A 72,089-nucleotide genomic window follows, 5' to 3' on the forward strand; every position below is an offset into this window, starting at 1 on the left:
ATTCCTTAATGTGGGCCGCAAAGATTTTTGTGGATAGGGGCTTAACTCCCTCAAGACCCTTCCCCCAGCTATGCCAATGTCTAATCCGATTGTCTTTGAAAAACACACCCCAGCTTAATGTTGTGCTGCTCTAAATCGATTTAATTCCAGTTATCGATATAGATGATTGCATTGTTGTTCAGAGTTGCCAATGAGTGAATAAAAAATTGAAGACAGACATCAACAATTGAAAATAAGCTGATATTCGAAATATTAGCAACTAAATATACTTTTTTCTTTGACAAACTAAATAGGCAGAGGCAATATCTATTCATAATACCCTGCAATTAAAAAAGAATAATAATATTTGAAAATATTATTAAATATTACAATAATAACAAAATTGGAGACGATTATAAAACAGTGATTTTTTTGTCATAAACAGTAAGCGGCATTTTTACTGTCCAAAGGGTGAATGTTGTTGGGCGTTTCCTTCGGGACATAGCTAATTTGTGAGTTAAATTGTAAAGAAAAATTCAAACATATATCGGCATTTTGCCGGTACGACATTTTGGGGCTTTCTACTTTATTGATTGCATTATTGCATTGTTTTATTGTTTATTGGCCCGAAGCAAAGGTCATTTCCGACAATACCGTCAGTCGAAGAGTAAAATATACGTAAGATTGCGATAGTATTTTGATAAGATATTTTAATGTTTCATTCAATGTTTTATTTCTAGGGAAAGCAAAAATACCCTTAAACGTTTGGTTAAACTCAAAATCACACTAAAATGACCGACCGCTTGGACGTTATAATATTTGGATCACTGGATTCGATCGAAATTTGATGCAATTTCTCAAGCGTTGCCAACAGCAAAAAACGAAGCAGAACAAAATGAAATGACAAAATTAAGTTAGCGTCACAAAATAGAATGTAGAAAAAAACATGTTTTTGGAGGTTTCAAAGTAAAAAGTAAATTGTATTGCATTATATCTTATGGACCCATATCTCTTTTTACATTCCTCCGAATTCCTTCCTAATTGGAGGATGAGATGAATATAAAATAATTCGGCAACAAATAAGGAATAAAAGTGCACATTGTTATTGGTGTAAGTACATGGGTTTGAAATTGTGTGCACTGTTATAAAGTCACCTTTTGCAGGCTCAATGGACGATTTCGGCTGACGAAGGAGACGTTCAAATAGAAAATAATTTTTGGTGGCATGTCAACGTCAATTCTATCCTTTACAATTGTCTGCCATCTTAAAACTTTTTGCGAGTGGAAGCCTTCATAATTCACTATTCTTACAAGGTGGTTCAGAAGCGTTATGTTGTCACAGAATGGTAAGGTATTTGGTTGATCACAATCTCTTGGATATCGATCTAGCATGTTCACTTTATATATGGTTCTTTGCCAAGCTAGGATACTCGCTGCCGAACTCGACTATGACCAATTTTTGTTTAACTTTTATTGGAGTTGCATTAGTCTTAAATATTCAAAATATGTTCATTATATGTAAATTTACTACAAACTTGCAACAATTCGAACTAAAACTAATATATTTACTATTCCTATATGGCGAAAACAATGTAAAAAACAAGTAAAAAATGTTTTACGATTGCAATTTACCAATCGAAAAAATTGTCGATCAAAAAAACTCGATATCGACTCCCGTGATCCGAAAAATTTAGATTTCGATCAAAAGTTCTCGATATCGAATGCCGTGATTAGCCCCCAGCTTAATGTTGTGCTGCCCTAAATCGATTTAATTCCAGTTATCGATATAGATGATTGCATTGTTGTTCAGAGTTGCCAATGAGTGAATAAAAAATTGAAGACAGACATCAACAATTGAAAATAGGCTGATATTCGAAATATTAGCAACTAAATATACTTTTTTCTTTGACAAACTAAATAGGCAGAGGAAATATCTATTCATAATACCCTGCAATTAAAAAAGAATAATAATATTTGAAAATATTATTAAATATTACAATAATAACAAAATTGGAGACGATTATAAAACAGTGATTTTTTGTCAATAAATAACTTGCGGCATTTTTACTGTCCAAAGGGTGAATGCTGTTGGGCGTTTCCTTCGGGACATAGCTAATTTGTGAGAAATTGTAAAGAAAAATTCAAACATATATCGGCATTTTGCCGGTACGACATTGCGGCTTTCTACTTTATTGATTGCATTATTGCATTGTTTTATTGTTTTTGTGGCCCGAAGCAAAGGTCATTTCCGACAATACCGTCAGTCGAAGAGTAAAATATACGTAAGATTGCGATAGTATTTTGATAAGATATTTTAATGTTTCATTCAATGTTTTATTTCTAGGGAAAGCAAAAATACCCTTAAACGTTTGGTTAAACTCAAAATCACACTAAAATGACCGACCGCTTGGACGTTATAATATTTGGGGCATCTGGATTTACCGGAAAGTATACGGTCTTTGAGGCAGTTACTGTGTTGAGCGATCTAAAATGGGGAATTGCTGGTCGTAATCGTAAAAAACTGGAGGATGTCATTTCGGACATGAGTATCAAGGCAAATAAGAGCCTTAAAGATATACCCATATTTATAGCCGATGTCGAAAATGAGAATTCTTTACTTGATATGGCTCGTCAATGCCGAGTCCTTGTAAATTGTTGTGGCCCCTATCGTTTTTATGGTGAGCCTGTAGTACGTGCTTGTATTGAGGCTGGTACTCATCACGTTGATGTAAGCGGAGAACCACAATACATGGAGACTATGCAGTTAAAGTATCATGATCAAGCAAAGGAACGCAATGTTTATGTGGTTTCTGCTTGTGGCTTTGATTCCATACCAGCTGATATGGGTGTCATATTCATAGAGAAGAATTTTGATGGAGTGGTTAATTCTGTTGAGGCGTATTTGCAAAGTTATACCAAAGGCCCTACCACGGGTGGCGGAAGAGGTGGTATTCACTATGGAACATGGGAAAGTGCTGTGTATGGATTGGCCCATGCCAATGAGTTGCGTGGCATACGTCAAAAACTCTATCCCGAAAAAATGCCACGTTTTCAACCCATCCTGAAGCCCAGACCTCTGATTTTCCGTTCTGAAATAGTTAATGGAATATGTCTGCCGTTTCCGGGATCAGATCGTTCCGTGGTTATGCGCTCCCAACGATTTTTGTATGAACAAGAAAAGAAAAGACCCATACAAATGCATGCATATGTAGCTTTTGGATCATATTTAACTGCTTGCTTGGTAGCTTTGGCAGCGGTAACTTTTGGGCTACTTGCAAAATTCTCGTTCGGACGTCGCCTGTTGCTAAAATATCCAGGGTTCTTTTCGTTTGGCTTCATCTCGCACGAAGGCCCCTCAGAAAATGTAATGGAAAGAACCTACTTTACTATGACAATGAAAGCATCAGGCTGGCCAAAATCAGATTCATCAACTGAGCCTAGTGGACCACCCACGAAATCGCTAATGGTTCGTGTATCGGGAACAAATCCAGGATATGGTGCAACTTGTGTTGCCTTGCTTTCTACAGCGAAAACTATACTAAAAGATAGTGATAAAATGCCGGGATCAGGTGGAGTCTATTCACCCGGTGCAGCATTTGCCAAAACAAGTTTAATCAGTGAATTGGAAAAACATGATCATGGAATGAAATTTGAAATATTGGCGAATAAGTAAACATTTTCTTTGCAGATTAAATACTTTTGTAGTATGTAATAAGACATAAAATCATTCATGTGTAATCTTCTACTGAATACCCAAAATATATGGTAGTGCCTTTAAAATTAATAGATTACACCAATATTAAAGTTATGAAAGGGTTAATAAAATACAAAATAAAAAAAGATTACTTTAGTATGTTTATGTGAGAACATTCTTATGGGATAAGCACAAGATCTACCACAAGTGGAGTTAATAACATTACGGTTAATGACCAACTAACTACTTCAAAATTAGGTCATTTATGTGTCGTGGACAGAGAGCCTTTTTATAGGCCATAGAGCAGAACGTCTGTATGCATAATGCTCCTTAGCGACCGAAAATTATATATAAAAAATATATTTAAAACAAGTAAGGAAAGTCTAAAGTCGGGCGGGGCCGACTATATTATACCCTGCACCACTTTGTAGATCTAAATTTTCGATACCATATCACATTCGTCAAATGTGTTGGGGGCTATATATAAAGGTTTGTCCCAAATACATACATTTAAATATCACTCGATTTGGACAGAATTTGATAGACTTTTACAAAATCTATAGACTCAAAATTTAAGTTGGCTAATGCACTAGGGTGGAACACAATTTTATTAAAAAAAAATAAAAAAATATGGGAAACATTTAAATCTGAAGCATTTTTAAGGAAACTTCGCAAAAGTTTATTTATGATTTATCGCTCGATATATATGTATTAGAAATTTAGGAAAATTAGAAAAATTAGAGTCATTTTTACATCTTTCCGACTAAGCTGTGGCGATTTAACAAGGAAGATGTTGGTATTTTGACCATTTTTGTCGAAATCAGAAAAATATATATATGGGAGCTATATCTAAATCTGAACCGATGTCAACCAAATTTGGCACGCATAGTTACAATGCTAATTCTACTCCCTATGCAAAATTTCAACTAAATCGGAGCAAAAAATTGGCCTCTGTGGGCAAATGAGTGTAAATCGGGCGAAAGCTATATATGGGAGCTATATCTAAATCTGAACAGATTTGGCTGATATTTTGCAAGTTTTGCGAGACTCATAAAATATTCGGATGTACGGAATTTGAGGAAGATCGGTTGATATACACGCCAATTATGACCAGATCGGTGAAAAATATATATGGCAGCTATATCTAAATCTGAACCAAAATCAATAGGGATCGTCTTTGATCCGAAACAGGACCCTATACCAAATTTTAGGACAATCGGACAAAAACTGCGAGCTGTACTTTGCACACAAAAATACATCAACAGACAGACAGACCGACAGACAGACAGACGGACATCGCTAAATCGACTCAGAATTTAATTCTAAGCCGATCCGTATACTAAAAGGTTGGTCTATGATTACTCCTTCTTGGTGTTACATACAAATGCACAAACTTATTATACCCTGTACCACAGTAGTGGTGAAGGGTATAAAAATAAGTAAGGAAAGTCTAAAGTCGGGCGGGGCAGACTATATTATACCCTGCGCCACTTTGTAGATCTAAATTTTCGATACCATGTCACATCCGTCGAATGTGTTGGGGGCTATATATAAAGGTTTGTCCCAAATACATACATTTAAATATCACTCGATCTGGACAGAATTTGATAGACTTCAACAAAATCTATACACTACAAATTTAAGTCGGCTAATGCACTAGGGTGGAACACAATATGGGAAATATTTAAATCTGAAGCAATTTTAAGGAAACTTCGCAAAAGTTTATTTATGATTTATCGCTCAATATATATGTATTAGAAGTTTAGGAAAATTAGAGTCATTTTTACAACTTTTAGACTAAGTAGTGGCGATTTTACAAGGCAAATGTTGGTATTTCGACCATTTTTGTCGAAATCAGAAAAATATATATATATATATATATAGGAGCTATATCTAAATCTGAACCGATTTCAACCAAATTTGGCACGCATAGCTACAATGCTAATTCTACTCCCTGTGCAAAATTTCAACTAAATCGGAGTTAAAAATTGGCCTCTGTGGTCATATGAGTGTAAATCGGGCGAAAGCTATATATGGGAGATATATCTAAATCTGAACCGATTGCAACCAAATTTGGCACGCATAGCTACAATACTAATTCTACTCCCTGTGCAAAATTTCAACTAAATCGGAGCAAAAAATTGGCTTCTGTGGTCATATGAGTGTAAATCGGGCGAAAGCTATATATGGGAGCTATATCTAAATCTTAACCGATTTCAATAAAATTTGGCACACTTGAGTACACCACTAATCGTACACCTAGTGCAAAATTTCAACCATATTGGGGTAAAACTCTGGCTTCTGGAGCTATATCTAAATCTGAACCGATTTCAATAAAATTTGGCATACTTGTCTATAATACCAGCTGTTCTTCTTGTGCAAAATTTTAAGTAAATTAGGGTAAAACTCTGGCTTCTGTGGCCATATAAGTCCATATCGGGCGATATATATATCTGAGAGCTATATCTAAATCTGAACCGATATCTTCCAAAATCAATAGGGTTCTATTCTGAGCCAACACACATACTTGTGCCAAATTTGAAGTCGATTGGACTAAAACTGCGACCTAGACTTTGATTACAAAAATGTGTTCACGGACAGACGGACATGGCTATATCGACTCAGGAGCCCACCCTGAGCATTTTTGCCAAAGACACCATGTGTCTATCTCGTCTCCTTCTGGATGCTGCAAACATATGCACTAACTTATAATACAGTGTGGCGCAGGGTATAAAAAATGATATACATGTGGGTGTTTATAGGTCCAACCAGCAAAGAAAAGATCATTGAAAGCGGTCGTATTCACGGTTGCCACTCAAACCAAAAATAATCTATTAAAATTTAGAGAAAATTCTACAAAAAAAAGTACCAAACAAAAAATCTGTTTGATGGACAGAGGATGCTGATGAGGAATGTGGTAATTCCGAAACGTGGTTCCATCCAATCACCTTGCAGTCTATAGGGCTTTGCCCAAATAAATTTGACAAACATTATTTTCCTCTGTTGGTTAACTACTCTTGTAGTTTAGTCAACGCAATGGTTTTTAAGCTGAGATCAAAACAACAAATATGATTGAAGTGCAAACCAACAATAACACAACAAAATTTTATTTCTTTAGAAAATTTTGACAAAATTATATTTCTATAGAATATTTTGTCAAAATTTGATATTTGATTTCTATAGAAAATTTTGACAAAATGTTATTTCTATAGAAAATTTTGCCAAAATTTTATTTCGTTTTGTTTCTTATTGTTGGTTTCTCTTCAATCATTATTGTTGTTTTTTGATCTCAGCTTAAAACCATGCATTGACTAAACTACAAGTATAGCTTAACCAACAGAGGAAAAGTATGCTTGTCAAATTTATTTGGGCAAAGCCCTATAGACTGCAAGATGGTTGGATGTACAGCTGTTTCGGAATTACCACATTCCTCATCAGCATCCTCTACTTGCAGCAAAACTGTCAACCAATTATAAGAATAAATTCGGGTAATTCACTCAACCCAAAGTGAACTACACTTGAACCTTCCGAATAAAGGTAGTCGACTACAGCCTAAAAACAACAATAATGATTGAAGAGAAATCAGCAATAACAAACAAAACGAATGAAGATAGAGGAAGCACGCTCAAAAACAAACCCAGCCAACTACATTCAAATCGATGATTTGAGTTTGGCAAAGGAAAAGAGATATGTTTGCAAATTTGCAGTAGCCGACTATCAAACGTAATCCGCAGATTTGTGTGCCACTCATTCGTAATTCGGTGCCAGGTGTTGGAATTTTCTGCCATTTGACCTACGTATTTTCTCCCATAGTAATAATATGTTTCGTCGTAAAATCTTGTATCATTTTTATAATTATTCCTATCCTTAGGTTTGCTATATAGTCATTCGCAATTTCTGATGGTTTACATCTTATTATAATCATTATATAGAATGGTCTTATTAATGTATGATTGCCACTACTGAACTGGACTTCGTAATTATCAGTTTTATAATTAACGGTTGTTTATCATATTTTACTTTGTTTTTATGGTTGGGGGACCATTAAATTGAATTATTTTTGTATTATATAAGTTTTTATTATTATTTAGGATAAAATTTATTATCATTGAATGTTACATATTGTTGCTCAGGATTTATATGCTATGTAATACAGTTTTTTTTTTGCCATACGGCTTTTTGTATTATATACGTTCAATAAATAAAATAAAAATAAAAATAAATAAATAAAATTTGATTTCTATGGAAAATTTTGTCAAAATTTTGTTTCTATAGAAAATTTTGCCAAAATTTTATTTCTATAGAAAATTTTGCCAAAATTTTATTTCTATAGAAAATTTTTAAGAGATGAATATTGTGCAAAATATACCAAAACATCTTGAATTCTACCATACAGTAAAAAATCTACCATTTTGGGTAGATTTCTACCAAATGTGTGTGTTCGTAATGCGGATTCGACAGATAAAATAAAAAATCATACCACCAGCTTTCAACGTCTAATCGGCTCTTGGATTAGGTTAGACTAACCCTTAACCTTTTATATGGAAGGCGGGCATGCTAACCATTGCACCGCGGTGGCTGGCCTAGATTATGTTGATATCTTCATCCATCCAAAAGGTGCAGAATTATTTCCGAACAAATCTCCATTTGGAATCACTCTGCGTTGTTTTCAACATTGTAATGGCATACTTGTACATTTTTTGTCCTCACCATTTCAAAATTACACAAAGCCCATCGAATGGACATTTGGACATATACTGTGTGGACAAAATGTATTCAAATATAAATTTCTCGGACGCATAGATTCTCAAGAAGACAAATAGGAGTCGGTTTATAAGGGGGCTGTATCAAAAAATGAACCAATACAGCCAATCTTCGATCTTGACTTGCTTATAATATATAATTGCTTATAATAATAAAATAATTGATTTAACTAATTTTTTAATTGAAATGTTTTCAATCACAGAAATGATAGTATCAATTAAAAATTAATTGAAAGTCAATTAAAAAATTAATTGATGCTATAATTTTTGATTGATTTTTGTTTCAATTAAAAAATGTGTTGAATCAATTAAATTTGTAATTGAATATATTTTAAAACTAAATTAAAATTTTAATTGGAAAAATTTTCGTAAAATTTTTTCTGTGTATTTAAATTTCAGAACAATAGCTTCATTATTGAAGGCGTAGCGTGATTGTAACTAACAAACGGACATAGTTAGATTTTCTTAGAATTTCTTCCTGATCAAGAACATATGTATGTGCTTTATATGGTGCGACCCCAATATTTCGATGTTTCACAAACGGAATTTAAATCTTATTATACGTAACATCATCCTAACAGGTTGGCTGATAGGTTAGGTTAGGTTAGGTTAGGTTAAGTGGCAGCCCGATGTATCAGGCTCACTTAGACTATTCAGTCCATTGTGATACCACATTGGTGAACTTCTCTCTTATCACTGAGTGCTGCCCGATTCCATGTTAAGCTCAATGACAAGGGACCTCCTTTTTATAGCCGAGTCCGAATGCCGTTCCACATTGCAGTGAAACCATTTAGAGAAGCTTTGAAACGCTCAGAAATGTCACCAGCAATACTGAGGTGGGATAATCCACCACTGAAAAATTTTTTGGTGTTCGGTCGAAGCAGGAATCGAACCCACGACCTTGTGTATGCAAGGCGGGCATGCTAACCATTGTCAAAATTCGTTTTTATTATTCAAAATAGTTCCCTTCAAGAGCGATTCAACGATTATAACGACCTTCCACTTTTTTGATATCATTTTGGTAGTACTCCTTCGGTTTTGCCTCAAAATAGGCCTCAGTTTCGGCGATCACCTCTTCATTGCAGCAAAATTTTTTCCCTGCGAGCATCCTTTTAAGGTCTTAGAACAAGAAAAAGTCGCTTGGGGCCAGATCTGGAGAATACGGTGGGTGGGGAAGCAATTCGAAGCCCAATTCATGAATTTTTGCCATCGTTCTCAATGACTTGTGGCACGGTGCGTTGTCTTGGTGGAACAACACTTTTTTCTTCTTCATATGGGGCCGTTTTGCCGAGATTTCGACCTTCAAACGCTCCAATAATGCCATATAATAGTCACTTTTGATGGTTTTTCCCTTCTCAAGATAATCGATAAAAATTATTCCATGCGCACCCCAAAAACAGAGGCCATTACTTTGCCAACGGACTTTTGAGTCTTTCCACGCTTCGGAGACGGCTCACCGGTCGCTGTCCACTCAGCCGACTGTCGATTGGACTCAGGAGTGTAGTGATGGAGCCATGTTTCATCCTTTTTCACATATCGACGGAAAAACTGGGGTATATTACGAGTTAACAGCTGCACACACCGCTCAGAATCATCAACACGTTGTTGTTTTTGGTCAAATGTGAGTTCGTGCGGCACCCAATTTGCACAGAGCTTCCGCATTTCCAAATATTGATGAATGATATGAACAACACGTTCCTTTGATATCTTTAAGGCCTCTGCTATCTCGATCAACTACATTTTACGGTCATTCAAAATCATTTTGTGGATTTTTTTGATGTTTTCGTCGGTAACCACCTCTTTCGGGCGTCCACTGCGTTCACCGTCCTCCGTGCTCATTTCACCACGCTTGAATTTAGCATACTAATCAATTATTGATTTCCCTGGGGCAGAGTCCGGAAACTCATTATCAAGCCAAGTTTTTGCTTCCACCGTATTTTTTCCATTCAGAAAACAGTATTTATCAAAACATGAAATTCCTTTTTTCCATTTTTTCACAATAACAAAAGTTGCTTCACAAAAGACGCTATATCTCACAAACTAATTGACTTAGAGACGTCAAATTTTGACACGAATCATTTGAAGTTTGGTACTATATAAAAATAATATGCATTTAATACTAGCGACGCCATCTATGTGTCAGACCGGGCACTTATCAGCCAACCTGTTATGGTGAATTGAAATCTAATTTATGAATAATTCATCCTATGGTGATGGGTATATTTTTGTTTGTAGAAGTGTAATCCACGCATGGCCATTGGATTGGGAAAGAAAATTTATTGGATAAATGTGTCTATTTAAATAAAAATTAATTAAATTTAATTAATAATTCATTTTAATTAATTTTAATTAAAATTATAATTGCGATGTACGATAACCAGCTTCAAATAACTTTTTAATTTGAAATATGTAGGTTATATTTTTTGTTCTAGGAAAATGAAAATTTGTAAAAATAGGACCAAATATGAAGAAAATATTTACCTCGAAATAGTTGTACTTACATTATTCTGATTCGTAAACATTTTATCGTTTTCCTTTTGGTTTATTTCAACATTTATTATTATTACTTTTTTGATTTATTATTTTCAAAGTAGTTTGTTTTTACAGTGATCATTCCGATGATGTTAAAGAATTTAAAGCCTGATTGTCTTCTCATACAAAAACATAGATTTCTCATAATCATATTTTACATTGTTTTGTTTTTATAAATATATTTTGTAGCTACTTTAAAATAAATGCGATTTATTTTGATAGAATAATTTATTTAGAAAAAATATAACAGAATAAAAGTTTTATTTGTTTGAAACAATTTTCATTTTTTTCACATTAACTCATCAACATCATTTCGAAATATTGAATATCGTTACAACTTGGTTGAGAATATAGCACTTTGTTTTAGACTATACATAGATTTTTTTAGACTACATATAGATTATCCATTCTTGTTTCTTTTTATCGTTTAATATCCTTATATTCTTTTTGTATGTATAAATGTAATTTAATATTTTCTTCAAAACATATGTACATATGTATGTAAAATATATATTTTTTTAGATAAACTTTGAAAAGTCAAATAAAGTACATAGACTTTGTAGTAGTGGATGTGTTTTGTGTGTGTGTGTGTATGTGTATGTGGGAGAAAAGTGACTTTGTGCTAAAGTGTTTACAATATATAAAAACAAAAGTACATATATTCATCTATTGTTTAATATAAAAAGTTAAAAATATAAGCTTTTAGTTTTTTATTATACAATTATTGTGATTCTTTAAAATAAAATTAAATCTTAATAATATTCAGCTGATAATACATTAAAAAAACACAAAATCTATTGCTTTAATATCTTTAAGGCGGTCTTAACAAGTCTATGGTCAGATGAAAAATGCTTAATAGTATTTGTCTGGATTTGTTTGTTTGTCAAAAATTGTATTCAACACCTCGAGAAGAAGAATGTTGTGGACTATCTTATTTTCCAAACATAGTAAACTTATGGTAAAATTTGTAGTAGTTTTAGTTTTTTGTGAATGCATGATACACTCGAAGATAAAACTTTTTTTTGAAAATGGTCACAGTTATCATTTAACGCCGATTAAAAGATATAAAATATTAAAAATATGTATTTTATTACAATGAAAATATATCTTTTTGTCGGAGAAAATTTGGATGGAGACTGTCAAATTAAACTGACCAGGTCGATTTGGCTGAGATATTGCAAAACTGCAATGAAGATTTGTCTGAGATTGTGCAATTTTATTATGTACCATTATATATTACATAGTGCTAAATTTGAATAAGATTGGCTATACAAGGGTAATATGGACATATTTGTAAAAATCGGGTGATATTTATATATCTGTGGTCATAACCCATAACAGCCTAAGTCTGTTTTTCAATATTTTCAGTACAGGAGTTTAAAGTTTTGAATCTTCACTGAAAATCAGGAGAAGGTGTTTTGTGGATTAGGATTAATTGCCTTTCTAGAAGAGATACATACATGAAAAATTTAGAGCAAATAAATTTAGATACGCTGAATACGATGGTGGTAATCAATTGTGTAATAACTCGAGTTAGGCTGTTAAGGGTTGTGACCACAGATATATCGACCTACACCTAAGTCTGACCCTATTTGACTGATATTTACCATATATTCCGTGGTTCATAAAGAGAAGAGAGAATAGACATATATTGCAACTATATCTAAATTTGGTCCGCAATCAATAGCTATGTGCCAAATATTAACGCGATCAGACTTGAATGGCAAGCTGTACTTTGAACATAAAAATACAATGCATGGACCGACACACGGACATCGCTAAATCGAATTCAGAATTTAATTCTGAGACGATTGGTATACTTTATCTAAGCTATATCTCAGATTGCTCTTATGATACCCCGTACTCCAATACTGAGGGGTGGAAAATGTGGGCTTTTGATTAGCAGTAAAAGTAAAAAATTAAAATGGCCAAATCTCATAATTCAGGAGGACATCAACTGAAAATGTTCCTTGTTTCAAAATGGATTTTTAAAAGAGGTAACCACGAAACTTTCTCCAAGGATCATAACATATTTTGAAATTGCCAAAAAAAAATGTGCCCTATTATATTGCATCCTTTATTTTCCCATTAAACGTGGACGAAATATTCATGTATACTCCACAAAAAATGGGATATCAACAGTTATAACTTAAAATTCCTTTGAACATTTCACTTACTATATCATGTTTTTTAAAATTTCTTGTTTAATTTAAAACCTTATAATTCTAGCAAAAATAACTTGCAAACAGTGATTACCTATAACTTTTATATATATATATATATATATATATATATATATATATATATATATATATATATATATATATATATATATATATATATATATATATATATATATATATATATATATATATATATATATATATATATATATATATATATATATATATATATATATATATATATATATATATATATATATATATATATATATATATATATATATATATATATATATATATATATATATATATATATATATATATATATATATATATATATATATATATATATATATATATATATATATATATATATATATATATATATATATATATATATATATATATATATATAAATATATATATATATATATATATATATATATATATATATATATATATATATATATATATATATATATATATATATATATATATATATATATATATATATATATATATATATATATATATATATATATATATATATATATATATATATATATATATATATATATATATATATATATATATATATATATATATATATATATATATATATATATATATATATATATATATATATATATATATATATATATAATATATATATATATATATATATATATATATATATATATATATATATATATATATATATATATATATATATATATTATATATAATTTTTTATAATTACAAGAACGATAACATAACTTTTAAATATACTTGGAACTTTAACAATTTTGGTTTGGCATAAATTTGTGGTTTCTAAGAAATCTCCGACTTTTTCCCATTTGGATTTTTTTTTTAATAATCATATTCTTGAACGAAAGAACTTCCATTTCATATGCATTAAAAACAAAGCAAAATGTTTGAATATTTTATTAAAGCAAACAATGAGATAATCCCATATAAAATATGGAATTTTGTTATTGTAAAACCACAGGAATTTTTGTTTTGTTTTGAAAACGCATAACAACTATCTACTCATTTTGCCATTGAGACAGCATTATTTTTCCATTCCATTTAAAGTCAAATGAAATTTTTTCACAACAACAAATAAAAACAATTAGACATATACATTAAAGTAAAATAAGAAGAGGTATATGTAGACAAATTATATTATATAAATAAGGACAATGATGAATATCAGAACATGATAGGTTTATCTTTACGCTGATCTATCACGTAGCTGGTGAAACGTTTAAGGAACTTTGGATATTCACGCTTATATATAGCGCGTAAAGCTGAAGCAGGTGCCCAACCACCAGGATTAACTGTAAAGAAGTAGATAAAAATGTTATACATGGTCGAGATAAATCAGAAAGTAAAAGGGAAATCAATTTGAGGTAAATATTCGGTTTTATAACAAAATGCCTACCCATATTTTTTCTAATATATCATAAGCCCTGTTGCTGTAAATCGTAGGAAAATCCATTCGAAAGAAAAGCAGTCACTCAGTCACTCGTTTCGTTTGTATTTCTAAGTGTTAGGTCTGAGAATTCATTTAAATTTTAAAAATGGTTTTACTTTTTTCTTGGCACATATTGTATACGTTCGACTCCTACTCGACAGAAAAATTTCTCTCGTTTGAAATTCGAAAGAAAGCATTCGTATGAGATAAGGCGCCATGGTATTAATTTGTGCAAGTATTTACATCTACTCTCCAAAATCGACGTGGGCTATTATTGCAATAGCATAAAGAAGAAGAAGAAGGTGCGAAAGATTGAAGAAGGTGCGTAAGAAAAAATAGAAAACAATTACAAACCAAAAAAATATTTTTTGGTTTCCACCGCGAACTTAATTAGTCCAATAATTTTTAATTGACAATGCTTCAATAACGGAATTGATAACATCAACTACGGACGTCAATTAAAAACTTTATCGATCCCATTAAACATTAGTTGGTTCTAGTAATTTGTGTCATTGAATTTTGTTTTGATTAACAACTTAATAGCTTCTATTTAATTGAAGCTTTTTTACATTAAATTACAATTTCAATTGAAAAATGTATGATATTTCTTTCTGCGTATTCTATTAAAACGCTTTTAAATATTTATTTTATCTTTAAAAAATTGTCCGGCTAAGCTCCATTTTTTAACATTAGAAGATATGGATTTTCTAATCCCAAGCCCACGCCGCTACTACCAAATAGCACAACCAAGTATAGGAATATTTCGATCGTAGTCTATAGCGTGAAATATACTTTAGTACTTACCCACAGAACAATATGTGACTTTACATGTTAAATCGTCTCTTGATAAATTATCCGATTTAGTTTTGCCCGGAGGTAAATGTGTCTGGCATGCCATGATAACTGTTAAAAATATACGAACGCATTTGCCATTCTTTGACTGAAAAACAAAAATACAATAATTAAACATTTTATGATGCTTTATTAAAGCTTAACCTGTCATTACCTCCTGTTTTGAATAATCAGTAGAGTTATTGCAAACAATCCACGTATCTGCGGCACCTTCATCTAAGTCATCAGTAATTTTTCGCATATGTGACCAAAATAGAGCATCTCTTTGACTAGCAGGCCAAACGCGTTTATGTGTCTGAAGGAATAAATATGTATCTGGAGAAATTTTCTCCAATATGGTACAGTCCTCAAGAGTTGCTAGAAAAAATTGTTTTCAATTATTCTACAATCCCATTTAGATTATTAAGATGTTTATTCTTACTTTCCCATTCATTGCGGAATTCCGGCATAAAGAAATAATGACACATTTCCCGTGCCGTTACTCCTTTCACGGAATGGTATGCTTTTAATGGATCCACAACCATTCCATTGACCTCTTCCTCACGTTTGTACATTTTGATTTCACCCTCATCGGCAAATATTTGCCAGCCATTTCCATCTTGACCAACTCCCTGCCGGGCATGGTGTAGTTGTTCAAGGCACACCCTATCTATCTGCCAAAAGATTAAAATGAATTTTAAATTAATCCTACAAATAATTTCCGGCAATTTCATGATACCAACCTCATTCCATAGACCATGAGCTTTTGCCAATGCACCAGTTCCAAATTCTTCATCATCTCCACCATCCTCTCCATTTTCTGTCTGTGCGGAAGTAATGGTGTTTGTTGAAATTTGTGACTGTTGTGATTGCAATTTCAATTTGACTCGTAATTGCATGTCCTCTTCAATTTTATCCAATCCCGTTTCGACAGCATCAAAGAATTCATCTTCGGGTAATGTGGAATGGGGTCCTTCCTATTAATACAAATAAAAATGTTTTTGGTTTTAATCTCATTATCGAGTATGAAAGTTGGCGGCCTAATAATCTGTACATTAGTATTCGTTCTCGCAAGATCTCGTAATTTATTTCAAATATTTATTATATACAAAGGGTCAGGGATTCATTCCATCAGAGTTTCGGCCAAACACCACAAAAATGGTTCAGTCGTGTTTTTCACCTCTAAGGCTATGGTCACACTAGGCAAATATTCGACCAAAATGAGTGTCAAACAATTTTCCAGAACCATTTTCCATATATGTGATATATTCAATATGAGCAAAAATGTTTGCTGGTTTGTGTGTGGCGACGGTTTCTTTTTTGATTTCTGTCAAATATTTGCCTAATGTAACCATAGCATAAGTGTATTACTTAGTGGTGGCATTTCTAAATATTTCAAAGTTTTTTTTTTTTTTTTTTCAACTGTCATTTGCCTTATAAAAAAGGATATATAAAATCCACTTTTAGTAGATTTCGAACATAATGTGAATCTAACTTCCTTAAACGACAACATTTATTTATATTTTAACTGTGAAAATAATTTGCCTGTAATCTTATTTAGATGATTTGTTACATTTTTGTTATACCCTCCACCATAGGATGAGGGTATATTAACTTTGTCATTCCGTTTGTAACACATCGAAATATTGCTCTAAGACCCCATAAAGTATATATATTCTGGGTTGTGGTGAAATTCTGAGTCTATTTGAACATGTGCGTCCGTCCGTCTGTTGAAATCCCGCTAACTTCCGAACGAAACAAGCTATCGGACCCCCAAATTTGGTTTGCGGGGACTCTAAGAGAAGGAAATTTCATCCGATCCGGCTGAAATTTGGTACATGGTGTCAGCATATGACCTCTAACAAGCATGCAAAAATTGGTCCACATCGGTCCATAATTATATATAGTTCCCATATAAACCGATCCTCAGACCTCCGGAGCCTTTTGGAAGACCAAAATTCATCCGATTCGGTTGAAATTTGGTACGTGATGTTAGTATATGTTATCCAACAACCATGCAGGAATTGGTTCATATCAGTCCATAATTAGATATAGTCCCCATATAAACCGATCCCCAGATTTGACCTCCGGTGCCTTTTGGAGAAACAAAATTCATCCGATCTGGTTGAAATTTGGTACGTGGTGGTAGTATATGATATTTAACAGCCATGCCAAAAGTGGTCCATATCAGTCCATAATCATATATAGCCTCGATCCCGAGATTTGGTTTGGAGCCTCATGGAGGAGCAAATTGCATCCGAGTCAGATGAAATTTGGTACATTGTGCTAGTATATGGCCGTTAACAACCATGCCTAACTAGGTCCATATCGGTCTATAGTTATATATAGCCCTCAGATAAATCGATCCCCAATCACAAAAAATTGGTCCATATCAAGTTCATAATTGTATATAGCCCCCATATAAGCGACCCCCATATTTCAATTCTGGCTCTCTACAACGTATGGACTAATTCACAATATAGAAAACGATGTTAAGAAGTTTTAAGATACCACAACCCAAGTAATTCGATTGTGGATGACAGTCTTTCGTAGAAGTTTCTACGCAATCCATGGTGGAGGGTACATAAGATTCGGTTTGGCCGAACTTACGGCCGTATATACTTGTTTATTTCTACAATATTCGTTTCTATTCAAGTAATGTTCATATTACAGCATTACTCGCCATATTTTGATCCATTGTAATCGGCTAGAGAAGTCAATATTTTCGAGATTTGGTTGCCCGAGACAATAAGTGGTTATTTTGCAAACTTTGGTATATCAACGAATAAGTGATTACATATTAGGAGATTATATGCTTTAAAAGCACTAATTATTTCATGGTCAAAGGTATGCCTGGGGAGAAGTACTTTCCTCCTAGGACATGCGTATGTAAATGTAATCCGGAGCGATGACAATTAATAAGTGGTTATTAATTTTTAAACAGGCTTACCTACAAGATTACCGGGTAATGAGAGTTGTTGCTGGGTCTTTACATGGCTTGGCCTCGAGTAAAATACATTTGTATTATATGTTTGTAATTAATTGTGTTTTAATATTTCAGTAATTCAAATATTGGGTAGTCGAAAAGGTCTTTTCAAATAAAAAAAACCAAACTGGGCTTCGTCCTCCATCAGAACAACGGGGGAGCTTGACGCATTTACCCTCCAACCCAGACCTTGTTCAATCGTTCTAACAGGTTGGCTGATAAGACCCCGGTCTGACACATAGATGGCGTCGCTAGTATTAAATGCATATTATTTTTATATAGTACCAACCTTCAAATGATTCGTGTGAAAATTTGACGTCTGTAAGTCAATTAGTTTGTGAGATAGAGCGTTTTTTGTGAAGCAACTTTTGTTATTGTGAAAAAAATGGAAAAAAAGGAATTTCGTGTTTTGATAAAATACTGTTTTCTGAAGGGAAAAAATACGGTGGAAGCAAAAACTTGGCTTGATAATGAGTTTCCGGACTCTGCCCAGGGAAATCAACAATAATTGATTGGTATGCAAAATTCAAGCGTGGTGAAATGAGCACGGAGGACGGTGAACGCAGTGGACGCCCGAAAGAGGTGGTTACCGACGAAAACTTAAAAACATCCACAAAATGATTTTGAATGACCGTAAAATGAAGTTGATCAAGATAGCAGAGGCGTTAAAGATATCAAAGGAACGTGTTGGTCATATCATTCATCAATATTTGCATATGCGGAAGCTCTGTGCAAAATGGGTGCCGCGCGAGCTCACATTTGACCAAAAACAACAACGTGTTGATGATTCTGAGCGGTGTTTGCAGCTGTTAACTCGTAATACACCCGAGTTTTTCCGTCGATATGTGACAATGGATGAAACATGGCTCCATCACTACACTCCTGAGTCCAATCGACAGTCGGCTGAGTGGACAGCGACCGGTGAGCCGTCTCCGAAGCGTGGAAAGACTCAAAAGTCCGCTGGCAAAGTAATGGCTTCTGGTTTTTGGGCTGCGCATGGAATAATTTTTATCGATTATCTTGAGAGGGGAAAAACCATCAACAGTGACTATTATATGGCGTTATTGGAGCGTTTGAAGGTCGAAATCGCAGCAAAACGGCCCCATATGAAGAAGAAAAAAGTGTTGTTCCACCAAGACAAAGCACCGTGCCACAAGTCATTGACAACGATGGCAAAAATTCATGAATTGGGCTTCAAATTGCTTCCCCACCCACCGTATTCTCCTGATCTGGCCCCCAGCGACTTTTTCTTGTTCTCAGACCTCAAAAGGATGCTCGCAGAGAAAAAATTTGGCTGCAATGAAGAGGTGATCGCCGAAACTGAGGCCTATTTTGAGGCAAAACCGAAGGAGTACTACCAAAATCGTATCAAAAAATTGGAAGGTCGTTATAATCGTTGTATCGCTCTTGAAGGGAACTATGTTGAATAATAAAAACGAATTTTGACAAAAAAAATGTGTTTTTCTTTGTTAGACCGGGGACTTATCAGCCAACCCGTTACCATTTGTTTCGGTCTATGCAGAACTACCTTAGCGGAAGTTGGTTCAAGAGAATCCTGTGAAAATTCCTTGTCGCAGTATTCTCACCATAGGTTAAGTTAGGTATAGTGGTAGCCCGATATTTCAGGCTCACTTAGAATATTCAGTCCATTGTGTACCACAGTGGTGAACTTCTCTCTTATCACTGAGTGCTGCCCGATTCTGTGTTAAGCTCAATGACAAGGGATCTCCTTTTTATAGCCGAGTCCGAACGGCGTTCCATATTGCAGTGAACCCACTTAGAGAAGCTTTGAAACACTCAGAAATGTCACCAGCATTACTGAGGTAGGATAATCCACCGCTGAAAAACTTTTTGGTGTTTGGTCGAAACTGGGTTTGAACCCACGACACTGTATACGCAAGGCGGACATGCTAACCATTGCACCACAGTGGCTCCCACCATAAAGCCACAAAAGTTGTACACTGATGTCTCTAACGGAAAACTGGCAAAGGGGCGTCGACCAAAATAGTACATATTTGGTTCAATAAAGTTCATTATAAATATAGAAAAAAAGAGTTGAAAGATTTATTGGAAATACAAAAAGATTTTTTCGACTACCCAATATTTCAGTAATTTCCATGTAGATTGATCGGATAAGTGTAACAAGATTTCTCTTGCATATGCTTTTATATAAATATCATTTGCGTGCAATAAAAATAAGCGTGTATCCCAAACACATTTCCAATCGAGACAAAGATGATAGTTCATACAATGATTGTTTTTTTTTTAACATCGCAATTGAGAACAAATGGGCGATAGAAGGCACTAAAAAAAGTTGACCAATTCCAAAGATTTTGTGTTTATTTTCAATTATTTTGGTATTTTGATATCGTCAGCTATGTAGTCAAGTCTAAGGACAAAATGCCTTCAAAGAATAGCTTGTCAAGTAAAAAATCTTTATATCAGAGAAATGTGTTTTTTGGTAATAGTTAACAGGACCACCAGTGCACCATTTCTCTTCTGGATGTTAGTGGACAATGAATCACCCCAAACAAATCAAATATATAATTTTAGAAAATAACATGGTTACGAAAAATATGTTACATGTTTCCCATGAAAAAGTAACACTATGCACTTGAAACATGTTTGGGGGTGATCATATTCCTCCTCTGCGTGATTGATACTTAAAATGGTGTTGGTAACCCTGGATATAGACGACTGCAACGACATCTATGGACGAAATACTAAAAGACCTTTTTAACCACCCAATATCCCAGAAAAAAAGCGTCGCCAAGAAATTAGTGAAAATGTTCTTTGGATCCGGACGTAGTGCAAAATTGGCGCAAAAGATGATTTTAACATGGACTTGTCATACGACGGATGTCCACCATTTCAACAGCCGTGGCACTGAATATACATCACTTCTTAAGGTGTGATTCGAATTCAGTGTTTTGGATGTGAATAAAAAAATATTGTGATATTTTAATAAATAAATAATTTTTAAAATTTTTTATGATTTTAATACATTCTAACGCTTGTCTGAAACGCTTGACCTCACATATTTTCAAAAATTCGCAATTTTTCTAGAATGGACTTAGAAGTTTTTTCGCCAACACCAAGGCGATCATGTTTCGTACGGGCTATATATCGGTTTTGCATCCAGTGATTTATATGCGCGGTGTGGCCATTGATTATGTAGATAGTATTAATTCACGCCAGGCGCACAATTGCTTTCGCACTTCTTATGACACAGGTGAACTACTGTTTGGAATTGGTATCGTGTACTCAGAATCTTAATAAATATAAAATTAGGATCATTGTGAATAGGATAGTTCGGTATGTATTTGGGGTCAGATGGTACGAACATGCGAGTGGAAAGGTAAAGGAGGAGTTGCAGTGTTGATGGTTATATTTCAATTCGGAAATTCCTGTTTTTTACAGAGCAATAAAAAAGTCGATGCCTTAGGATCTGATATCTAAATTTGTTTCCTCACGTTCAGTACGGAACCCGCAAATCATTATACCATTTATTCATTGTTTCACATTTGAGAGATCATTTGTGGTATCCATAGCCAGGATATAGAATGCCTTGCCGATAGTGCTCAGGAATTTCAATTTCACGGTTGTTCAGTTCAGGAATGAATTGTTGCTTAGTTTCCAGAATGAGTAATTGATAATGTTTATAGTAACCAAGGGTCAAGGGTCATTAATAGGGAGATATATAATTGTCGTCCGAACCTTAAGCCATATAAATAGATAAATAGTTATAGATAGGCATAATTGGCCATGTTAATAATAATATCAATAGAATTAATATGTATTTATCTGAATTTAGTATTTTTCTAGTGATGTATAGAATTAAGATTTACTAAAATGGCAGTACACTATTATTGGCCTCGTTTTGGCTTATTGTACTGTCTCAATAAATTTAATTGAATTGAATTAAAATATGAAAAAAGCGAGATATACAAATTTGAATTAAAAGAACTTCCTGAGTTGGTAAAATAAAGAACAACTTTGGGAGGAAATTTTTGGAATAAGTTGTGCCTTAGAAGTACTAGTACCTTAGCACTCAGTTCTTAAATATACTAGAATAAAATCCCAGCAAACCTAATTGAAAGTTTTTCTCCAAACATTGCTGTTTAAGCACGTTCAATTGTAAGCGGATAATTAATTTTTAACATTAAAGTATATACGGCCGTAAGTTCGGCCAGACCGAAGCTTATGTACCCTCCACCATGGATTGCGTAGAAACTTCTACTGAAGACTGTCATCCACAATTGAATTACTTGGGTTGCGGTAACACTTGCCGATGGCAAGGTATCTTACAACTTCCTAACACCGTAATATATACCACATAGTCCATACGTGGTATATATTAAACTAAAAAAGGCCGATTAAGTTTAAAGTTTCTATAGAAATAAAATTTTGACAACATTTTCTATTGAAGTAAAATTTGGAAAAAATTTTCTATAGAAATAAAATTTGGATAAAATTTTCTATAGAAATAAAATTCTGACAAAATTTTCTATAGAAATAAAATTTTGACAAAATGTTCTATAGAAATAAAATTTTGACAAAATTTTCTATAGAAATAAAATTTTGACAAAATTTTCTATAGAAATAACATTTTGACAATGTTTTCTATAAAAATAAAATTTTGGTAGATTATTTTTGGCTCGAGTGGCAACCATGATTATGAACCGATAAGGACCAATATTTGTGTGATTGGGGATCGCCTATATATAACTATAGATCGATATGGACCAATTTTGGTATGGTTATTAGCGGCCTTATACTAACACCACGTTGCAAATTTCAACCGGATCGGATGAATTTTGCTCTTCTAAGAGGCTCCGGAGATCAAATCTGGGGAACGGTTTATATGGGGGCTATATATATTTATGGACCGATATGGACCAATTCTTGCGTGTTTGTTGGAGACCACATTCTAACACCACGTTCCAAATTTCAACCGGATCGGATGAATTATGCTCCTCCAAGAGGCTCCGGAGGACAAATCTGGGGATCGATTTATATGGGGGCTATATATAATTATGGACCTATATGGACCAATTCTTGCATGGTTGTTAGAGACCATATACTAACACCACGTACCAAATTTCAACCGGATCGCATGAATTTTGCTCCTCTAAGAGGCTCCGGAGGTCAAATCTGGGGATCGGCTTATATGGGGGCTATATATAATTATGGACCGATATGGACCAATTTTGGCACGCTTGTTAGAGACAATATACTAACACCACGGACCAAATTTCAATCGGATCGGATGACTTTTGCTCCTCTAAGAGGCTCCGGAGGTCAAATCTGGGGATCGGTTTATATGGGGGCTATATATAATTATGGGCCGATGTGGACCAATTTTTGCATGGTCATTAGAGAACATATACCAACACCATGTACCAAATTTCAGCCGGATCGGATAAAATTTGCTTCTCTTAGAGGCTCCGCAAGCCAAATCGGGGGATCGGTTTATATGGGGGCTATATGTAATTATGGACCGATATGGACCAATTTTTGCATGGTTGTTAGAGACCATATATTAACACCATGTACGTAAAAGTGGACCATTTTCAATACCATCCGACCTACATCAATAGCAACTACTTGTGCCAAGTTTCAAGTCGATAGCTTGTTTCGTTCGGAAGTTAGCGTGATTTCAACAGACGGACGGACGGACGGACATGCTCAAATCGACTCAGAATTTCAACACGACCCAGAATATATATACTTTATGGGGTCTTAGAGCAATATTTCGATGTGTTACAAACGGAATGACAAAGTTAATATACCCCCATCCTATGGTGGAGGGTACACACAAAAAAAAATTTTTCTGATTCAATCACGAAATTAATTGATCCAATTAATTTTTAATTGAAATGTCTTCAATCACAGAAATGATAGTATCAATTAAAAAATTAATTGAAGATCAATTAAAAAGTTAATTGATCCAATTAAAAAATTAATTGATACTATTATTTTTGTGATTGATTTTTGTTTCAATTAAAAAATTTGTTGAATCAATTAAATTTTTAATTGAATATTTTTTAAAACTCAATTAAAATTTTAATTGGAAAACGTTTCGTGAAATTTTTTTGTGTGTATAATATAGTAAAAGTAAAGAAACAATAAAAATGAAATTAAAACTGTGCCATTTGGCGTTCTCACTCCATGGAAGCTATGAATCTCGTTAAATATCATTAAAATATATATTTAGGGAAATAGCAAAATATTGCATAGTTTTTTTTATATTGTTAATCCATCAAAAAACTCCGTCGCTATTGAAATTCGAAATTGTGTTGCATTTATTTAATTTTTCATATCAAAAATGTTTCCAAGTTGTAAAATACACATTTAGTCTAATTTTTAAAATAAATAAAAATTAATAAATTGCTTGGATGATCTCATCTTGAAATAGGATGATTATAATTATTCTGACATCTTATTGTACTATTCATTTTAAATATGCATGCTTCATCTTTTATCGACACATTTTGCTGTTTTTGTATTCACTGCCTTTAAGCAGGAGCAAATTCTCATAGGTATGCAATTATTATCACCATATCTTTTTTTTATTCAATTTTCTACTATTTTGAATTTTGTATTCCATAAAACGGACACCAGAATTGTAGAAGTCGCGTCAATGGTATTCAGTTTCTTATTTCTTGCCCATCGACGTGACTAAAATATTTGTGAAGTATAGTAGATTCAATTACGGTATAGAAGAAAACTACGTAAGAGCCAAATGAATGCGTACATATTTATGACTATAAAAAGAAGAAGAGGATATATACATGATTCTAATGACGATAATATCCATGCGTTACTTGCGTCATATTAATTAACCCAATAAAATTTAAAGTTGATCGACAACCATTAATTTTAAATACTTCCAGAGATATTACATTCGAATCTATCCCAATTCTCATGAAGTTTTTTTGGTCAATCCAAAATGTACAGAATTCAACATTTTAACCAAAACCTAAGCAGATATCCAAAAAATATAATATATAATAATCTAGGGTTCTTGCTCATTCACTTCCTACTATTGAATTTCATGAGGATCAGATGAAAGTCGAAAAATTTGTCAAACACAAATTTTTAACATTTCAACAAAAATGTCTTTTTTATGAAATTTGTCCTTAATATTGTGTAAACTTTGTGTCCTACGATTAAAGTTGCATAACCATTCAATATCAAGTCAAGATTTTTTTTGTGTGTGGTAATAAATACCAAAATCTTTAAATGAAGGTATTTTTTTAGTGTATAAAATTACTGAAATAACTGGAAATACCCCAAAAACGGGCCCTAAATATGTATGTTGTAGTGGTGTATTTACTTTTTGGGCCAAAGTTAAGGTCGTTTGTAACAATTAAGTTGGACACAAACTAATTATCAATTCAAGACACTGACTACTGTTGTTAATGTTGTGGAAATTAAAAGGCAATTGCCAAAAATAAATTTGCGTTGGATCATATATGGCTATGGCAATTTATTTCTTTCTGAGTAGTGTACAATTTACAGAATAGAATAAACTTTGATGTAACTGTACACGTTAAAAATAATACAACAGTTTTTTTTTTATTTTAAAAATTAGAAATGAAGTACCATATATCTATGATAGATTGCTTTTTTGCCTTTATTATAGTGATTGTGTTAAAACATCCAGTCCAAAAAATACGTTTAGAATTTTTATGATTTTGGTAGGTTTGTGAAGACTTCTGGAATTGCAGTAGTAGAAAATTTTGAAAATTGGGGTTTGAAAATGTGTCCTGCAACAATCACATAAAATAGGCTCCGGGAAATAAACCCCCCTAGAAATAAGGTCCAAAATGGAAATGAAATAATGCCCCAACTTTTGAGGTTTTGTTTCGTAAGGAAATAAAGCCTCATTTTGAGTATGCAATATAACTCCACTAAGATTTTTTTTACTTTTACACTTGAGCTAAATCTTCATTTAATTTGGCAATTTAAAAAAGCTAGTACCCGTATGTGCTCAAGTGTAAAGTTTATAAAAAAATCGAGCAATTTTTTTGAAAAATCTTTTAAAATTCGCGCTAGTTTTGTAAACTTTTACACTGGAAAAAATCTTTGGCAATTGAAAAAAAATGGTTGTGCTTAAGTGCAAAGGTTGTGAAACATTCGAGCAAAAACTTTAAAAAGGTCTTTAAGCAACCTTCGCATGAATTTTTCAAAATATTTATTTTATTTCGCAATTGAACCAAATTAGATTGTGTTCGAGTGTAAAGGGCAAAAAAATCACGCATTGCACAAAGATATTTTGCGATTGATCATTTGTTCGTCAAATACGTAGAGGAGTCCACTCCGAATTATTTTCCCCCGGAATATTTAAAAATTCATATTGAGTATATTGTTAACTTCACGACGGTTATAGTGTAACTGCATAGCGAATCAATGCATACTATTCATTGCCATTTTTGCAAATATGCGGTTGCTGTAACTATACTAGTCTAAGTGTTTGGTAAAGTACGAGTAGTTAACAAGATGAAATAAACCCCCAAAAATAATTCGTTGGGGTTTATTTTCATCAATGAAATAGGATGTTCTTTCATAATGAAATAACACCCTAAACTTTATTATGAAACAACATCCAAAAAACCCGAAACAATACCCCTTTGTTTTTTTTTTTAATATTAAGGTTTGCGGCTTTGTTTCATTTCTGTTTTGAAGCCCTATTTCTTGGGAGCTTATTTCCCGGAGCAAAAAACAATAACTATATTTTTTTTAGAAAATAGTTTGTATTTTTAGAGAATAAACTTTATAAATTGATGGTTGGAGTCATTGAAGTAATGGCCTGCAACCCCGAATTCTGTTTCGTTGATTGGTAGACTCCATGTCGTTATGGTAAATTATCCCAAATATTGCCCACTAACAAAAGTTAGCTTCAAGATATAGATTATTCAAGTTGTATTCATATTCTGCCAATATTTGAATTTGACGACACTTCTTACAACTCAACTGTCGTATTCCACATCTAAATGCACCGGCACTATTGAGACGTTGTGCCGCGCCAAATTACTAAATAAACGGGTTTTTAGAGTAACATCAAAAGTCGATTTTCAAAAAAGTCGAAATTTGGATTTTTCCTAATTGTCCAATTGAGGGCGAATAAAGGACTGCAATGTTACTTAATCTAGTCACCAGCAACTATTTCATATTCTGAGATCTTGGGGCTTTTTCAATTGACCGGTCACATGTGTGCAGCATCGTATTTTCCATTTCAAAACTATTTTTTATTCAAAATTTTATAAATTACTTACAACAAAAGCATGTTTGCCCTTAATTTTTAAACCTCTCATCATATAACGTATTGAAGGCATGGTAATATAAATTGTTTATGTCTTTTTTATGTAACGAACTATTTTTTGCATTAATAATAAAATCTAAATCCACAATGTTTACAACACTTTTCTATGGTGAAAATTTCGAAATTTCCAATTGCAATGAATAAAAACTCTCTAAATATCACCAAACCGCTTTTAAGTGTACAATGCGCAAGACGTGGAAGTTGGTTGTGAACGGCTTTATTGACCATATCACACTGACCAATAGTTTGTTAAATGGCCAATAGGTACTTGTGTAAAAACCATAGACTTACTCTCTACCTAACAGTGTGTACTCAATTTTAAAGTTCGTTTTTTTAATTCAGCTATTTCCATAACTCTCCAAAGAGATATTTGTATGAAAAAAAGCTGGAATAGCTACATACTTGTCAAAAATAATAGCATACAATGAAATGAGATTAAATTCAACAAGAAAAAATTAACTAATCGGTCATGTAAATCTGTCTACGGTATGATCCTACACACAAAAAAATTTTTTTCTGATTCAATCACGAAATTAATTGATCCAATTAATTTTTTAATTGAAATGTCTTCAATCACGAAAATGATAGTATCAATCAGAGTTTTAATTGGGCATAGAAAAAATTCTTGATTAAAAAATTAATTGATTTCATTACCAAATTTCAATTAATTTTTTAATTGATTCAATTAAAAATTTAATTGATGTTGATTGCAAAACTCAATTAATTTAGTAATTAAAAGAGGTAACTATTTTCAATTACATTTTGAATTGGCTTAGAATTTTTATACGGATTAACAATTGATTGTTTGAAAAAAAAAAAATTTAATTAAAAATTTAAAAAAAATGTTCATCACTTTTTTAACTGACTTAGTCTTCCGAATTTGATTAAAAAGTTACTTGTATCAATTAATTTTTTAATTAAAAATTTTAAAATTTTCAATCATTGACTTAATTAACTTAATGTTTCTATCATTATTAAAAAGTTAATTGTATCAATTAATTTATTAATTGAAAAAATTTTCAACTTCAATTAACTTTTTAATTGGAAATATTTTGGTTATATTTTTTTCTGTGTAGTAAACTGTTCCAGGACTCATACTTTGGAATGAATCCAAGTGGTGTCGTAAAGTGTAAATTTACCTCGACTTTCAGTTGAAATCTCACTTTTCGACCATTTCAGCCGATTAGATGCGATTTTAAATAATGATTCGAAAGTCGATTAATCGAATTTAACTTACTCTCTACCCAACAGTGTGTACTCAATTTTAAAGTTCGTTTTTTTAATTCAGCTATTTCCATAACTCTCCATAGATATTTGTATGAAAAAAAGCTCGAATAGCAACATACTTGTCTAAAATAATACCATACAATGAAATGTGATTAAATTCAACTAGAAAAAATAAACTAATCGATCATTTAAATATGTCTAAGGTATAATCCTAGTAAACTGTTCCAGGACTCATACTTTGGAATGAATCCAAGTTATGTCGTAAAGTGTAAATTTACCTCGACTTTCAGTTGAAATCTCACATTTCAACCATTTCAGTCGATTAGGTTCGATTTCAAATATCGATTCGAAAGTCGATTAATCGAATTTAAAGTTTTCCAAAAGTCGACTTTGACTTGGTGTAATTAAAATATATTAAATTCTATTTATTTGAAAATAATATCGTACAAATCGCTTGAAAGCTAAATTAAAATTCCAAAACAAAAGCAACACTGATCTATTATAAAGGTCAATAAAAAAAAAAAAAATAAAGCAAAACATAGAATGAAAAGAAAAACAAGGTATACGATTTGGTTTATTCGTGACACTATATTCTACGTGCAACTTCAAAACAAAGGAAAAAACCACGGTAGATAAATTCATAGGCCTCTTCAATTTGGAGGTTAGAGCATCGTTGGACCAGTGTGTCGTGGTTGGTATTTTGCAGATTCAACAATTTAAAAACGCTTTGCATTCAAACGTTTTTCACATGCTTGCAAATTATGCAATTTTGTTTTGAGTAAAAATTTCGAAATATTATTATTATAAAAAATCTAAAATACTCCAATATGACATTTTCTTGTCTTAGGATATTGAAATTAATTTGTGAAAACAAATCTAAGCACTCTGTAAGTATTTTTGACATTTACTACGTTTTTTACGTTTTATATAGGTATATAACGTTTTCGACGTTTACAACTTTTTGACAGTAGAAAATATTGCTATTCGGACCATCTCTGTTTTAATTCCTCCAATCCTTTTGTTGGCTGTCATAAAACGACGCCGAGTTCAAAGTTTTTTTTTTCTCAAAATCCGTATATAGATTCACTTTTTTCGGTCTTAAAATGATGTTTATTGTAGATTTTTTTTAGTACGTACGTAGTAGTACGAATTCAAAATAGTGATAATAGAACATGGTTAAATATGACTTAGACCACTTTAGACCGAACAAAGCTTTTGCCCTTTTTGGATTGGAAATTTTTAAAACTTTAGTCACAGGCTATGTACACGGTATTAACCATAACTTTTGATAGAAGTGTCCAATAAACTTTTGACAGGATGCAATTCACATCAATCCGAATAAAAAACAACGAATTCAATCAAAAAATGTTAAGTCGGCTAGCGTACTCTGGAATGAGGATATCGGTATGCCAATCGATACACCCAAAGAAATTTGTTAGTAGGGACAGCAGAATAGTCTGCTAAAACAGCAAAAAAGTCTGATAAAACAGCAGAAAGTCTGCTGCAAGAGGGAAAGCAGTCACTGTTTGCTGAAATAGCAAACATTGTCTGTTATTTTTTAAGCTCGATCACACTAAACACAGGTGGTAAGTATATTACAGTGCTAATATATAGCAAAAACTTTAAGCTTTGTGGAAAAATTTATAACCTACAAATATTGTAATTTGTTGTTCACGCTTGTGCTAGACACTAATGACCCGTACATGGAATGTATGGGGGTAACAGTTAAGTGTGGGGCTGCCGAGATAGAGCTATACAATGTGTACATACCGCCGGTTGGTAGCTGTGCTCCTGGTTATAACCCAAACATTGAGTGGTTGTTGAGCTGGCATAACCGATTGGTTCTAGGAGATTTTAATGCCCACCATGAACTTTGGCATTCTCTCCTGGGTAATGACCAGAGGGGCATAGCTTTGGCAGAGCAGATAGACGACTCCACATTTTGCACGGTGAACGAAGAGGCCCCCACGAGAATTATGGGTGACTGCAGCAGTTCGCCAGATTTATCGTTAGCATCGCCTGGTCTGATAAATGACGTCTCCTGGCAACCCGTCATTTCATTGGGTTCGGACCACCTCCCCATAATTCTCACCATCAACCGACTCTCCGATTTCATAACCTCTGAACGCCGGACGTTTATTAATCAAAAGAAAGCCAACTGGGAAGGCTTCAGAGAATACACCGATCGCCGCTTCAGTGAGCTCCCGTCCCCCTCACATGTTCATGTTGTCCAGAGGGAGTTCCGGGACATCATCAACGCAGCAGCCGCTCGCTTCATACCCGCTGGTCGAATTGCCCAGGTGAGGCCCAACTTCCCAGCCGAAGCGGCGGGACTCGCAGACGAGCGTGATGAACGCCGTCGTGCTAACCCTGCTGATCCTAGAATCAGAGAACTAAATCTAGAGATTAGTAAGATAGTCGACGAGCACAAGCGGAACACTTGGTTAGAGCACCTGAAGCAATGTAACTTAGGAACAGGAACTGGTAAATTGTGGTCAACAGTTAGAGCCCTCTCGAACCCCTCCACAAGGGATGATGGGATTTCAGTCACATTTGGCGACGTGACTGTGACTGATCCGAAGAGGTGCGCCAAATACTTCAACCGACAGTTTGTCGAGCATCCCGAGAGTGATAGAGCGAAAAGGAGAGCCACCCGTCGTGTACGTGGTCTCCGAGCCGATGACACACCACAATTTACTGCAGCCGAAGTTACCAATGTCATCAACAGCGCGAAACCATCTAAGGCGCTGGGCCCTGACGGAATTTCAATGCTAATGCTGAAGCATCTGGGAATACTGGGAGTTGAGTACCTGACCAGACTCCTCAATTTGTCTTTGGAATCACACATTATACCCGATGTCTGGAAAATGGGAAGGGTGATTCCACTACTGAAACCGGGCAAAGATTCGAGCAAAGGTGAATCGTACAGACCGATATCCCTTCTTTCGCCAGTAGCCAAGACACTTGAGGCATTACTCCTCCCCAGCCTTGTGGAGAATTTTCCAGCTGCCCACCATCAACATGGATTCCGTAAGGTACATAGTACGACAACAGCCTTACATGCCATTTCGACACATATTAATAAGGGACTTAACCAGCCCAGGCCGTGTCACAGGACGGTCCTCGTGGCGCTTGACCTATCGAAAGCATTCGATACGGTCAACCATGCCACATTATTTGAGGACATCGAGAATACGTCCCTACCGGCAGGTGCGAAGCGTTGGATGCTGAATTATATGTGTGGACGCCAGTCGTACGTGGAATTCAGGGACAGAAAGTCAAGACCGCGTAGAGTTAAACAGGGAGTTCCCCAAGGTGGGGTGATATCTCCGGCACTGTTTAACCTCTACATGTCCTCGATTCCACCCCCTCCTGACGGCGTCGAGATTGTATCATATGCGGATGACTGTACAATCTTGGCATCTGGGCCCAATGTTGATGACATTTGCGATCGGTTGAACGTCTACATAGCTAATCTTACCAGTTATTTCACTGCGAGAAACTTGAGGATATCCCCCACCAAATCCTCAGCCACACTATTTACTACATGGACGGCAGAAGTGCGCAGGCAGTTGAATATCAGAGTCGATGGAGTAATAATTCCGACCACAAATTACCCCAAGATTCTTGGGGTCACATTCGACAGCCTTTTTAGGTCATCTGCCTATGCCACTGCAATTTGTAATAAGCTCCGTGGTAGAAACAAGGTCCTCAAGTCACTAGCCGGCAGTACTTGGGGTGCGGACAAAGAAACCTTGCTAACTACTTATAAGGCAATTGGCCGGTCAGTGGTAAACTATGCAGCGCCAGTGTGGACACCGCAGACCAGTGATACGCAGTGGAATAACATACAAACCTGCCAGAACGCTGCTCTTAGAACTACGACTGGGTGTCTCCGCAGCACACCCCTGGATCACCTTTATGTGGAGACAAAGATCATCCCTGTGCGAAGACACAACTACATGTTGTCAAAGCAGTATCTCCTGGGTTGTTATCGCAGTAATCATCCAAACCACCATCTTATGGATACACAACCACCACCCAGGAACGTAAGGGTTGATATACATAATCTAGAGCGCGAGATCCAGCGCTATAAAAGAGAGCCTCTAGATCAAGCAGCGTACCAGGCAGGTTTGAACAGGATTCATGAGGATACTGTAGCTGAAGCGGTGAGAAGCTACAAGGTTAATCCTGTTCTTGGAGTCCGACCACCGCCCATAGCACCGGAGGAAAGAGACCTCCCACGGCAGACTAGGGTAGTTTTGGCCCAATTAAGATCAGGCAAGTGCAGCCGCCTCAATTCCTACTTATCGGTGATTGATAGCAGCGTAGCTGACGTTTGTCCAATTTGCAACCAAGGGCCACACGACACGCGTCATCTTTTCTCTTGGCCAGCCAAACCAACCCGACTTACCACCAGATCACTCTGGACACACCCCATCTTAGTCGCAGAGTTCCTTGATCTGCCAACAAGCTGATGTACCAAGCGTATAACATGAAATGGATGAGATCACAATAAACTGTTACAACAACAACAACATAATTTGTTGTTCGTTAGACGCTGAAGTACAAAAATATAACAACAGATATCGACTGCTTTTTAGCAGACATTTTTCTATGAGTGTATTTGTTTGTTTGCCTTGCTAAACCTATACGACTCAACACCAGATCACTCTGGACACATCCCATGTTAGTCGCATATGATATGGATACATAACGCAAAAATGAAATCACAATCGCTTACACTGAAATATTTTTTTAGCCGCCCGTGTTTTTAGACTCACTTAGACAATTCAGTCCATTGTGAAACCACAAGTGGTGGTATCTTATCAATGAGTACTGTCCGACACTATGTTTAGCTCAATGGCCTCTTTTTTACAGCCAAGTCCGAACGGCATTTCACATTACGGTGATACCACTTTGGGAAGCTAAATGTCACCAGCATTACTTAGAGGGGAAAATCCACCGCTGAAAATGTTTTGGCGTTTGATCGAAACTGACATTGAACCCACGACCCTAGTATGCCTGTCGGGCATGATAACCATGACACCACAGTGGCTCCCGAGCGTGATTAGGTTTCAAAAAACTTACTCGCGTATAAATTAATTTCTTGACTCATGCTCCTTCACGACATTTATTTGTATGTTCACGCACACTTACACTCATGTTATTAATTTAAGCGTGAGTCTCGAAAATGTTCGTGAGTCACGACAATTTTGTGTCACATGCATAACTACATACAGCAACAACTTATCGAACATCCCTCGTAATTAGATTGTTGCATAGAAATTTTTACGCTTACGCTTTTTCCCTTTTCATTTTTCAACGACAAAAAATGGTTGTAATATTCTGCCAATGGTTAAACGCATATATGTATGTATATTAAAAGGGAATATCGTTAGCTTAATGTGTAAAGGTGCTAAGTCAAAATTTTGAAATTTTACAGGAGAGACAAAAAACTTAATAAATTGTGAAATAAACCTATTTTCGAAAAACTGTAAATGTAGTTACCATAAATTCCTCACTGTTCAACATCAACACTCTAAAAAAACAAACAAAAACATGTATTTTCTTCGTTATAGTTGTTTTATGACTTAGCACTTTTTCTGATGTTAAAAACCATTTTTTTGACTTAGCACTTTTTATTTAACATATTTCTCCACAATAATAAGTACCCATTTGGGAATTCGTAAACCAGAACGGGGATAATGATTGAGTAAAAGTATCAAACTATCTAAAGTAAAATATTATTCGCCGGCTAAATAAATATTGGTTTTTCAAGTAATGGTGATTTTGCAGAACGGATTTAATTTTTCACTCACGACATATATTTTTATTCCCATTCACAAGAGGTGCTTTCAATTTTGTTCACGTGACGCATGCTTTCCACGCGCACTCCTCTACTGCAGTCTTCTCTAACACTGGCACTTGAAAAGGACCCGTTAAAGAACAGCAGGAAACGGATTATTTTTTTACTTTTGATACTTACCTTGATTGATGTAAATATATGCAGCATTTGGTGGAAAAGTTATCTTAAAGTCTATAAATGATATAGAACTGAAAAAAACAACGAAAATCAAAATAAAAATCCGTTGCCTAACAACGCCTTTAAGTTTTCCTTCCTAATTACCTATATCTTACGCAGTAAGTGGGAGTCGTAAGCACTAGGTACACTACAATGCAACAACTAGATGACTATGTATTTAGTAGCTTTCACTTGTTCAAAATTTATAGGCATTACTTTCTGTGCGACTTTTCAATGCTAAGGTATAAGTAGTACCAATTTCAACTCAATTTTCATTTACATAGAACGGACTTACTTAATCTTCCAAGTTTCGCAAGAACATAATCGATTGTTTGGTAATTAATTTGAAATTTTACCACTGGGTAATTCAGTTGAAGTTTTAAATGAAGATATGGATACAATCTCCTTTATTGTTACAGAGGTATATATATTAACTACATAAATACAGTCTTACAATAATAACACTAGTTTACACTGAAAATGTAAACAAGATGAGAGACGACTTTTGATCTGCCGAATTCGAAAAAAATGTTTAAAAATTTTTTATGGAACAGTTTTTGAGATATCCCGTTATTTTCAGTTTTTCGCTCTTTTTTCACTAAACAAGTTATATCTCGAGTTAGAAATGTCTGATTATTTCGTTGTTGGTACTTTAATGAAAGGTATTAAGATGACGAATAATCGTGAATATTTGGATCTGTGATACTTTAAGTGGTTCAAAAAATATCGATGCGAAAAGCCAAATTTTCAAAAAATCGTGTTTTGCCATAGACCTTTTCCGCCAGAAAAGTATAAACCATTAGGGAGTTTCTATTCATGGTCGTATAGATGATACTCTAATGTAAATAATAAGACCAACTAGAAGAAAAACGACCGAAAAATGACAAAGTTATAAGTAATTGAATTGTGTCAAATCATGCAAATATGAGCGATTTTTTGTTTGTTATTGTTGGTTTATTTTTCAATCATTTTGTTGTTTTTAATTTCAGCTTAAAACCATGCATTGACTAAACTACAAGTGTAGCTTAACCAACAGAGGAAAATAATGTTTGTCAAATTTATTTGGGCAAAGCCCTATAGACTGCAAGATGGTTCGATAGACGCACGTTTCGGAATTACCACATTCCTCATCAGCATCCTCTACTTACAGTAAAACTATCAACCAATTATCACAATAAATAAATAAAATTTAACCTTCCGAAAAAAGGTTTGTGATAGCCGGCCTTTGCCTAAATAAATTTGTACAAACATGATTATTTGCAAAAATGGAGTAATAATATCCATGTGTTACCTTTTATACTTTCAATACAAACAATAAACTTTTCGCAAAATCGCACACAAAAAATTGATATTAAAATTTTTAGCGAAGCCTACTCAACCTAAAATTTTACTTAGCACGTGTATTTTAACAGATGCTGACTTAGCACTTTTACACATCATTACCAAACAGAGATAAAAACAGATATTTAATGTATTTTTTGTTATGATTTTTGTTATGATTTATTTGATTTATCTGTCGATCTGCATCTTAATCCATTTTTTTATATAAGGTTGACTTAGCACCTTTACACATTAAGCTAACGATATGTCAATGAACAATTGCAGCAGTTGAATGGAAAGGGTCAATGTGTTGAAATCATTGGGCCATCATTGAAACCCAAGTAAAAAACTGTTACATATTCATGAAAGAAAATTAAATTAAAGAGAAATTGAAATCCCCATCGAGTTAGATAGTTAATATAAGGGAGGAATATTAGTATGGGACATTTTATAGTAAACTATTTGCAATCAGCGATGAAATTTTTAGAGGAAGGCCGTAATAAATTCTCGGGAAAATTATAATTTGTAATTTAGTATAAAATAGGTCCAACCTCAATATAAGGTAGAAACTACGACTCACCTCCAAGTCTGGGCCAGGATATGATATTCGTTTAATTTTTTCCATTTCCTCTCTGAATTTACGATTCTGTTCCTCAACTCTTTTACGTTTTTCGACCTCCTTTTCCAGTTTTTGTTTCCACGTCTCATTATTTTCAACAATTATTTCCAAACAATGTTGCAAAGTAGTCAAGACACCTGTTGTGGTGGCACGAAATGTTATCGATTCGCCCTAAATAAAAGAAGCAAAATAAACTAATTATTCATAGAAAATTTGAAAATTATATTGAATATGGTTACCTTAAAATCAATTGGCTTCAAGCCATCACCCAAATCTAAAGGTTTATCCATATCCTTGTTTATGTCGGCACATGCATCAAAATATCTGAAAAAATAAACAAAATGGGTATAATTGTTAAAATAGATGGAGATAATAATATCCACATTATTAACAAGTAAGAAAAGTCTAAAATCGGATGGGTATTTGTACTCTCTGTGCCGACTTTTATGAAGACCCTCTGCAATAGAAATATATGAGCCTATATTTAGATATTGAATAACTAGAATCTCATATATCATATATTTATCTGAAATGATTTCATTCATATACGGAGTAAATTATTAGGTTTTCTACCATATAAGAATGTATTTAACATGAATTATGCTTTCTGTTCAAATTTTCAAGTAAATCTAAGTAAAAAAAGTTTACCTTTGTGGTTATATGAGTATAAATGAGAGCTATATCTAAATATGATTCGATTTGAAAAAATTAGAAAAATTTTAAGTAAAATTGGGACACACAATTTTTTTTTTTTATTTCAATCACGAAAATAGCGGATTCAATCATTTTTTTATTTGAAATGTCTTCAATCACGAAAATGAAAGTATCAATCACACATTTTGATTGAAAACCAACACGATTTTCAATTAAAAATTTAATTGAATTCTGTCACGGAATCAATTGTGTGTGAATGAATCAATTAAAAATGTGATTGATTTTTGACATAAAATTCTGTCACGGAATCAATTGAATCAATTAAAATTTTAATTAAATTCGCGACAAAAATCAATCAACTATTTGATTGATTCAATTAAATTATTAATTGATATGGGCAATAAATTTCAATCAAAAAATGAAGGTTAGGTTAGGTGGCAGCCCGATGTATCAGGCTCACTTAGACTATTCAGTCCATTGTGCTACCACATTGGTGAACTTCTCTCTCAGGACTGAGTGCTACCCGATTCCATGTTAAGCTCAATGGCAAGGGACCTCAGATGGAAAATGTTTCTGGAAAAATGTTTGATACTCATTTTGGTCAAATATTTGCCTAATGTGACCATACCTTAGACATACAATTATAATTAACAACAACTAAAAGGTTAAAAAAAATAAACTATATAAATCATTATCTTCCTTATCGTATTAACGATGACAGCAGCCTGTAAGCTAAATTAGTTTTTCTGAAAGTAAACAAAATAATTCGAATTTAATTTTGTTCAATTAAAAATTAATTTTTTAAAACATTACCTGCATAGAATATCACGTTCCATGTTGCATATTTATAATCTTCTTTTACAGTTGTACTCGTTTAGCATAAAAAGGTGTATTAAGGAGCTCGGTAATTTAATTTTAGTAATAATTCCTTTCCAAAATTTCCACACATTGAAATCGGCTATTAAAATTTGAACCAATCAAAGACAAAAATAATGTAATATTTGGTATTATATTGATAATACTTTGCAAATTCTGGAAATAGAAAAAAATATAAATGGAAAATACATATTTTTATAATTTTCGGATATTTTTCATATTTTTAAATCCAAAAGAAAGAACTTTTTTACCCTTACATAATTCAGCTCATTAGTTTATATAACAGATATGCTGCTCTCTACTTGGGTTCAAACTGAAAAAGACAAGTAAAACAAAAATACAATTTAATGCCAACGCTACTTCCCAACTTCAAGGTGAATCTTCCAACAAACCCATACCGCTCTTGGCTTTAAGAAAACTAGGAGTGAAAAAATTTATAATTTAAAAAGATCAATACGGTACCCACCTTTTGATTGCAAACATATTCTTATATATTTGATAAAATTATGGAGTCGATGGGATTGATTGGTCAATTTCACGAAATAAAATTGGTCACTAAAAGAAATGAATAAAAAATATATTATTTTAGTCCATTTAATGTAAACAGGCTTCAATGGAAAACGGTATTCACATTTCACAATTTCTTACCTTTAATAATTGTTTTCCATTTTTACAATACCACAAAACACAAACACAGGTAATTTCGTTCTGTCATATATTTTTTCAAACCTTTACCACGTGGCCATTTGTTGTTGCACACTTTATTTATTTCAACCCTTTACTATGATTTGTTGTTGCGTTCAAAATATTTATGCACACATTTTGAATGTAGCAGACAGAATGTCGCCAATCATGTTTTTCAATTTTCGCGAAAAACAAAAACCCAACCGTTCGTTACGAATTACTTCCACAAACTGATCTCTCAATCATACATTTTTTAATAAATACCTATTCTCTTCTCGCTCTTTCCATTGCTCAAAATTATTCAATTTCAATCACAAAGGTGATTGGATCAATCACATGTGTAATTGGAAACGAAAAAATTTTCAATCACGTTTGTAATTGAAAATTATTTCCGAATTGATTAATAGATTGAATCAGTTAATATTTTAAGTGGAAACGTAACAAGTATCAATCATTTTTTAAATTGGTTTTTATTTGGATTTGATTAAATAATTAATTGAATCAATTAACATATTGAAAAAATTTCGGTGATCATTTTTTGTGTGTATACATGTGGTACAAAATGAAACAAAATTATAAATTTTAATCAAACAAAATAAGGGTTTTTGTGCGCTAAAAAAGTATAATCGGGAGCAGAGAATGAAGCCGCCGAGTCGCGCCGCCGATTTTAGCCGCCGCCGACTAGTTTTTACCAGACGAAGCCGTCGCCGAATTTGTCGACTCGTCACGACTCAAAGTTAGCCGCCAATTAATCAAAAATATTGATTTGAATCAGAAAAAATTATTAATAATGGTTGCATTTTTTGTCAAAATGTTTAACTTTCCACCCAATATCCGTCAGTATCAAGTTGCTATAATAATTTTGCAAAAATGTGGCTCAGAACATTTGAATTATATATGTAAATGTGATTGTAAGATAAGTTGTACAACTAATTTCATTACCATTCGGATACCATCAAATGGATTTTATTATGGATAATTGTCCGCCGCCGATAAGACAAATTTATATCGGCTTAGCCCTCAAGCCGCCGGAGGCAAAAAATTAGTATCAGCCGCCGCCGACAAAAATGGGTCGGCTTCATTCTCTGATCGGGAGTTCGGCCAATGGTTAGCATGCCCGTCTTGCATACACAGGGTTGTGGGTTCAAAACCAGTTTCGACAAATGCTGATGACATTTCTGAGTGTTTCAAAGCTTCTCTAAGTGGTTTCACTGCAATGTGGACTGCCATTCGGACTCGGCTATAAAAAGGAGGTTTGTTGTCATTGAGCTTATCATAGAAGTGGACAGCACTCAATGATAAGAGAGAAGTTCACCACTGTGGTACCACAATGAACTGAATAGTCTAAGAGTGTTTGAAATATCGGGCTGCCACTATACCTAACCTAACCTAATATGGAGGCTGCATCAAAATATTAACGCTATTTAAAATTTCAGGCAAATCGGATGGACAATGCGGCTTCCAATGGGTAAGAAACCAAAATCATGAGGATGATTTCAATAGACAGACGAACAACGCTGGATCAACTTAGAATTTCACCACGGCCAAGAATATATATACTTAAAAGCATCTGAAACCAATATTTCGATGCATTTCAAACGGAATGAAAAATATAGTAAATACCCATCCTAAGGTGGAGGGTATAAAAATGGGCCTATATAAACAACATTTGTCATATCTCCATATAGATCTAAAATAATATTTTGCGTCAATTTTCATGCCAATCGAAAGTAAATTTCAGGTTCTATACCCTCAAGAAATAAAAATGGGTTATATCAGAATATGGACGTATACAAAAAGCCAATTTTTATGGTTCCAAAGTAACACTATATTCCAAATTATTTGATGTCTAGATGGTCCAGATGATTCCTAATTTGCTCCATGAAAATATTTCGTGCCAAAAATAACAAGAGATCCAATTTCTGGAAAATTGCGTCTGTATGGGCTCAAAAATATACCGATATGAAACATAGTTGGAAGTACGTCCTCTGTGTAGATCATCAAAAATGAATATCAGCAGAAGTTTTTTTTAAAGCTCTAGCATAAATACAATAGACAGATTCACGAATGTCTTGAAATTTCACTCTTATCAAGTATATGTGTATTTTATATGGGCGTAAATTCATAATTCATGGCAAACTTATTATATGATAATATATTTAATTATGATTCGTCATTATGACATGTTTAATTAGCTTTAATATTATTAAGTTACTTTTTATGTTCCCAGTCTAAACTAAAGGAATACCAACTTTATTGAAAACTTTATTAAGCTTTTACACATATAGAGTTAATGCATACGTACCTTTGCAACGTGTCAATTTGACCAAATAAAATATCCTTGAATGTTTCAATTTCACCAACTTTCTCCTTGAGATTACGTTGAGTCTTTTTCAAACTGCTACCACTTGCCACGGACACTGTATTTGATTGCAAGGACATTGTACTGCCATGTCGTCGTAATGAATTGGTATCTGTGCTGGTGCTATCCTCTTTGTACATACGCAAGACTTCCACCCAATGCATGCGATCTTCGGGTGTGTCCGCCCGTAAACACCAATTGTTATAATTATTGACCACAACATCGAAACGCAATTCATCGGATTCATGAGGCTGATAAAGAAGACAATAAAAGGAATAAGTTAAAAATATAAACAATTAAATTGGCCAAAGTTAAACTTGATAATATAATGTATCGAATTATACAAAATGTTATTAACGATTTTAGTCAAAAAGTGGTCAATCGGTAAAATTGTAATTTGGGAATGTTTGGTTTACCAAAGATATGAGATGCTGAATACTAAGATGTATATTGTTTACTGTCCTTTGCTAGCTATAGATCTATGATGGTTTGCAGAAAAACAAAAACCTAATTCCAAATTTTGTGAATAACATTTCAGATTATTTTATCCATTAGAAAATCATTTTTGTGCAATGATTAGGCGGACGTGTGTTTTTTATCATTAATTTGCAGATTCATTTCAGTCAAGATGAGCAAACATAATCGGCTGGCCAAAAACTCGACGGCGCGACTCGGCGGCTCTATTTTCTGGTATTGATTCGGGAAGTTCACCACCCCTAGTTTCAATAAGTGTGCCTATAAGCCTTAAAATCTACAATAATGATGCTTCCAACACGCCGGTAAAAATCACTGGCTGAAGAGCTACTTCTCCTAAAAGTTTTTCTATCATTTTTTGCCACCCAGTCTTAGTTCGGTTTATGTTTTATACACTAAACAAAATGAAAAAATTTTCTACAGAAATAAAATTTTAACAAATTTTCTATCGAAAAAAATAATATATTAAAATTTGGACAAAACTTTCTATATAAATAAAATTTTGGAAGATTATTTTTGGCTCTAGTGGCAACCATGATTATGAACCGATATGGACCAATTATTGTGTGATTGGACCAATTTTGGTATGGTTGTTAGCGACCATATACTAACACCACGTTCCTAATTTGAACCGGATCGGATGAATTTTGCTTCTCCAAGAGGCTCCGGAGGTCAAATCTGGAGAACGTTTTATATGGGGGATATATATAATTATGGACCGATATGGACCAATTCTGGCACGGTTGTTAAAGATCATATACTAACACCATGTTCCAAATTACAACCGGATTGGATGAAATTTGCTTCTCTTGGAGACTTCGCAAGCCAAATCTGGGGATCGGTTTATATGGGGGCTATATATAATTATGAACCGATGTGGACCAATTTTTGCATGGTTGTTAGAGACCATATACCAATATCATGTACCAAATTTCAGGCGGATCGTATGAAATTTGCTTCTCTTTGAGGCTCCGCAACCCAAGTCTGGGGATCGGTTTATATGGGCGCTATATATAATTATGGACCGATGTGGCCCAATTTTTGCATGGTTGTTAGAGACCATATACTAACACCATGTACCAAGTTTCAGCCGGATCGGATGTAATTTTCGTTTCTTAGAGGCTCCGCAAGCCAAATCGGGGGATCGTTTTATATTGCGGCTATATATAATTATGGACCGATGTGGACCAATTTTTGCATGATTGTTAGAGACCATATACCAATACCATGTACCAAATTTCAGCCGGATCGGATGCAATTTGCTTCTCTTTGAGGCTTCGCGAGCCAAATCTGGAGATCGGTTTATATGGGGTCTATATATAATTATGGACCGATGTGGACCAATGTTTGCATGGTTGTTAGAGACCATATACCAACATCACGTACCAAATTTCAGACGTATCGGATGAAATTTGCTTCTCTTTGAGGCTCCGCAAGCCAAATCTGGGGATCGGTTTATATGGGGGCTATATATAATTAAGGACCGATATGGACCAATTTTTGCATGGTTGTTAGAGACCATATACCAATATCATGTACCAAATGTCAGCCGGATCGGATGAAATATGCTTCTCTTAGAGGCCCCACAAGCCAAATCTGGGGATCGGTTTATATTGGGGCTATGTATAATCAAGGACCGATATGGACCAATTTTTGCATGGTTGTTAGAGACCATATACCAACATCATGTACCAAATTTCAGCCGGATCGGATGAAATTTTCTTCTCTTGGAGACTTCGCAAGCCAAATCTGGGGATCGGTTTATATGGGGGCTATATATAATTATGAACCGATGTGGACCAATTTTTGCATGGTTGTTAGAGACCATATACCAATATCATGTACCAAGTTTCAGGCGGATCGGATGTAATTTTCGTTTCTTAGAGGCTCCGCAAGCCAAATCGGGGGATCGGTTTATATGGGGGCTATATATAATTATGGACCGATGTGGACCAATTTTTGCATGATTGTTAGAGACCATATACCAATACCATGTACCAAATTTCAGCCGGATCGATGCAATTTGCTTCTCTCTTAGGCTCCGCAAGCCAAATCTGGGGATCGGTTTATATGGGGGCTATATATAATTATGGACCGATGTGGACCAAGTGTTGCATGGTTGTTAGAGACTATATACCAACACCATATTCCAAATTTCAGCCGGATCGGATGAAATATGCTTCTGTTAGAGGCTCCACAAGCCAAATCTGAGGGTCCCTTTATATGGGGGCTATACGTAAAAGTGGACCGATATGGCCCATTTTCAATACCATCCGACCTACATCGATAACAACTACTTGTGCCAAGTTTCAAGTCGATAGCTTGTTTCGTTCGGAAGTTAGCGTGATTTCAACAGACGGACGGACGGACGGACGGACATGCTTAGATCGACTCAGAATTTCACCACGACCCAGAATATATATACTTTATGGGGTCTTAGAGCAATATTTCGGTGTGTTACAAACGGAATGACAAAGTTAATATACCCCCATCCTATGACGGAGGGTATAAAAATGACTACCCATTTAGTGTTAGAAATCATGAGAACATATATCCAAATTCGGCGATTCGATTGACTTTATGGAAGCATGACCTAGACAAAAATGTTAGTCTCACCTTTTCGCTTACTCGTAAGGTCGAGATAAGCCACATTGTTGGGTGGGACTGGGCCTTGGCTAATATTTGTTCGTACTCATAAACCAACAAAAAATAAAAACTCACGCTCACCGATACTCTTGTGACTTACTACAATAATTTTATCTCATGATCATTATCCAAAGTTGAAAACGTAATCAATTAAAAAATTTACAGAATAAATAATAAAGGAAGAAAATTATTGACAATTTTTTATGTTTTAATGAAAATATTCATTATTAAACATTAACATTTCAATTAAATTAAAACATACTTCCAGTTATAAGTACAATTGAACATATTTTTTCGGAAATAATTAATTTATATTCTCATACTACTCAATGGTTCGTAAAATTTTGACTCAAATCTAAAAAATTCAAAAGAAAGTATAAATTCTTATAAAATTAAAAGAAAATTATATCATATAAAGTTAAAATTACTATAAATAAGTAAATACTAATATAACGAATTGTTGATAGCCTCAATTAAAAAAAAATTGTGAACAAAATCATTTAAATCTTTAATGAACCAATTAAAAAAAATAATTGAAAGTTCCAAAGATTCAATCAGTTTTTTAATCAAGTATATTTTTTATTTTTAATTAAATCGCTTGATGCTATTATGTTTGTGATCGAGCACTGTCAATAAAATATTAATTGGATCAATTTCACGATAAATGTGCATTTTATCCCAAACCTGATTTTGAATAATACGTTTAATGTAAGCATATTAGATTAAAGTTTCAGCCCGATTTAATTTCAGGCTCAATTAGACTATTCAGTCAATTTTGATACGCATGTTCGCGTATAACTTTTGTTTTTCACTCACGTTCGTCATATTTTGCTCAACTGCCATTCACACTTTAATGTATAAAGTTAACTGCTTTGTTCACGAAAGTTTCGTGTCACGTGCACACTTCAAGTGTGTCTTCACACGTAAACATACACACACACACAAACCCATACACATTATGTGATTTACTATTTTCATGACTTATTGTAGTTGGTAAAACACCAACCAAATGAGTGTCAACAATTATTGACCTCGAAAAGGCGTTAAATATATAAATTGCTTTTCGTGCTATTTTTATATTTCCCAGTAAATATTTTCTTTTACACTAATTGAGCTAAATTCAATTAATTGTGGCGTCAGAATGTTACAATATTGTTGGTGGTTTTGATTCATTAATTTTAAGGGAGTTTCCAGTGTTATCACAATCAAGTACACTCAAACATATATATTGTATGTGCATTTAATTTTGGAATTACTGAAATGACTGTAAGTATTACGATATTTGGAATTTATATTAAGGAAGGTCGATAAAATATTCTGAATAATTGACCGGCGCCAAATAGACAAACTTGTATTGGCCCATTCTTCAAATCAGCATCACCCGTAGTGTGACCAGTATTGGGGATTTTCCGCCGAATTGTGGGATACTTTTCATCGATGAAAACGAAATTTTGGAGTTGGGGATCTGTTGGGGGATTTCCATACATTTAGGGAGTTTTTTGAAATAGTTTCACTATAATAAATCAAGTTTACAAGAATTTCTTTTCATTTCTACAACGTCAAAATTAAAAAACAAGTAAGGAAAGTCTAAAGTCGGGCGGGGCCGACTATATTATACCCTGCACCACTTTGTAGATCTAAATTTTCGATACCATATCACATCCGTCAAATGTGTTGGGGGCTATATATAAAGGTTTGTCCCAAATACATACATTTAAATATCACTCGATTTGGACAGAATTTGATAGACTTCTACAAAATCTATAGACTCAAAATTTAAGTTGGCTAATGCACTAGGGTGGAACACAATTTTAGTAAAAAAAAATATGGGAAACATTTAAATCTGAAGCAATTTTAAGGAAACTTCGCAAAAGTTTATTTATGATTTATCGCTCGATATATATGTATTAGAAGTTTAGGAAAATTAGAGTCATTTTTACAACTTTTCGACTAAGCAGTGGCGATTTTACAAGGAAAATGTTGGTCGAAATCGGAAAAACATATATATGGGAGCTAAATCTATATCTGAACCGATGTCAACCAAATTTGACACGCAAAGCTACAATGCTAATTCTACTCCCTGTGCAAAATTGCAACTAAATCGGAGCAAAAAATTGGCCTCTGTGGGCAAATGAGTGTAAATCGGGCGAAAGCTATATATGGGAGCTATATCTAAATCTGAACCGATTTGGCTGATATTTTGCAAGTTTTTTGAGACTCATAAAATATTCGGATTTACGGAATTTTAGGAAGATCGGTTGATATACACGTCAATTATGACCAGATCGGTGAAAAATATATATGGCAGCTATATCTAAATCTGAACCTATTTTTTTCAAAATCAATAGGGATCGCCCTGTACCAAATTTTAGGACAATCGGACTAAAACTGTGAGCTGTACTTTGCACACAAAAATACATCAACAGACAGACAGACAGACGGATATCGACAAATCGACTCAGAATTTAATTCTAAGACGATCGGTATACTAAACGATGGTTCTAAGACTTTTCTTCTTGGCGTTACATACAAATGCACAAACTTATTATACCCTGTACCACAGTAGTGGTGAAGGGTATAAAAAAAAAACGAATAGAGCATTTGACTAGAAACGGACCAGCGTTGCCAATTTAGCTTTTTTCCCGCTAGATTTGGCTTTTTTTGAAGACGTTTAGCGGGAAAAAAATGCATTTAGCTTTTAGCTTTTTTTCTGGCTTTTTTTCATGACCCTTTTAGCTATTTTTGGCTTTTTTTATTTTCGACATGTTTCTATTGAAATATGGATAAATCGGCGTTTTTATCTAAGCCTTGCTGCAAGTATAAGGGTTTCCACATATTTCAAAGCTCAGTTGAAACATTAATAATGAGTCCAGCCATTATGCGGGCATTTTTGTAGCAAATACACCTTGTTGTAAAGTTTTTTCATTATATACATAAAAGTTATCGTAAACTTTAAATCTACTATTACCATACAAATTTGTTAGATACTCTGTCAGCAAATTATTGGGAATATTATCATTTGAGTCGTTTATCCTTTTTATGTTATTATAATATTCTAAAGTTATTACGATATTACTAAATTAAAATAGTAGATGTGAATAGCTTTGTGCACTGAAAAAATATTGCCGTCTCCTTAAAATACGAACGCGAATTTTGGTTATAATAGCATTTGTGAATTTCTTTTATATAAACTTTTTCCTTGTCCAAAAGACGATAAAGTCGTTTTGTCCTTATAATTAAGTGATTCAACTTAAAAATGGGTATGTTTTCATGAAAGAAGGAAGAATTAATGATATAGTCTTTAAATGTGAGGAGTTTTAGCATCTTAACCACAAACCAAAATAGCGTTCAAAAATAGAAGATGTTTTTCAACACTTTATTTTAAAAACGTATATATACAATAATTTCTACTTGAAGTCGAGTCTGAATTTGGAAATTTAAGTTGGCGTTAGCACGTTTTTAAAGCACTTTGATAGCTCATGAAGAAAAGGAAAATGTTTTTACTGGGAAATGTAAACTATAGGTATTTTCTACAATTTAAATAAAAGTAATGTATTTCGAATTTTTCACAATTTCAAATCCAAACTAAAATTTTATTTAAAAAAATGACAAATCATTTTTTTACCAAATCCAAAGCATGCTTAGATTATTTAATATTTTAAAATAACAAGTAATTAAAATAGAGGTGTTGGGAAGGTAGCTCCCACAAAACGAAGGACTTCCAGTAAAAAATTTGTGATAGTAATCAAAATGTATCGAATACTCAAACAGAGCTAATATGCCTTAGATATTGTTACAGTCTCACAGAAGTGGAATTAAAATGAAAATAATATGCATTGTAAGTGAAATAAAGCCTTTAAGTTTGTTAAATTTCAATCAAAAATGTGACTTTTGATACAAAAAAATTTAGCTTTTTTTCTAGCTATTTTTTTAGCTATTTTTTTGGGCAAATCTAGCGGTTTTTGGTGAAACAATTCTGGCAACGCTGAAACGGACACAAAATATTGTGTTGGTGGCTTAAGCGCTAATTTATAATTTTACTCAACATGGTTGAGTAAGAAATTTCATAAAAATTTGTAAAAAATTATTGGGGATTTTTGGGAGAAATTTTTAACTTAAATTAGGGATTTTGGGGATGAAAGCGTCGCAATTTTGGGACAATAACTAGAACAATTCTGACAACACCGATCACCAGTGACAGTATACCAGACAGGTCTGAACAGGATTCATGTGGTTAGTGTAGCTTAAGCGGTAAGAAGCAACAAGTTTAATTCTGTTCTCAGAGTTCGACCACCTCCCATAGCCATGGAGGAAAAAGACCTCATGCGGTAGTTTTGGTCCAATTTAGTGTAGCTACCTCAATTCCTACCTATCAGTGATTGAAACAGCGTAGCTGACTGTGAACCAGGGTCACATTACACTCGTCGCCTTCTAGCTTTCCCAGACTCACCACCAGATCATTCTGGACACATCCTATCCCTGTCGCAGAGTTTCTTGATCTAGATGCTAGCTGAAGTACCAAATCGTTAAACAAACTGTATGAAACCACATAAAAAAACTGTTACAACAACAGCAACCAGTAGCAAAAATTAAGTGTAAAACGCCACCGACAAAAATAGACGGGCTTTACGTTCTGGTTCATATGCCACACGACTCCAATTTCCACCCGAAAGCGGAGTTTAAAACAAAATTAAAAAAAGTATATTTTTTCAAATTTGAAAATGCAACTCGAAAAGTCGACTTTCACTATTTATTATGCCATGGATGGATAGCATGCTCTCATATAGGAAAAGTAATAAAACCAGAAAATCGACTTCAAATCATGGATAATTTACATGTTCTAATTTTAAAAGCATTTACAGTGAAGCCTCCTAAAGGTGGACACTCACGGTCGCCTAAATTTTGTCCACATTTGGGAGGTGTCCAGTTATGGGAGGTTAATTTTAATGTGTTAATATAGCAAACGTATCGCGATAACTGTCCACTTTTGAGAGGTGGCCGGCTTCCAGAATGTCCAAGTTTGATAGGTTTCACTGTATTTATTTATTTATCAATTTTTATACTAAGACTTCATTAAAACAAAAATAATGAAAAATGTCTGCAAAACCATCGTAAACAGTGAAACTTCTCAAACATGAAAGCCGGACATCTCTCAAAAGTGGACAGTTATCGCGATACGTTTGCTATATTAACACATTAAATTTAAGCTACCATAACTGACAAAAACTGAAAACAAAAATATTTGCTAGAAAATTTCATAGTTTAGTGTCTCTTTCACTTTAGGCTGACTCCGACAGCGTATTTAGATTATATCTTTTGAAAAGACAATATTTGTATGTTTACTTTGAAGTACAAAGTAAATGTTTTTATAGTTACTCTGAATTTTGTAGAAGTACAAAGTCGAATTTTTCAAAATTTGAAACAGTTGAAAATCCAACCGTTTCAGGCTAGTATAAAATCCGACAATGCCAAATTGTGATACTGTCGACAAGAAAAATTTTCCAATGGCCACGCCCAGTGATGAGCAAAGTTTTTTGTAAGTATGTAGGTAGAAGAGTTTCCATTCTCCAGTTTACCCTACACTTACTGTTATAGACTTTGATATTGCAGCTTTACGTATTCCCTTACTAAGGCCTGGTGTGGAGGATAGCCCTAATTGAATTCGAACAATCCAATCCTATTTCTAGTTCAAGTTTTTGGTTTTAGTGCCACAAAGTAAAACGGAAATATACAACCACTAAAAACAGAACAAAACAAAAAACACATAAAACAAATACTTAAGTAAATGCATTAATTGGCCAGTAATGTGTTCAAAGAAAAGAATTGAAAGCAATAAAGAAAACAAGTTCGTCATCACATCCCCTTCAATTAAAAGTGGCAAATAGTCAGGGGCAACTTTCATCAAGATAAAATACCCTGATGGTTATTGAAAATGGACAATGCAAGGCCTGCCATATGTCCTTTATTTGTATCAGTAGAAAATCATAATGGCATGAGAATAACGAACACAAAGGAAAAAACGCAACCAGTGATATCAACAACCAACTCAGGTCAAAAGTCAAAACACATGATTCCAATTTAATTGAATTTGAAAATCGACTGTTATACAGGCACAATTGAAAAGCAAATTTGCCCGATATTATATATTAATACGTGAGCGACTATTTATAGGGGTGGTGGTATTGTATATTTAGCACAATGCACATTAATACAATTACGGACTCTATTGCTTTTTTATGCATTCCGCGGTGTAGATTATATATGTATTTGAGGCTTGAATGTGACCTTTGGCTTACCTTAATTGTTGCTCTGCTAAGACTTATGGCTCCACGGCAACCAAAATCTGATTCCGATTCGGATTTATAGTAGGATAGTGTTCCATCTTTAAGGACAATATAGCGAGGCTGCCAGCCATATATATAGTTGGTCCATTTACTCAGATAGCCGCGTAACTCTACATTGTCGATGAACTCCGGTTCTGAATCACTCAATGAGCAGCCGACAGCTGCCATATCATTAAGAACCATTGTTGTTGTTGTTGTATTAAATGAATTATTGGTAGGTATCACTTGTGCTGTTGATGAGCCGGCACCAACATCACTATTACCAACACCTCCACCACCGTTCAATTGTTTAACATAATTCATTACTTGTTTGTTTATTTATTTCTATACTTGTACTTTTTTGTTCTAATAATATCGAAACGACGAAAAGAATAATGAAAGACAATAACAAATCACTTGGTCTTCCTCTACAGCTCTGCCACTATAGTAACAATCACTTTGCATGGGCGTTTTATTTACGTTTGTGTACCAAAACAGAAATGGAGACTGGGAATACGATGGCATTCGACGGCGGGGATGACCACGTAATTTCACTTTGCAGCGCCACACTAAACCGAAACTATTCCACATAAACTTGATTGCTTTATTTTTTTTTTTTTTTTTGGGTTTTGATTAATTAATGGCAATGTCTCTTCGACATTAAAAGGCCAGGTTATATACACCGATCGATGTAGACCCAAACTACACCGGAAATAAACAAATGAACACTTTCGTTGAGCCAAAAAAGCCCCGATTAGAAGCTATCGAACCCGATATGAGTAGACTCTAATTATCAGGTGTGAGTGGTATAAATAGTGCATATGTTTCGCCATGACAAAAGTTTAGGATCAGTTATTCAAAATATAAATGATAGTCAATTAGTCAATTATTATTGTAAATGTGACGACGGCATAAATGTATCAGGCTTATAAATATCACAGGTTAGGTTTGTTGTTAGTTTAAATCGATTAGGCGTAAGCCATAAAATATCACAGATGAATTCCATATCAGTCTTGTTGATTCAATCAAGTAATTAAATTGAAACGTTAGTTTCAATAATAAAATTAACGAGAGATTTATATAAATCTATGTCCTTTGTAGCCAGGATGTCATAAACATCAGTAAAACGATTAGTTAAATTGTATTTCAGTCTTAGAGCATCGAATTTTGTACAATCAAAAATTGTATGATGTGTTGATTCCGCATCCAAACATTCGTTGCAGACATCTGAGCTGATAGCTCCAATTTTTAAAAGAAAAGGTTTGTCATACGTACGGGCTGTGTGCAATCGATTGATGATTTTGGTTTCTTGGGGGTTGAACATATACTTCGAAAACCACGGCTTTATTCTAACATCTTCAAATAATTTGCTGGCTTTGATGCTTTTGCAGAGAGAAATTTTCTTGAATTCTAAATTCCAATTATTCCATAGAGCTGTTCGGATTTTGTTTAGGCCTTCTTCAGGAGTGAGTTTAGGGTTAAGGGGTGCCCCACACTCTGCAGCAAGTTTGGCTGTTTCATCTGCTAACTCATTTATGTTCAGTCCTCTATGACCAGGAATCCAGACAATATGGCATTTATTGATGTTAGAATCTTGAAGTTTTTGATGAAATGTAGCGGCAATGTAGTTGTTGGTGTTTTCACTGGCAATAATCTTGCATGCAGCAAGGCTATCCGTGAACAGTACACACTTGTCATCTTCATGTTCAATGGCAATCTCCAGAGCCTTGACTAATGCCCATAGTTCCCCAAAAGTGGATGAGGCAGCAAAACCAATTCTGAAAAGAAATCGTTGATTTGTGGATACATTGACAATACCACAGCCAATAGAGTTAGTAGAAACAGAAGCATCAGTAGCAAAAATAGTAAAATTAAAATTTTTATAGCCATCAATTTCGCTGAGGTAGATGGACTTTAATATATCTATGGGATAGTTATTCTTCCCATTAGGCAATAGGTTGAGTCTGACAGTAACTTTTCTAGATGTCAAGGAGTTAGAAATGTGCTCAATACTATCAAAAATTTGAGGAAATTCATAATATACGTAACTGTAGCTGGAGTTGACTTTTGGATTATCAGACACTAGATCATACAGCACCTTATCTCTGGATTGCACCTTAATGAGTTCTTTCGCTGTCAGGTACACTGCTCTAAACTCTGGGGGGAGTTCATGAGCCAATGCATAAACAATATGTGTGGGGGAAGATCTGGCAACACCTAGACTTCTCCTTAACATGTCAGTCTGTAATCTTTCCACTCTTTTATTAATACTCTTCGGGGCATCTGCCGCTGTGGTTCTCACATATTCTATCTTTGATCTAACAATGCTTTTATACACATTCAACGCAACATTGGGATGCAAACCCCCTCGAATAGAAGTGAGGCACTTAAGCATGTTTACACGATTCTGCGTCTCCTTTGAAATAGAATCATAATGGTCCTTTATCGACAAGGAATTCGTGACAATTCTGCCTAGAAATCGCAGTTTTTTCGTCTGCTCAACTCTAGTACCATCGATAACCATATCAATATTTTTAAAACCATTTTTAGCAAAATACATTGTGTTCGATTTGGATGGATTAAAGGATAAATTAAGATTTCTACAGGTGTCCATGAATTCTCTTACCTTGTCAATAAGGTTCGATCTAGCCTCAGCAAAATCACGGTGATACGACATTATGATGAAGTCATCTGCATATTGAAAAATAGTTGTATTGCCATCCTCAAGGGTATGAAGACTGGCAGTGTATAAGTTAAACAGCAGTGGCGACAGACAACTACCTTGTGGCAACCCATTGTACACAGACACCTCCGAATTACTCAACTTCAGTATTCTGTGAGAGAGAAAATTAATGATCCAGTTACAGTACGCAGTATCCAAACCTGAAAGGATGAGTTTTCTCTGTAGCATATCAATCTTGACACAATTATAAGCATCACATATATCAAGAGACAGAATAACAACCTTGAAGTTGTTGGCCTTAAGCAAGGCAACTCTATGCAAGAGTTCATTAATACATGTACTTGTGGAAGAATTCTTTTTGTATGCAAATGATCTTCTGGGTATAATATCCACACTGTCAAAGTGTACTGAGATTCTTTCTTTCACCATTAAATTAATACATTTTAGAAACACCGATATCAATGATATTGGCCGAAAGTTTTTAGGGTCATTATGATTCTTTTTCGGTTTTGGTATAGGCACAATTTTTATAATTCTCCAATCATCTCGAATGGTGTTAGTCAAAAAAGCATTGTTCATAGCTGTTAACAAAGCGCGTTTGGAAATGCCCGAGAGAGATTTAATCATATTATACGTTATTCCATCATGTCCTCCAGCCGACTGAGACCTTTTTCCAGATAGACACAAAATAAACTCTTCAAAATCAAATGGTTCAATGAAGTGATTAACCAAAGGAAAATCAATAATCACATTCTCACCAGTAACTTGATTTTTAAGGTGCTCCAAGTATACAGCATTATTTTCATCATTCCAAATAGATCTAGTAGGATTATTTCTTCCACGGATGTTATTAATAAACTTCCAGGCATTTTTAGTGTTGGGAGACTTGTTGATTTCATCTAGTTTGGCAAGATAACACTTTTTCTTGGCCTCAGCCACCATATTCTTCCAGTGCTCAGTCGCTTTTCTAGCATCTTCAAGATTGTTATACGAGGGAAAAAGCCTGGCTTTCTTAGCAGCCGCCCACTGCCTGCGAAACCCAACCTTGAGTTCCTCACTCCACCAAAACTTTGGGCTACGTCCATCTGGAACAACATATGAGGCATACTCAACTTCATCTTTCATAGACTTTTGTATACTATCCAAATCCGGCTCAAGCTCCAACTTCGAAAGCGACATCAGAAGTTTATTTTTGGATAGAAATTTCATCTTTGATTTTTTCCTTGAATCTATGACAACCGTAATGGGAAAGTGTCTGCTGCCACCAAGATAACAGTCGCTCACAGTCCATGTTCCCTCCAAACATGTACTAATGAAAGTGAGATCGAGCACCGAACCATCAGACTCGTCATTCCTTCTGAAAGTGATGTTATTGGAATTGATGCATTTTAATCTAGAGTAGCTAAAAATGGTTTCCAGTTCTTTCCCTTTTCTATTGGAGATATTATCTCCCCAAACAGTGTTACGAGCATTGAAGTCTCCCATCAGAATAACATTCTCATGTCTATCTAAAAAATTGCATAGTCTTCCTACTTCACCAGCCAGAATATACAATGGCATAGACGGAGGGAAGTAAACCGACGCAATTGTAAAATTTGTATGAAGATTACTGGTTTTGACAATTATTATGTCAAATTCAGTTTCAAATACGATTCTGGAAAATTTTATATATTTCCTCAGAGCAATGGCTACACCCCCATAGCCATCAGGTCTGAATTTCTGAACAAGATTGAAATTAATCATTCTATTTCTATTATCTCTGTTTTCAGAAAAAATTTCAGACAGCACTAAAATGTCAAAGTTGTAGTTATTCGCATAAAATTCTAGATAATTCTTGTTTTTTGTAAACGACTGCACATTATACTGTAGTATCTTTACCATAAAATGAAGAATTAGATAAAAGACTAGAATTAGAAGATTGAGGCACCAAACCACATTTTACCAGGCGCGAATTAAAATGATTAGCAGCATCTATAGCAACAGTGTTACCAGACATCTTGAAAAAGTCCATCATGAAAGCCAGCATCTCACTGGTGACTTTCTCGAGTTCACTGACTCTCAGCTCACTTGTCATATAAACAGGCGATGAGGGCTGCGTTTCCGGAAACATCCTCGGATGAGTTTGCACACCGGTGCGATGAACATATTCTTTTCTCTGCCTCTTAGCCACAGAGCTATAAGTGTATGGGGTTAAAATTTGATTAACATCTCTGTCTCTCATATCCTCCCTCACTGGGGCAGTCTTCTTTCTATTCCTTCCATTAGATAATTCCGGAAAACTGTCATCATCAGCTAAAAGATCAAAACGATTTTGGTTGTTGTATTTCTGAAGTACCTCACGTTTTGACATCTTTTTACGCGTCATAATCTTGTTGGTTTCTATTTCTTTTATCCAGCTCGGACAAATTTCCTTGTCACTAGCAAGATGGCCTTCAGCCTTACACAGAATGCATTTTTTACCACCACATTGGCCATTGCAGACTTCACTATCAGCACCACATTTTATACATCGTTTCTTCGACCGACAACCCAGTTTAGTATGGCCCAAGCGACCACAGTTGTAACACTGTCTGATAGCAGGATAGTATGTGCTGACAACCAGAACAGACTTTTCAAACACTATCCAACTAGGGTGATCATCACCCGCAAAGCCAATTTTGACTGTTTCAGTTGGATGAAAAACACCCACCTCTTTTTCATCGCGCCTGGTAAAACGTTTAACAGAAGTAATATTGATACTTGAAGTTGCATTTTCTAAAATCTCTTGTTCACTATAGCATAAAGGCACATTTCTAATGACACCGAAAGTTTCAACAAAGTTTCTGGGGACAAAGGCCCTCAACTTTCTTTTCCTCAACTCTTCATTGTCTAAAAATTTATTGGCTGATTCAACATCCTCAAACGTTAATTTATATAACGTAACACCAATTGCATCGATCTTCTTGATCTTGTCAAACTCGTCAGACTTAATGTCTCTTATTTTCTGTACAAAATAGAGACCATTTTTAACTTTTTTGTTAGTACCATTATCTACCTCAGAGGTGTCTACCAATACGTGTGGCTCACCTTTATGATTATTCGAATATCTCACCAACGAATCATTCACTCTTCTTTTTTTGCTTTCATGTACCACCATTTCTTCTCGCGGTCTCGCATTTTTCGCCGCAATACCACCATCACCATCATTAACAATCACATCAACATTCATAGCCTCGTCAACCCCCGTTTCAGCTACTTCACAATTATTAATAATCGCAGGTCTAACATTTCTGCCTTTTATAGGTTTCGTCAGTTTCTTTTTATTGTCACATTTTTTGTCAGTATCAATATGACAAACAATCATGGACTTAGAAGGCCCAGCCTTCTCCTCCACACCACTTTCCATGGCCACCACTAAGGCCAGCGGTTAATTTTGCACAACCACTCACACCAGATACACAAAATAACAACCACCAACAAGACAATGAAATTGTCCAACAGTATTCAAATCAATGCACACAGTTAGAACTGAATACAAAATCAAAAAGGTTTCTCTTCACAAGCAAGGAACGATGTCTACACAGCAAAGGCTCAACGAAGAATGAGATTGCTTTATATTTCTATTTTTTTTTGTTGCTGTTATTCTTTCCACAAACTATAATTGAACTAATATAATCGTATTTTTGCTTTTCCACTGCTGCCTTCCATAGGCCATAGCTATCTTAATCATCGTTTATTTATTTATATGGCCCATTGCTGCAACAACAATGAGAGCAGTAAAATGAGGCCAATAGAACAGAAAACTGAACTTTTGCAAAAACTTGTATTTTGATGGACGGAGGAGGAGAACTTGTAGTTTTGGAAGTCTTGAAAACAGAACTTCATATACAATTGAAACGTTATGTAAATTTTAAGTAATATCTTTTTCTGAAGTCACCTGGTAATATAAAAATATAATGGTTTACTTGGTTTTTGTCCTTCTCAGTTTTTGTTTTAAGAACTTCTAATTTATTGAGCGAGTGTTGCCAGCAACTAATTCTTATCTTTCCTTTTTGTCAATAAATCGAAAATCGACCATCCATTATCGATAAGAGTTATCGCTTTCATTGATGATGAAACGCTCATATTCGCTTGCTCGGTGATGCCAATTTGGTGTTTTTAGCACCAAATTTAGCGCTTTTCGATTTCCGAAAAGCACCAAATTGCCTTTTTATGCGCTTTACAGACTATCAGTTATTCCGGACGACAGTGCTCGTGTCGAACATATCCCAAATATTGTGCACATTATAAGTTAAGTCCGAAGGCATAATCGATACTGCTGCATGTTTATGGGATCGATAACACATTTACCGATTATTTAGTCATCGCCGACAAGTCGTATCGATCCGACACACCTTAAGATTCTTTACAAACACCGACATTCCGTCCGGAATAACTGATAGTCTGCAAAGCGCATTAGTGCCTTTTCAAAAAAAAAGCACCAACTTGGTGCTTTCTGGCATTTTCCTTTAATGCTTTTGGTGCTTTTTTTCAAGTTGAGCAGTATTAAGTTTAATTGACGATATCTTCTCATACAAAAATTCAGATTAGACTTTCAAAAGCTAAAGAAACTCAACTATATTGCCAAATAGAGAATTTTATTGGTATTTTAGGTTATTCTTTAGAAATGTCAAGGAAATAGGGTAAGTGTGTAAATACCCTGCCAACAGGGACGGCGCTTCTGATAACCCCCGCCCCACGTTGAAAACAATCGTATACGACATCCAAAACTCGTCAGAAAAGCGCCGTCACTATTGAGAAGTTGTACCACACCAAGTTACTACATAAAAGTATCGCATGAGTGCAATTATTAGGTGCCTTTTTTAATAAATTTTGAACGACGCCAATAAGAGCCCCTTCAAACAATCAGAAAAAAGTGTATTTTAAGCAGCGAACGAAAACAAACAAAACAAAACGTTTCCAATTGTTTCTTTTCGTACAATCCACATATCCAAAACGAAACGAAAACCCAAGATAACGGCACTTGCCTTTCGTTTTGTATTGTTTTTGTTCGTGAGTGGAAACGAAAACAAACAAAACAAAACGTTTCCAATTGTTTCTTTTCGTACAATCCACATATCCAAAACGAAACGAAAACCCACACTCAAAGAAATTTGTTAATAGGGACAGCAGAAAAGTCTGCTAAAACAGAAGAAAGTCTGCTGAAAAAGGGCCAGCAGTCACTGTTTGCTGAAATAGCAAACATTTCCTGCTATTTTTGAAGCTCGATTACACTAAAACATGTTTTATTTTGGCTAAAACAAATAAAAATGTCAGCTTAGGAGCTATCCTAGCATAATTAAAACAATATTTTATGAATATCTATAGTATTTGACCAAAAATCTGAATATTTATCGAATTGAGGCATAACAGCAAACAAAATGTTTGCTGATCGTATTTAGGAGCTTGTAGGTATATTACAGTGCAAAGATATACCAAAAACTACTTTTGGTTCTTAAATATGCTTTGGGGAAAAATTTATAACCTAAAAATTTTATAAATTGTTGTTCACTTGGCCCTGAAGTACAAAAATATAACAACAGACATCGACTGCTGTTTTTAGCAGACTTTTTCCTATGAGTGCAAGATAACGGCACTTGCCTTTCGTTTTGTATTGTTTTTGTTCGTTAGTGGAAACCAAACCTAAACTGAAAAGTACTGCGGTGCTTAGTAAAATATAGAAAACAAAACAGTACTCATTGAATGCGAACGTTTCGCAAGCGTTTCATTAAGTCGTTACAAGAAGAAAAAACTTGAATGTTATTTATTTTTGTCTTGCATTATTTATTCAATTTATTCTTGAAACAATAAAACCTGTTATGTTGGTAAATAAGATTTTTTTAATATTTTTTATCATCGTTTGCAAACGTTTTATTCCCATTTCGTTACCGAACGAAACAACTTGGCGCCGCAAATCCGAAGAGCATAAAAGCAATCGTTTCGTTTCGTCTCTTTTGCTTCTGAAATGTTTGTTGCTTTGTTTTTGTCTGCGTACAAAACGAAAATTGAAAAGTTTGTGACTTTAAATGATACGTACCTCAATCGTTTCGTTTGTTTTCGTACACTGATTTTAAGATAGTTGTAAAAGAATCAGTTTGGTCAAGTAAAACACGATTATTTAGATGTTTATTGATTTGACTAAACATTTATAAATTCTTATAAATATAACATTTATACCACTATCACAACACATTTAACATAATTTTTTCATTAATAATAGAATGATGTTGATTTATAAGTGGCAAGTTACATTTGGAAAGTCAAAAATTGTTCACCAATATATCTTTTACAATATTAAGCGAAATAACTATGTTTTCAGCACTCCATTAGGGCTGTTTTCTTTTTGCACTGGATACAACATTTGTATGGGCTATCCTGAACATCGTTGCACTGGTGTTCTATCCAGAACATCTCATCAGTGCAAGTCGCGCCGATCTTGCCAGATTGTGTTTTGATAAAGTGACGCTTCATCGATTCACAATAGCACTTTATTGTGACTAATTTATCGAAAAACATGAAATTCAAAGTGGTATAGTGTCACAAATAATCGCAGCAGTAAATATTTATTACTAATTGAAGCATTTCATACATTAAAAATGCAAGATTTCACTTCTTTCTGTGATTGTTTTTGAACAGCTGATGACAGTGTTGCATATTTTTGGAGAAGTCCTGGATAAACGAGTACTCTGTTTTCTTTTAGTCCTTCGCGGCTTAGGGTATCCAGTGCTAAAAGAAAACAGCCCTATTATCGATTTTATTTAAATAAATTATAAGAAGCTTGTTGCGCTTGATGTTTCACAAAATATAAAATGGCTCTTGTAACAATAGTGATGGCAAAATACTTTCATGACGACACGCCGCTAGCGGTCGTGGATTTTGGTCTTCCCATAATGCGTCTTAGAGACTAATGGCGTTTTCTTTTCTTATAAAAAATGCGCACTTTTTTGCATTTTGCCCGGAAAATGTACTTTTTGGGTTCTTTTCTAAAAAAAACAGGCAAAAGTGCGAAAAGGCTTTGAATTCTGTTGTGAAAATAGTGCCACGCATAGAGGCGAATTACGGGCATTTTCAGCACTGCCAACAAACGAGAGTGCTGCGATTGCCCTGTTTCCTTCTTTGAATTCTTTTCTGCCTGCTGAAATGATAGCATTTTTTTAGGTTGTTGGTAACCTTTTAAAAATTCGCATTTTGTACAGACAAAATGACGGCAAAGCACTTTTTTCAGAAAAGAAAACACCATAAGTTTTTCCGGACGGAATGTCTGTGTTTGTAAAGAATCTTACAGTGTGTCCAATCGATACGACAATTCGTTGATGCACACTTGTTGAACAATGTTTCAATTTGACTGATAATCAAAGTGGCAATATGGCGGGTGTTATTGTTGTTTTTGTAATACTAAAAGTACCTTCCTTAATATACCTTGGGGAAAATCAAGAAAAGTTCTTAGGCCCGAAATACTGTTCGTTACAACTGATTTTCGTTATAAACGTGTTCCATCGTTGTTGGCTATTCAGGAATATTTTTTTAAATTAAAGGTGAGTATTATGTTCGACTTTAGCCGCTAAACTATTTTCACGACTACTTTTCTTTAACCCTAGAATGTTGCTGATTTAGCAAAGTCGTTTTTAACATACCCTGTCGAAATAATAAACCTTTTTGCTGTTATTATAAATTTGTTTTTTTTAGCTTAAATAGAAATATAATTTAAATTGGCACTATTATAAATATTAGCTAGTATATTTTACAATATATTAATTTTAATGTTATTAAATTTAAATTTGTAATTAGTTAAATAAATAAATCAGTTTTTTCATAATAATTAGTCTAATATGTACATTTAATGAAAACGCCTGCCGTCATTACTCGAACTTATTTTCTAAATTATGACTTTCAGAGAACACTCAATTGCATTATATAAATTAAAATAAATAAATAACATTTACAACAATACTATATTAAATTAACAATTGGATTTGATTGTCTACAAAAGACAAGCTAAAATAATGTGTACTAAATAATCTAACTAATTTAGATTATTCAATGAAGGGTTATTTCCAGGTCGTCATTTTGTTTGTTTTGCCATTGTCATTAAAGTTTTCTACATCCTGTATAAACTGTTTGCCTTTCTGATTTTAATACTTTCTCGTTTAATCTCATTATTTTCGGGATTAGGATCATCGTTGACAATTTGTTGATCCAATATATCGGCAGCAGCTATTTGACTGGATTTGGTAATTTCTTCAACTTCTTGTTCATGATATTCACCATGCTGAGATTCTCTGCAAGAAAAAAAGAATTAGGAGGCATTCAATGTACGGTTACGAATTTTCTAATTTAATTTGTGGGGTTTACCTGTACTTATGTTTCTGCATGGCCTTGAATACACTTCTCGGACAATCTTTATAATAGGGGAAACATTCACCAGGTGCTGTCCGTCCTTCACCAATTTCTTGAGCTTTAACATATTCTGGAATTAGATCCGAGAATGGGGATCTTGTAACCCTAAATCATAGAGAGAAGACAATATTAGAAGGGGTTAGGTACAGTGGCAGCCCGATATTTTAGGCTCACTTAGACTATTCAGTCCATTGTGATACAGCAGGTGGTGAACTTCTCTCTTATCAATAAGTGCTGACCGATTCTATGTTCAGCTAATTAAAAAGGGACCTCATTCTTATAGCCGAGTCCGTACGGTGTTTCCCATTACGGTGAAACCACTTAAAGAAGCATTGATACACTCCGAAATGTCACCAGCATTACTGAGAGAAACTGAAACTGAGGTGGAACCTACGATTGCAACACGATGGCTTTGTATGTTCTGGGTGGTCTCATGCGCTTTACAGACTATCAGTTATTCCGGACGGAATGTCGGTGTTTGTAAAGAATCTTACAATGTGTCGGATTGATACGACTTGTCGGCAATAACTAAATAATCGGTAAATGTGTTATCGATCCCATAAATATATATAATGTGCACAATATATGGGATATGTTCCACACGAGCACTGTCGCCCGGAATAACTGATAGTCTGTAAAGCGCATCAGAAATAGTCGAATCACAAATAGTGAGCATGTGGTGAAAATATGTGCCTGCTGTAATGTACTTCTAGGTTGATTTGAAAAAAGGTTCCTACTTTCTCGCACGTTCCCCGAATTTTTGTCGCAGAAGCAATTTCAAACTTTTCTGAAAATTTTAAGTAAAGGTAAGTACTATGTTCGTATTTTTCACCAAAACACTAAATTAAAAGTACAAAAATCTGTGTGAAGACGATTATATTTTTATAAAGTCTTGTGAAATAATGAATGGAAAAGATCTAAGAAATTGATTGTGAACCATTTTATATTTATAATTTAAAAAAGTAACCGTGAAAACAAGCTGGTTTTCAGCTTGAAAACTGAACATAGTACTCAGCTTAAATCGGGGACTAAAAGTTGATTTAAAAAAATGAGGTCCCTCTTTCGACGTTCCGTGAAATTTTCAAGCCAATCGGATCAGCCGTTTCCTACTTTTTCGAACAACAAACAAAATGTATAACTCGGGCGTTTCATTTATAATGCATGTAGAAAAGTTGTTGCTTTATCATTCGTTTCTACTTACGTTAAAAATAATTTAGCCATCTCGCCAAATACTCCATAATGATCGACAGTTCTCGAATGGATTTCACATATGGTACGCAATAGACATGCTTTTCCATTCATGCCAAATGTGGCCAAAAAGTCCTCCACAACTCCATACAAAATGACTCTGTAACACAGTACGAATATGAAATGTGCTATAATGTTATGGGATCTTACCTTTCTCCTCCATGGAAAATGTGTTTAAAACGTTCTGGTAATTGTGGCATTTGTTCATCATTATCCCCATCGTATCTTGAGTGCTCATTGATCTTAAAATTTCCATTTGTTGTGGTGCGCGGTATCATATTTTGATTACTTAAATCTCGTTTGCGTTTCAAGTGCAATAGTTTGGACATATAACCTCCTAACATTTCTCCAGCCGAATGACCAAATGAACGTGCGAATATGGGGGGTAAATCACCCAAAGGATTTTGGTTGTCCGTTAACCCCAATTTATCAAAATCAACTGAAATGACATAGAAATAGATCTAATCAAGAAGCAATTTCTTTTCTACCTTCCTATTAATCGAACTACGGTGTGGCATAGAGCTGCGTCAAATGGCAAGACAATCAATTCGGTACAGAATTTCACTAACATTTATTTAAGGACGTATATTGGGTACCCTCGACATCATTACCATTCTCTAGAGTCATCAGGAAGCCACTAACGTGAATTGGTACAATTTCGAATCACAAGTACATCTCTAAACACCACTTCACCGTACATATTACTTACTTGTTACGGGAAAACTAATTGTGAGATTTGAAAAAAATCCCTCTGGAGGATGTCGCACCAATGGCATGGCAATGGTTGGCGTAAATGTCAGTGAGGTGCCTGGCGGTAATGCCAGACGTCCATCATCTGTTATCCATATCAAACGTTTTCTACGTGAATGTGGTTGCTGCGAATCTGTATCAATGAATTCCTCATGTTCTATCTCATCGGCCAATGAATTTACATGTTGTTCGGGTGTTGTACCTGCTTCTGATGATAAGGAAGATGTGGATGTTGTTACGGATGTCTCTGCATTTGGATTGAAACTTGTAGCGTGAGCTATCAACACTGTACATGCAATTGTGAATAAAGCTATTTTTGAGGTGTTTTCTGAGCACAGCCACGTTGAATGCATGGTTATTAATTTGTGGTGGTTGTTGTTGTATGTTTTGCTTTTTATTTAGTCTGCAAAAAAATAAAATAAAGAGAAATTTTTATGAGCATAATCAATATTCCTTGTCAAACAAAAGACTTAAGCAACAAACATTTTGATTAGATTTTCAAAGTGGAGTTTCATCAATTATTTAATCTCCTATTGGTATGTATTCTGAGAGGGGAATGTAATATTAACTTTTTTCAACAGACTACCACAATTTCAATATGCATGGAATTTCTTTGTAATCTAATATGCACCATATCATCTATTCTAGGGTAAGTAAACATTCTAAGCAATGTGAACAATGATAGGTTACTGTAAAAACCTGTTTAACGATACCCACTAAATTAGAAAAAAGAAAATTTAATTAGTAATAACAATGAAGCAAATGGGCCATATTGGACCATTTGGAGAAGCAAAATTCATCCGATCCGGTTGAAATTTGGTTCGTGGTGTTAGTATGTGGTCTTTAACAACGATGCCAAAAATGGTGCATGTTGGTCCATATAGCCCCCATATAAACCGATCCCCAGATTTGGTTTTGGGGCCCCTTGGAGGAGAAAATTTCATCCGATTCAGTTTAAATTGTGTATTTTGTGTAAGTATGTTATATGGACACTAACAACCATGCAAAAATTTATTTATTTATTTCCATTTATTTAAGCAATTCAAAGCCTTTACAGGGCCAATTTAACGAATTACAATGCACTACTCTAACGGACATTACAATATTATATAAAAATATTAAATATAAATTAATACAAATAAACAATAATCTTATATAAACAATTTAACCACCAATCTTATATCAATAATCAATAATGTTATATATAAATTTTTTTATTTTTATTTTTTTTTTGCGTTTGTTAATGTTCTTGGATCCCATTGAAATTAAAATATGTTTTATTTCGCGAGTCAGGAGACTACTCATGTGCCAAACGTAGTAGATTACTCCAAATCGGTCCATAATTATATATAGCCCCCATATAAACCGGTCCCCAGATTTGACCTCCGGAGCCTTTTGGAGATGCAAAATTCATCCGATCCGGTTGAAATTTGGTACGTGGTGTTAGTATATGGTCTTTAATAATCATGCCAAAATTGGTTTTTATCGATCCATAATCATATATAGCACCCTTATAAACCGATCCCCAGATTTCATCCAATTCAGTTGAAATGTGGTACATTGTGCTAGTATATGGCCGCTAACATCCATGCCTAACTAGGTCCATATCGGTCTATAGTTATATATAGCCCTCAGATAAACTGATTTCCAATCACACAAAAATTGGTCAATATCGTTTCGTAATTGTATATAGCCCCCATATAAAGCGGCCCCCATATTTCAATTCTGTCTCTCTAATTACCGCGCAACAGTTCAAATCGGTTCGTAATTATTTGTAGACTTACCTATATATATCTTTTATGTCTAATATATACCACGTATGGACTAACTTACAATTTAGAAGACGATGTTAAGAAGTTTTAAGATACCTTGCCATCCGTAAGTACGCAAACCATGGTGGAGAGTACATAAGATTCGGCCTGGCCTGGTTTTTATTTAAACTGCTTAACATTTATTTCGGAATTTCAGTATCCACCCTTTGACTTCCGCACCAAAATTGGCTCCATAGATATATATTAGTCCTCATATAAGCTGATTTCAAGATTTTATTTCCTGAAGGTATATTTTTCTTCCAGGATTGGTTCCAAACAAGCGTAATTATAGACATACCTTCCCTTTTAACCAACTTCATCGTGTTTATTTTCAGTTAGTTAAGGATACATATGAGCTCAGAATTCCAATTATTATAGCTATGCTATCTAGATGCAGTTTGTATTATGGACCTTAAAGCAACTTCCTCGAATTTAAAACCCTATTCATTGACCTGAGAATTGCGTGGATTGACCTTAGCAAATATTTTTCGAGAAGATGATTTTGGTGTTTATACATTTTTTGAACATTTGTTGCACATTTGCTACGTAAAGTAATGTCGAGTGCAATAATTTTAAATGAACATACCTATCTACCAAGAACTCTTTTTGTTTTACATTGGTTTTTGCAAACAATGGCATTATTTCTGAAAGAGATTAGCTACACTCAAAAAAAGTTTACTTGGATCCAAAGATTTTGACTTTTTTGACTTTTTGATTAAGGATTTTGGTATTGATTCCGAGCCAAAGATGAGGCTTCTTTAAAAGACATTTTTTACGGACCTCCCCGCCTTTATATCTAGGATCGATAAAATTAAAATTGGTTACATAACTCATTCATCGAATTTTTATTCTCTTTTTGCGATATATTAATAAAGGTATTTATGTACAAACAAATTCCAATTTCAAAATCAAAATTATACCAGGTACTTAATGCTAAAAAAATTTAAACCAAAGATGCAATTCCTTAAAATAAGTCTTAACCTATATTTGAAGCGATTTTATCTTAAATTTAAAAATTCAATGTCAGTTGAGTTAAAGAAAATTTCTTTAAATTAAAACTGTTTTTCTTTATTTTAAGGAACATTAGCCTTACTTCAAAGATTTAAAACTTCAGCGGAGAGACGCAAAATTTCAATATGAAAAAAATTTTGGAAGAAAGGATTATAAACGTTCTTTCAATTAAAATGTCATTATTTTAAAGAATTTTGTCCATAACATTGCGTAAATTTGAGATGTTCGTCAATGTCTGCAGTTTTTTATGTCTTCTTCGGCTTCGCAGGATTTTTCTTCTTCTGACTCTACCGGAGCCTTGTCCGTTTCGGAATCCTTTGGCTGACCGCTTTTGTATACCTTCATATGGATATCATGAAAGCCACATCTGGGCTAGTCCATCCACCTCATCCAAACGACCAACCTTCCAATCGGCGGTTGGAAGATCTGGGTTACATTCCTTTAGTCTGTTTTGTATTGACTAAAATTTAAGTTGCATAATCTTCCATATAAAGTCAACATTTTTTTCAGTGTAGTATCTCTATCTAAAGTTGTCTAAGAATCCTGTTCATTGCTAACAAAACTAGTTGATTATGACCATTCGTTACCCCATTTCCTCCACAGCTTGTTAAATAATATATGCTAGAATGTTTTGTTTTTTTTTTTTGAATTGGTAAATAAATCGAGATAATCTAAAAAGTTAGTCGGATGATTGTAGAACACCTTTCTTAATAGGGATGACATTGCAGAATAAAATTGGTGTTGCATGAATGGATGTAGAAAGTTTTTTATAACTTCACCCAATGTAAGAGTAAGAATTTCATTGAAATTTTTTCTGTAGAAAATGTCATCGATATTCTTTTTTATAGAAAATTTCATTGATATGTTTTCTCTACAGCATATTTAAATTTTATTTCTAAAGAATATTCCATCGGAATTTTATTTCTATTGAAAATTTCATCGAAATTTTACTTCTTTTGAAAATTGCAATAAAATATGGAGTTTTTGGCCCACATCTGGTAAGAATATAAATATCAGAAATTTCTGTAAAAAATGTCTTATTTTTATTAATTAAACGATTTTACTTAAACGGTCAACCACTATATTAACAAATAAACTCAATTGTAAAATACTGGTCACAACACAAAAATGGAAATATATTCGATGAAATCGCACGTTTTGTTTGCACATATTTAAATTCACAAATAAAATGAAAGCCCACAAAAACAAGTTGGCAATTTTTGTTGTTGTTTTTTTTTAATTTCAATTAAATTCATGATAAAATTTAAATTTTCTCCCACCAGACATTGTTTTTTTAATTTATAATTTATGCCAAGCGATATTAATGCAAAATTGTTATAAAGGGTCAATAAGGCAGCAAGCACACATCCCTCAACCCGCAATCAATAACGCTTCAAACAAATTGAATTAGAATTGGGCAAGCAAGCAAAAAATGTTAAAAAATACTGAACATGTATTAAAATGCTTTTAGCATTTTGTAATAAGTGCAAGTGAGTCTTGACAAAACCATTAAAATGAGCAAAAATAATAATGAAGCAACAACCGGCCCATCACAATAGAAAGTTATATGGATTACCATATACCGCAATGCAGCTATTCATTTATCCGTCTGCCCGTCAGTCTTGACCATTGCCTACCACAATTGAATAACAATTAGGCGATGAACCTGGTAATTGATGTTTTGTTTTTGGCCCAAGCGTTGATTTATTTCTATAATTTTTGTTGTTGTTGTATGTAATAAAGTTCGTGTGATTTGTTTGATTAAAATTGAAAGATTGTGTCATTTAGGGCCGATGTGTTTGTTATCGCATCCCAAATACACTAAGTGATCAACCAATTCACGTACATTTGAAGGAAGTGTGTTATCGTAAAAATTTGGAACAATACATATGTCTTTGCTTGTGTGTGTTCATGGGAATGATGATTGATATCAATTTCGTTTGAAATTGTCAACAATTTTTCAAATACGCACCACAGCCACCAAATTGTTTTTTTCCTTTAGGGTATTATTGCAAATCACGTCTTCCATTCTTATGTAAGTAATGTAAATTGTATGCAATAAAAATGAGCTTCAAACAACGAAATGTTTCACGATATAAAAATAATATTTTCATCGCAATCATGTTAATACAGTTTGTATGCTTAAAAAATGTGAATTTGAATCCAAAGATTTTAACCTTTGTTTGAGGATAGAAAGTACACCGAAAAAAGTAAACTGTTTTATAGGAAGAATAAACTAACTCGTGCACAATTGAACTAAATTGTACCCCACATTTTGAGATTGCGTTGTTAAAACCAGAAACATTTAATGCCTTTTTGTACTTTTTAACTGCGGTTCACGAAATTACACCCTATTATAAAAGAAAAAATAACTAAAAGTAAAGAAGAAAATCATCGGCGCCAAATCATGACCAATTTAACCATACTATTTTTGGTATCGTACCAAAATTTTCTCTCGCTTTAGTTCATATTGGACTTATGTGTACGGTCATTGAACTTTATACCCACGTTTAGTTCATAAAATGTTTGAGACAAAAATTCATTGCGCTGTGAAAAATGTCAAAAAAATAATAAAATTTAACTACAAAGAAATAATTTTTTTTGCAACAAAAATTAGTTAAATTTAGCGTTTGTTTAACTACGGATTTTTTTCTGTGTATATGCGAATTAGAAAATTACATCAAAATTTTATTTCTATAGAAAATTTCGTCGAAATTTTACTTCTATAGAAAATTTCGTCGAAATTTTATTTCAATAGAAAATTTCACCAAAATTTCCTCGAAATTTTATTTCTATAAAAAATTTCGACGATATGTTATTTCTTTAGAAAATTTCGGCGAAATTTTATTTCTGTGGAATAATTCATCGAAATTTTATTTCTATAGAAAATTTCGTCGAAAATTTCTTTCTATTGAATATTTTATCGAATTTTTTTCATTTAAAATTTCATCATTATTTTATTTCTATAGTCGTCGAAATATTGTTTCTATAGACAGTTACGTAGTTTCTTTTATAGAAAATTATATATATAGAAATAAAAAAGAATATGAATCCCAGCAAAACAAGCGTCGCCTAAAAAGCAGTGAAAATGTTCCTTTTGGATCCGGAAGTGGCACAGAATTGGCGCAGAAGGGATGAATTTAACATGGGCTTGTCATAGGCCGGATGTCCACCATTTCAAAAGCTGTTGTACTGAATTAGTATCACTTCTTAAGGTGTGATCCGAATTTAGTGTTATGGATGTGAATTAGAGGTGTGCGCGTGACACGAAATTCTCGTGACACGCGTCATTCACACGTGAATAACGTGAGTCGTGAACAAAATCCAAAGGAACTCTCGCGAATGTGCGTGAATGGGACTAAAATCAATATTTCGTGCGTGAGCGTGCGTCAGAAATAAAATCGGTTCGTGAGTATGCGTGAATAAAATTTCTGCAAAATAACGCTCACGAAAATAATCAAGATTTAATTCACACTCGTATGTTAACTGAAATTAATTTGGCTCTCGAACTATATTCTATTTTTGAATTTTGTTACCTTTGCTGATTTCCGTTTGGAAAATATCGTGAGTCTCGTGAATTTGTCGTGAATCACATGAATTGTTGTGAATCGTGCGTGAACGTGAGTCTTTAAAAATAATTCGTGCGTGAGCGTGCGTGAGTACTAGTTTTCATTTCGTGAATGTGCGTGAGTGGGAACTAAAATAAAATTAAATTGGGTTTAGTGAAAAGAGAGTTCACTTTTTTTTTGAGTGTAGCTTAGAATACATCTTCGCCTTGATGGTCATTCACATGTAGAAATTGTATTTTATTATTTTTATATTTATTTTAGAAATGCAGCTAATTGCACTTACTCCAATTAGAAAATGTCCGTCTGGCGGAACATATTCACTTGCAACCTTAACTTGCTAAAATATGCACGACCATAAAACAAGAAACCAACATTCAAAGATCAAAGACGAACCACAACTTATGCTTCAAATATAGGATGAAAATAGCAATACCAGTAAGGTTTTTGTCTACCACAAACAGCAAGAAAGCGTAATAACTGGACTCACTTTCCCATCTGTACAAAGAAATGATACAAATAAAGGCCTATTCCCATATACGTTTCTTGCTGTATATTTGTATGAGGTTTTTCTAACTTTCAATAACACTTGAACAGTTTGACAGTTGTAGTGTTAAGTGATGAAGGGGTTTTTATAAAATGCCAGCCATATGATGAGCCGGTCATGAATTTTCTTTTTCACTAAAAAAAAACTGAAATGATCGAAAAGAGAGAAAAGGAAATCCGTTTTTTTTGGGGATGCAAAGAGGTGACTATTGTCATTCGGTTTTCTATAACTAATGACAGTTCGATCTTGTTTGTTTTATTGACAGATATTTATACTGTTTACAAGCCTCCCATAGCTTTTGCGTCTGAGTTTGTTTGAAAACGTATTGGGGTTCAAGCGTATTAGTGCACGCAGGGAAGGAATATGATCACCTCAAACATGTTTGAAGAGCAAAATGCTATTTTTGGATTGTGACTATGTAACATTTTTGTTGCAAAAACGTTGTTTCCTCACCAAAGATAACATGCTTGTCGATATCAGGTACATAATTTCTAAGAAAATAATATGTTCACTTAAATTATATAGAATTTCATGTGGAATTTAAGAAACATGCTACCTCCACAGAAAAAAATATCACCAAAATATTTCCAATTAAAAAGTTAATTGAAGTTGAAATTTTTTTCAATTAATAAATTAATTGGTACAATTAACTTTTTAATCAAGATAGAAACGTTAAGTTAATTAAGTCAATGATTGAAAATTTTCAAATTTTTAATTAAAAAGTTAATTGATACAATAAACTTTTAATCAAATTCGGAAGACTAAGTCAGTTAAAAAAGTGATTAACATTTTTTTAAATTTTTAATTAAAATTTTTTTTCAAACAATCAATTGTTAATCCAAATAAAAATTCTAAGCCAATTCAAAAGGTAATTGAAAATAGTTACCTTTTTTTAATTAATAAATTAATTGAGTTTTGCAATCAACATCAATTAAATTTTTAATTGAATCAATTAAAAAATTAATTGAAATTTGGTAATGACATCAATTAATTTTTTAATCAAAATTTTTTTCTATGCCCAATTAAAACTGTGATTGATACTATCATTTTCGTGATTGAAGACATTTCAATTAAAA

At 33.9% G+C, this 72,089-nt stretch overlaps 4 protein-coding genes and 1 long non-coding RNA gene across 16 annotated transcripts in view; 2 read left to right on the forward strand and 3 right to left on the reverse strand.

The window, feature by feature from the left end:
• The first annotated feature begins 500 nt into the window (after nt 1–500).
• On the forward strand, nt 501–1,238 carry LOC142233433 (uncharacterized). Its single transcript, XR_012721405.1, has 3 exons — nt 501–657; nt 720–1,089; nt 1,143–1,238. It is a non-coding gene; the product is annotated as an uncharacterized LOC142233433 (long non-coding RNA).
• A 581-nt stretch (nt 1,239–1,819) lies between these two features.
• On the forward strand, nt 1,820–3,820 carry LOC142233432 (saccharopine dehydrogenase-like oxidoreductase). 2 transcript variants are annotated; one of them, XM_075304353.1, is made up of 2 exons: nt 1,820–2,097; nt 2,323–3,820. In XM_075304353.1, the coding sequence occupies exon 2, from the start codon at nt 2,374–2,376 to the stop codon at nt 3,649–3,651; it is 1,278 nt and encodes a 425-aa protein (XP_075160468.1). In that variant the 5' UTR covers nt 1,820–2,097; nt 2,323–2,373; the 3' UTR covers nt 3,652–3,820. The 2 variants fall into 2 exon arrangements, with proteins under 2 accessions (XP_075160468.1, XP_075160467.1); XM_075304352.1 differs by lacking the exon at nt 1,820–2,097 and adding an exon at nt 2,104–2,260.
• A 10,234-nt stretch (nt 3,821–14,054) lies between these two features.
• cert (ceramide transfer protein) lies at nt 14,055–57,249 on the reverse strand. Of its 8 annotated transcripts, none has more exons than XM_075308239.1 (10): nt 57,094–57,249; nt 50,956–51,743; nt 41,483–41,790; nt 37,203–37,287; nt 36,925–37,134; nt 16,202–16,435; nt 15,901–16,132; nt 15,634–15,836; nt 15,432–15,567; nt 14,055–14,490 (listed from the first exon to the last, which is right to left on the reverse strand). In XM_075308239.1, the coding sequence occupies exons 2-10, from the start codon at nt 51,304–51,306 to the stop codon at nt 14,363–14,365; spliced, it is 1,887 nt and encodes a 628-aa protein (XP_075164354.1). In that variant the 5' UTR covers nt 51,307–51,743; nt 57,094–57,249; the 3' UTR covers nt 14,055–14,362. The 8 variants fall into 8 exon arrangements, with proteins under 8 accessions (XP_075164354.1, XP_075164358.1, XP_075164357.1 ...); XM_075308243.1 differs by having other exon boundaries at nt 50,956–51,684; nt 57,123–57,245; XM_075308242.1 differs by having other exon boundaries at nt 50,956–51,710; nt 57,123–57,245.
• Nucleotides 51,473–56,868, reverse strand: LOC142236963 (uncharacterized). Of its 3 annotated transcripts, none has more exons than XM_075308236.1 (2): nt 56,732–56,868; nt 51,473–55,022 (listed from the first exon to the last, which is right to left on the reverse strand). In XM_075308236.1, exon 2 carries the CDS (start codon nt 54,872–54,874, stop codon nt 52,016–52,018), a length of 2,859 nt encoding a protein of 952 aa, XP_075164351.1. In that variant the 5' UTR covers nt 54,875–55,022; nt 56,732–56,868; the 3' UTR covers nt 51,473–52,015. The 3 variants fall into 3 exon arrangements, with proteins under 3 accessions (XP_075164351.1, XP_075164352.1, XP_075164353.1); XM_075308237.1 differs by having other exon boundaries at nt 51,473–55,019; nt 56,732–56,834; XM_075308238.1 differs by lacking the exon at nt 56,732–56,868 and having other exon boundaries at nt 51,473–53,865; nt 54,424–55,408.
• A 4,127-nt stretch (nt 57,250–61,376) lies between the features above and the next one.
• LOC142236385 (uncharacterized) overlaps nt 61,377–72,089 on the reverse strand; it is a 23,373-nt gene continuing 12,660 nt past the window's right edge. Inside the window, exons 1-6 of one of the 2 annotated variants that reach the window (XM_075307624.1) lie at nt 64,562–64,690; nt 64,038–64,481; nt 63,479–63,767; nt 63,282–63,428; nt 62,036–62,185; nt 61,377–61,962 (exon numbers count right to left, since the gene is read on the reverse strand). In XM_075307624.1, the coding sequence (XP_075163739.1) occupies nt 61,782–61,962; nt 62,036–62,185; nt 63,282–63,428; nt 63,479–63,767; nt 64,038–64,431 (1,161 nt within the window). In that variant the 5' untranslated portion in view covers nt 64,432–64,481; nt 64,562–64,690 and the 3' untranslated portion in view covers nt 61,377–61,781. Of the gene's footprint in view, nt 61,963–62,035; nt 62,186–63,281; nt 63,429–63,478; nt 63,768–64,037; nt 64,482–64,561; nt 64,691–72,089 lie in introns of those variants that run through there. The other variant, XM_075307623.1, reaches the window with a different exon arrangement.

Source organism: Haematobia irritans, chromosome 4, assembly GCF_050003625.1.
Source record: "Haematobia irritans isolate KBUSLIRL chromosome 4, ASM5000362v1, whole genome shotgun sequence".
Classification (NCBI taxonomy): Eukaryota; Metazoa; Arthropoda; class Insecta; order Diptera; family Muscidae; genus Haematobia; species Haematobia irritans.

Excerpts from the sequence above, each read along its gene's own strand:
- cert (XM_075308239.1), bottom strand. The coding sequence starts at position 51,306 with ATGAATTATGTTAAACAATTGAACGGTGGTGGAGGTGTTGGTAATAGT. Across the intron at positions 37,288-41,482 it reads CAAATTGACACGTTGCAAAG|ATATTTTGATGCATGTGCCG; the intron begins GTACGTATGCAT and ends TTATTTTTTCAG. Across the intron at positions 16,133-16,201 it reads CTCATGGTCTATGGAATGAG|ATAGATAGGGTGTGCCTTGA; the intron begins GTTGGTATCATG and ends ATCTTTTGGCAG.
- LOC142236963 (XM_075308236.1), bottom strand. The coding sequence starts at position 54,874 with ATGAAATTTCTATCCAAAAATAAACTTCTGATGTCGCTTTCGAAGTTG.
- LOC142233432 (XM_075304353.1), top strand. The coding sequence starts at position 2,374 with ATGACCGACCGCTTGGACGTTATAATATTTGGGGCATCTGGATTTACC.